The sequence below is a fragment of the Gordionus sp. m RMFG-2023 genome, chromosome 4 (assembly GCF_954871325.1).
Source record: "Gordionus sp. m RMFG-2023 chromosome 4, tfGorSpeb1-WG-v2, whole genome shotgun sequence".
Taxonomy (NCBI): Eukaryota; Metazoa; Nematomorpha; class Gordioida; order Chordodea; family Parachordodidae; genus Gordionus; species Gordionus sp. m RMFG-2023.
In genome coordinates, this window is record NC_088778.1 from 33,614,237 (window position 1) to 33,686,325 (window position 72,089).

The window sequence follows — 72,089 nt, forward strand, 5'->3', positions numbered from 1 at the left end:
AATACATCAAATGTCAGTTATTTTCTGACAGGGGATTTCAGTTTTTTCTGGTGAATGGAGGGAAAACGTGACCATCACATAGGTTATTGTTAAAGAAAAGTCCTTTGTTTTGCTATTTGGAAGTGAAGATATTGGATTAATTGGAGAAAATGTCAGCTTGGAAGAACAAAGAATGGAGGTCAATTATTTTTATAAATATGAAATCTTCTGATAAATATAATTATGAATAAATATGGATCTTCGGTATTGGTGCTGTGACCAGGATTTACTTGGGGATTAGTGCGGAACACCATGCATTGTAAAGGATAAGAAAGGTAAGACCAGTAAATATTTCATGTTAAAGATATAAATTAATTTATAAAAATGATAGCTATGTCTGTATATTTTTAGGCTAGGTTAAGGAATAATAAATATTATGATGATTAGTTCATTTCTATTAATGTTTGTATATTATTAATGTAGTCAGCCAGGTAGTTTCATAAATTGAACTAAATTTGAAAGAAAGGTTTATATGTCAGTAAGGTATTTTTATAAATTGAACTACATTTGATAGAAAGCTTTATATATCAGTAAGGTAGTTTCATAAATTGAACTACATTTGAAATAAAGGTTTACATATTAGTAATATGGTCAGCAAGGTGGTTTCATAAATTAAACTACATTTGAAATAAAGGTTTATATGTTAGTAAGGTATTTACATAAATTGAACTACATTTGAAAAAAAGGTTTATATGTCAGTAAGGTTTCATAAATTGAACTACATTTGAATTAAAGGTTTATATATTAGTAATATCAAGGTGGTTTCATAAATTGAACTACATTTGAAATAAGGGTTAAGGGTGAGTAGGTTACATAATATGTGATATATTGGTGGTTTAATTGGAATTAAATGGATAAAGTATTTGGTGAATGATAAATATATATGGAAATGGACTTTTGTAATAAAGTATGTGTTATATAATTATGCATTTTGGTTTTTTTTAAAGGGATAGCCATGTGTGGGATAATTTATTATTAATTAATGTTAATGTATTGTATGTGTAATTTAGTTTCAATTAAGGTTGATATGTTATTAAGGGATCTATTGAGGGTGAGTTAATGTTGTTCATTTTGAAGTAATTAATCATATTTATGAAATGGGGTGTAATGTGAATTACCCATATGATATATTTAATTATGAATGATAATTTAAAGGAATTGAAGTATGATGAAGTCAGAATAATATCTATAATGTTATAGGTGGATAGTTATTTTGATTTAGTGCCTGCATTTGATATATATATAAATTGGGTAGAGATTTATATGATATATTAGATGATGTGTAATATTTTTTTTCCTCAAATTATGAAATCTTTATATTTAATATATATATTTTTTTTTAATTATAAAATTTTATAAAAAGTTTTATTTGCAATTATTATATTATTTTTATGGTGTGCAATGATGTGAAAGCAAAATATTTTTACAGATAAGGTCGGCCATGTTGATGGGTATGCCTTGAGGTGGGAATATTGTTTAGTTTGCATACTGGAGAAAGTTTTTTTTTTGTAAATTTATGCTGCATATTACATTTTTTTTATCTTTGTAATAATTTTATAGCACATCACATTCTACTATTTGTTTTATGAACATTTTTTTTAAAGAAAAGACTCAAATTATTTTATATTGTGAAGGTATATTAAAAATTCTCTACATATATATCATATATCCCATTATACTCAATTTTTGTTACTTTGCATTCTACATTTCTGTGAATTTGTGCTAATTGTGATGGCAGGGTTAGATAGAAATGGTATATTTTTCCTAGGATACTGAGTAATTCCTAGATGAAAAGTATTTTATTGTCTACGTATTATATATTATTCCTCCTTATAAAATATTAAATTTATACATATACCTGGTAATTTTGTTAAATCTTTGTTCGGCAAATTTTCGCAATTATTTTTAATACCTAAAAATGGATTTTTTCTATCTATTTTGTAGTTTTTTTCACATGACCGAAGGAAAATTACATGTGTTGAGATTGCATTTCACACATAAACCATTTGTTCACATTACAGTATTATATGTAAAATCATTATTTCCTAATTACCATTAATCATACCCAAATGATGTATATTATAGATCCTATTTCTCAAATGTCTTAAAATAAATGAATTATTATGTTTTGCGGATATTACATTGTCCATATTAAGGTTCCATAGATTATAAATGCAGATACCCCGATGTACATGCCATTATTGATAATATGTGATTTCGCGATTATATATTGAAATGTATCGGAGATATTATATTATAAATCATCATAAGGGAAGACGATTCGATAAATTCCCTGAACGTCTTCAAGGCGTCTCGATACAATTCAAAGAGATGATTCGATACAATACCACCACAGAGAGAGGGATGCTGGGTTTGTGAAGGGTGGGCGTGTTGTAGCTGGAGAAAAAAAGATGAAATAAATGTAATTTAATACATCAAATGTCAGTTATTTTCTGACAGGGGATTTCAGTTTTTCCTGGTGGATGGAGGAAAAACGTGACCATCACATTGGTTATTGTTAAAGAAAAGTCCTTTGTTTTGCTATTTGGGAGTGAAGATATTGGATTAATTGGAGAAGATGTCAGCTGGGAAGAACAAAGAATGGAGAAGATTCAATTATTTTTATAAATATGAAATCTTCTGATAAATATAATTATGAATAAATATGGATCTTCGTTAAACACCATGTTGAGTACATCAATGATAATTTGTCTTACAACCTCGATGATAATTTGTCTTACAACCAATTCTTAATATAAATAATGCTATGGTTATATTTATAATAATTATTTTACCCTTAGCTAGTTCTTAATATCATGAGTCCATTATTTATTTTATATTATTTGCTACTGACACAATTTTATTAATCAAACATTATATTTTATCAAAAGCATTTATTTTTATTTTCTTAATTTAAATATATACATTAATTATTATAATATAGTCATATCTTATAAAATAAGTTTAAGCTCTTTGCTTGTAATATGCAGGTTACAATATCAGCAATTTTTATTCAAGTTTATTAGGTATCTTATTTACTTTATGCAATCATATATCTCTAAACTGAAGATTTATACAGTATGAATATTACTATAATAGATATTCTTATATGGAATCTTCAGTTTAGATATATACTGCATAAAGTAAATAAGATTGCTAATAAACTTGAATAAAAATTGCTGATATTGCTAACCTGCATATTACAAGCAAAGAGCTTAAACTTATTTTATAAGAGATGACTATATTAAATAAATGCTTTTGATAAAATATAATGTTTGATTAATAAAATTGTATCAGTAGCTAATTAAAAATAAAATAAAAATAAATAATGGACTCATGATATTAGGAACTAGCTAAAGGTAAAATAATTATTATAAATATAGCCATAGTATTATTTAGAGTAAGAATGGGTTGTAAGACATATCATCGATGTATTCAACATAGTGTTAATGGCGTCTCCAGCTAATTTCAATTGATACATTATGAATGAATTGTCAGTCTAGGTATTATTATATGTCATTGATTGTGGTTAGAGCTTCCATGACAAGATGGAAACTACATAAATAATCGAGAAAATTATTGTGAGATATTAAATTTCTTAAAGATTATCCTCCATTTTTAACGATATATAAACGACTAGACAGTTGACCATTATTGCACATCTAATTTATGCAATAAAAGGTCGCTACTGCAGGAGTAATAATCTAAAATTACATCGCTGCTCAAATATTAGGTGCTAATTAATTTGCAGTCATAGCCATGGTCGACACTTTGTAAACTGATAAAACAAAAACATTATATATATTTAGAAGAAATAATTAAGCCTTGAGTTATTTATACGGTAAGAATTCCATACTATAAATGAATCGTTTAGTAACTAGAAAATAAGGACCAGAATGAGATAATTATAATAATTATGATTTTACACATTATTGACAATGTATTCAAATATTTCTAATTATTTTGCAAAAATATATTCGATCATATCAAAAGAAAGCATTTACTTTTTGTTTCTGATTTTTTTCATTCACAAAGAGAAAATTTTAATAAGTATCATGTCTCTTAGCTAATTTTGGATAATGGTAAAAAAAATTATTAAAAAAACCGCTTTATTCACTAGCAGATATTAACGCCTTAAATTTCGTTAATATATATAGATTATAAAATTAAATTATTTGATAAAGTAAGTTATCTAAGCCTGTTAGTCATTGTTGCTTAATCATTTATAATTTAATCGATAATCGACGGGGGTATTAAATAGAATTTATTTCTATGTTCAGAAGAGCTAACAATTTTAATTGTTCCTGGTCCATTGTCAATCGAATATATGAGGTAAGCATCAAGATTTGGCAACTAGGTGTGCTAGCCTTTTAGCCGTTATGAGAATGATCCTTAGGCTTACACAAGAATATTTTGTTTGTAATCTTCGGGCCCTTTTATCGATCTGAATCAACTAAACTCCTAAAATTTCCCAAATATGACAACGGAGCTAAGAACAAAATAATATAAAGCAAAAACTTAGACCAAAAAGTTACGTCACAATGATATTCTAATAATATTTGATTGTCTTCTAACAAGTCGCTAATAATAGTAAAAATGATTTTCAATAACCCCAAACTTACAAATTACTTCAAACATTCATTTATAAACATATGATATTCAACTTTTAAAAAAATTCACAATAAATGTAAAATTGATGTTAAATATTAAATGCCGAAATAATATATACCCAAAAGCAAAGATTAAAAGATTTTTTGTGCCCGATGATAAAGTAAAGATATTTTGCTTTCTCTTTTTATGTTTACTAGGTATCATGGAATTCAATTTGGCCCCAATATACACCATTTAAATATACTTCAAAGCACATTAATAGTCAACCAGTTTATGCAGATCCTCCACTAGACGAAAACCATAGTGATGATGTCAATAAATATTTGAATAAAGGTTCAGAGTATAATTATGCTACCATGGAAAAAGATATAATTTGGAATGCCAAAGGAGATAAAGTTAATCGAATCAGTCATATGAAAAATTACAGGATAATTAATGGGCTGCCAATAAATCCTATTGGTAGAACTGGTATTATTGGTAGAGGAAATTTAGGTTTGTCAGCTTATTTTACTATCCTTTATACGTTTTTAAATTTAGGTAAATGGGGTCCGAATCATGCTATTGATTTAATATTAACTAAATGGCATATGCAATCATCAGTGGAAAATGATCATTCTCTTAATCTATACAATATATTTGAAAAACTTAAAGACATGACCTATCACAATGTAAATAATTTAATACTTCAGTTCTTAGCTATTAAAAGAAAAGATAATAATCAATGGGCCTTTCCAGGTGGTATGGTTGATAACAATGAGGATCCAGTTAAAGACACATCTCCTAGAGAATTTGCAGAGGAATCCCTGAATCTATTATCTTATCACTATTCAAGTTATTTTTGTTTGCTTTACAACTTGGTTCAGACCAGCCCATGAAGATTTATTAAAGGGTTTTTTTTGTCTGGCCCCTAAAATTTTGCATATGTTTCTAGGATTTTTTTCGAATAACATCTTATTTAATTATATTTCGTACTTTTTACTATGCAAATAATTATTTTTAAATTTATCAGCAATTATGCAAACATTTTTTTAATAGGACTTTTCTAGGGTCATACATTATAACTAAGTGGAAGGGTCATTTAGGGACTATACCACCCTTTCTAAATACCCCAGACAGAATAATAGTAAATTTTGTGTATTTTGCCATATTCATACACTTACAAGTGAATTATTTTTTTTAAAATAAATATTTAAAAAAAGATATTTTTATGTCTTCATTTATAGTAAACGCATTATGTTCAAGCGTTGCGTTATTTAACGCTATCGAAATCACAGCTGATTCTTCAGACCGTTTATAATTTATTTTTTTTGAACATCGCAAACATGTTTTTCAAATTTTATCATAGCGTTTAACCTAACGCTTCATATTTATTAAATAATTACTTATTTAAATGGCTTGGTTTTGTAAATAACGCACCGCTTTGAACAGAACGCGTTTATTGTAAATGAGACTTTATTATAATACCAAAACATATTTTATAATATAAAACACCATCTATAAAAGTATCATATTAATTTTACAATGCAAACTCAACATCCACAACAGGTAATAAATATTAACAAATTTAAAATAAAATGTAGTTAAATGATAATTGTCAATTAATAATTACGATTTTTTTATTAAGATTGTTAGAGACATACCGATCTTCTTCTAGCCGATATGAATTAATCCGCTGATGGAAAAGATTATTTAGCCAAGGGGTACTTGTTGCAGGTATGCAATAGAACTATTCTAGCTAAATCAGTTCATTTAGGAAGTTCCAGTCACTCGCATTGCTCTGATAACCTAGGATTGAAAGCTTTCGTTGCAACATATGATTGTTGTTTGAACCATATCTGCGATTTGGAACTCCCCCTTTTTCTGCATCTCACTCATTTTTCTTCACCAATAGGTTTTGGTCGAATAATTAAATGCTGAAGTTATATCGAAGAATTTTTATCTAAAAATTTGCGAATATCTTTCGAATATTTTTGGCATTTCGTATCAAGTTAATTTGTACGATAGTTTAAAAGTAAAAAAAAAAAAAAAAATGACTGTGAAAATGATCATATTTATCAAATTTTTCCGCCAATTTTAAACACAATCATGCCATTACCTCCTCATTCCATTTTTATATGTTTATTTTTAAAAAAATTTTCTTGGAAGTTGAAATTTATCAATCGCTGGTATTAGTGTTATGTTAACCACTCTAACAGGGACATGACGTAGCACTTCGGCACCATTCCAGATCATACCACTCGACTTTAATCTTTCGATTCAATCATTCTTTTTAGTAGAATGAACGAACTGAAATTCACTAAAACATTTCTTAACAATGATTTCAAAACACTTTAAAGATATAATATACTCGCGTTAAACATATACTTGTTTTTAAATGTTATTATTTACCAATTAAAAAAGAACTCTAAAAAAAATTTAAAAAATCGCGGGAGAGTGGTCTGTGCCACTTTAGGGGGGGGGGGGAATTTCTGCAGTCTCCAGCTGATTAGGGGGGGGGGGAAGCTGTCAACCCCAAGCACTTCATGTCATCAAAAACAACTGTTTTTTTTTGCAGAATATATGAGGAGAAATAAATCATTTTTAGTAGACTTTCAGAAGTAGAACCAGATATTAAAATATAGTATTTGTATTGCTCGTTTTCCAGACAAGATGCTAACATTCCTTTTCTTTATTTTTTTTAAGAAAACGATGATAGAAAGAAAATTTTGCTAACGACTTTGGAACAACTTTTTGCCGAATATGGTTCAGTCGTGTATCAGGGGTATGTGGACGATCCCAGGAATACCGATAACGCTTGGATAGAAACCGTAGCTACCAACATTCATTTGGGTGGCGGGCCTGGTTTTTATTTTTATTTTTTAAATATTTTTAGCGGGGATGCCGAACAAAACCGAACCCGAAAGGGGTAGGACCGAACCGTAAATCACTTTTCAAACTGATTTTATATTTTCGTATTCGTGATATAAAATAAAGAATTTAACTTTTATATTTTCGATTTTATTTTTTGAAAGATTATTGAGTCAATTTAAAAAAAAAATCCTAAATTTACGAAAACCTGATTGAACCGGCCGGATACCAATTAACTCAAAAATAACCTGAGCGAAACAAAACGCTATTAGTTATGCATATAAATTAGCGAAGGTCAATGCCGATCAGCTGGTTCAAATCCTTCCGCATACCGATTTTTTTTTTTTAAATTGGGTAAGTACAATATGTATATTAAGCAATAAATGTAATTCAATGATTATAATAGAGCAGTTTTTAAAACAAAATTGAAAGCCTCTTTTTTAGAAGATAAAGTAACTAGATTAGAGGACAAATTTTCTGGGGGTTGGAGGAAGGGGGGAAATCCCAAATCGGTCTGAACCGGTTCTGGTTGAGCTGACATTCGCTGCATATAAAATAGGATTTTATCGAATTCTTCCCTATTTCCTCTCTTCGCCGAATAGTTTTCTCATAATTAAATCAATGACATATAATAACACCTAAACTGACGATGCATACATGATAATGCTTTTGATAGGGTCGTTGAATGCAAATCAGCTGGATCCGCCATTTTGGTAACCCATATGGTAATTATTCTCGTGTTAAAAACTAACTATTAAATTTAAATTGATAACTTTGCTTCCTTATCACCTCGATGATCAGGCAATTCTTTAATAAAGTTTGCGTCAGACATAGGGAATAAATTGGCCTCTCGTTTTAAAATTTTTAAACTATGATATGGGTTAATCAAAATGGCTTCACCAGCTGTCTTTCATCGATGTACACTTTTAATGGATTCATCGTCAGTCTCGGTATAATTATATGTCATTGAATTTCTGTCATTTCTAACTACTTTTTTTTTGTGTATTATATATTTTATATAAAAGGCGAAAAATGTCCGGATCCGAAAAAATTCGCCATTCTAAAGAACTATCCTTTGCAAAGCGGCGACGACGCGATAGACATCAGATGGATAGATGTAGTCAAAGAGAATCGAGGAGTGTTGGATAATTTATACGCCTCTCACTTAGATATTCTTGGGATAGTTTTGAAGAAACATAATTGTACAAAAATGATGGATTAGAGCATACACTTAATTTAGATAAGCCCTGTAGTTTGCCAATATATTTGTATAAAATCAATACTTTTCTTTCCTTGTATTTTATTTAATACAATCCTAATTTATATTACCCCCCACCCCCCTTTTCTTACATTCTTTATTTATTTCCTTCATTTTTTTCTTTTCTATTCATATTTTCTTATCTCTTTTTTTTAGTTCTTTCTTTACGAATTATTAGTTATCTTCTTACGTTTAATTGATTACTAAATAAAATGTAATACTGCTAAAATCTAGTGTTATTTAACGGCCCGGCCCGTTTTGAGCCGATTTTTATAAACGGCTAACTCAATATTTTAGCCAGATAAATATTGTCTAAGACTCGAGATTTCGATAATATATGTCTAGACCATTGTTCCTTCTATGAACAAAATCTTCAGGCCTGCGTAATATTTTTATGGATGAAATATTGAATTAGCCGTTTTTGAAAAATCAGTTAAAAACGAGCCGTCTAAAACACTACATATACCTAACATAGGAAAATTATCATTTAAAAAATTTTTTTTTCTTCTATCTTCTTAAATAATATATCTTAAAATTAGCGATTAATATTTTTATAAATAAATTATGAAAAATTATTTTTTAAATTAAAAAATGACTTGAAAAAAAAAAGAAATTTGTATTTAAAAAATGATGTATATCGAAGAAATATATTATAAGACCCTTATGTACGAATTATGATGTGTATGACTTAAATGTGTGTTTGGGGGAGGGAATTAATTATGTTTGAAAAATATTTACAATAAAAAAACAACTTCAGTCCGCGCAAAAAAAATGAAAATCGGAAATAATCTTGTTTATAAAAAGGTATGAAGAGAAGAGAAGAGAAGAGAAGAAAATATTATTACAATTTGCATTTATAATTATATATTAGTTTTTTGTTTTTAAAGATGCTCCTATGAACGCGCAGCTTTTTCTGGATGAATTCGGGCTGTGTACATCATAAAATGAAACTTGTCTTTTTTTGTTTTGTGTTCGCGTGGAAAAATAAGTATATGGCCATTTTTTGCCATGTCGGAAAAGTTTATAAACTGCGGAATTTATGAAACTTATTTACTCTTTTCCAAATTCAATTTTTTTTTATATGGGTTTTAGAGTTTAAGAATATAAGAATATTGCCAAATCCTTCATCTCCCGAACACCCCTATATCATTGATAGATTCGTAAACGCCCAAATTAATGTTCGGTTCGCCATTGCCCTGGCTCGAGGCGGTGTTTTGGTGCGTTTTGTCGTTGGCGAAAATTGCGTTGTTCTTCAGTTGCGAATTGAACGAAGTGTGTTCTAAATAATTGTTGTTATCATCGGTCGTTGATTGCGACGGGGGGTACTTGAAATAATTGAGTAAAGCGTTTCTAGGCGGTGGCGGCAAATCGTCGACCAAATAACCGCCATGTTTAAAAAACTCGGCTTGTTGCGACGGGTGCCTAGTAAACTCGGCCCCCCCTTTCGCGATTTCGTGAGATGGCGAACATCTCGGGTATTGGGCGACGTTATTAAAGGGCATCCCGTTGCTGGGTCTAATGTTCTGTATGATGTTGACCGAGGGCGGTGACACTTTGGATGATACCATATGGGATGCTTGCGGTGCGTGATAACGATGGTCATTTAGGAAAGACGATGCCAATACGTCTACGCGCTCTTCTTGGTAGGATTCGGAGGAGCGAGAGTTTTCCCCCTTTCTTACCGCCTCCGTGGCAGAGCGCTGCTTTCCGCTTTTGTCGTTACCGCTTATCTTAACACTACCCCTGTGACGGCCACTTCCGCTTTCGTTGCTGAGATTATTAAGAGAATTTTTATCGTTCGCGCTATTAGCCTGGCCCATCCGAGCGCTCTTAGAATTTATCGATAATAATTTCCCGCGTATTTGCAAGGATTGAAATCTAGTTAAGATAGTCTAAATATGATTTATTTTTTTTTAAAAAAAAATGAATTATAATATCATCTTCATATGAAGAAATGATAAAGATTATTAACACTGTCAGGAATTCCTTTTTGGCAACATTAAATGTTATAGACTGATTTTCGGCTATCGATAACTTATAACAGGTTGATGAAAAGTTAATTTGAATAGTAAAAGTAATAGCACTGATTGAGCATAAGGATTTAGCTTTAGGGGGTTTTCTGAAAAACGCTTACTTATTTCGAGTCTTTTTTAACCCTAAATTAAAAACGTTTATCAATATTGACGACATTTGGAAAGGCGCAAAACGAAAACGCTTCGATTTTTAAACATTATAGTTATACGTGTGCCAAATATGATTTAAAACTTCTAATACATTTGGGTAAAACCTTAAATGGAGGTCTCCTAAAGGGAGAATCATCCCAGCAGGGCAACATTATGCTTTCGTAGATATAGCCCGGACAATCGGAAGGTTTGTTAAGTAAGTAACGTTTCCTGACTATCAGATCTGCCACTTCTACGTCTCTGTATCCATAGAATGGTCTAAGACCGTAGCTGTAAATTTCCCATAGTAAAATGCCGAAACTCCATAGGTCAGTTTCTAAACTGTATTTGCGATATCTGTTATTGTATTTGGATATGATCAAAAAAATTAAAAGATTTTAAGTTGGAAAAATAAAATTATTCTCTAAATTTGATTTTTTTGATAGTAAAAATTTACTATTAAATTTCTTTTTAAAGCCAACAATATTTAAAACTATACAGTATACCATACTCCATCAAACATTATAGTGCGCACAAATTTAGCGTTTCAAGGCAGCGTTCCATAACGCAAATAAAAAAAACGCAGCCAAAAATGCTGTCTAATTTAAAACGAACGCATTTAAAATGTGTTATTTGCGTTTTGAAAAACGCTAAATTTGTGAACACAAATATGACCGATAAAAAAAAAGAAGTTTACTCGATGACTTCGGGAGGCATCCACCTTATCGGAATCGGGTATTTGTTCCGACAACGCCCAGAGGACGCCTTTTCCCAATCGCTCAATTTACAAGGGTCGGAGTCGTTATTACCGCCACCGATATCCGGATTCAAATCCATGGTAGTGTCTATCAAATCTTGATCGTAATTGGTAAAGAAGCAATAATCGTTGGAGTAAAAAACGTGAGAGATGAACCCACCCACGTTACATATTTTGATGATGGACAGGTTCTGACTAACCACGCAATTTCGCGCGCTCAGGTCTCTGTGAATGATTCCTTGGTCGGATAGGTATCTCATTCCTTCGGCTATCTTCGTCGATATGTAGAGAAAATCTGTTTGGTCTTTTTTTTAAAAAAGATTTAAAAAGCTAAATTTTCGTTTGAGTGAATTAGTGGGAAAAGGCATAACTTGAGATCGGCAAATGAAAGCCGGTCCTGAGCTTCGGGTTGGGCCTATTTTTTAAAAAAAAATCGGGTTCGGGCCGGGTCGAGTCTAATATTTTTTTTAAAAAAATCGGGTTCAGGCCGGGCTCATAAAAAGGCCCAGTAGAGATCACTAGGCATAAAACCGAAGGATGGAAAGCAGTGTTAGTAAGCTTATTCCCCTATAAAACTTTATTGCGGCCCTGATCAAGATTTTTAGCTAAAAAATAATAATTGTGTAGGTATCGAGATTTGGCGCGAAAAGAGGTCCAAGCATTTCTGCCAGCTGAGTGCAAAACCTTCAGACTTACACAATGTTATTTTGGTTATTTTTTTCCCAAATAAAGTGTATCAATTTCATCCAATCTGCATATGGTTTGTTCTTGCAGGTTTTCCAAATGGGTAAAATAATCCTTTTTTTTCTTCTTTTTTTTCAGATTTTGAGGCAAATTGATATAAGACCAATTTAAGATTTAAATTTTTGGGAATAATTATTTCTGCTACTATGCTACTACTAACTGTTTTCATACAGTGGAAGGAAAATCTATATTGCAAGGGCTCTGAGGAAAAAAAGGTAAAATATTCTCGCTTATTATCTATCAAATCAACTGCAATAATTGTATATATGCATTCGTTATCTTCTAGATCTATGATAGACATTAGTAAGAACCCTGATAACAATGGTATATATGGTATATTACGATTTACCCAACATCATGTCTCTGTGATGCGTTGAATCGCTATGACAAGAGGAACCGACGTCGGAGTTAGGGGATCTCAGCAAAAGAAATTCGTGGAGGTCGCAGTTAATCGAATCCTCGAAAACCGAAAACATTATGTTTTGATGGACGTTATTGGACGTATTTTGCTTACATATACCTTTTTTTTCATAGAATTTACATTGTGTCATGACTGAAAAATGGATAATGAATTTTTAAAAAAGGATCGTTTTACCTATCAAGCACGATACATTTGGATGCTTCAGTTTGGACAATGTGTCAATATCTTTTTCGAACTCCCTTTTTAGATAGACGTTGTTGATTGGCTTCAAGGATTTCACTATGACAGGGAGTTTATTCATAACTGGAGTAGTGCACCCATTCCCGCCGCAAACCCTAAAATCTTCCTTGGTTTTGAATTCACCCTTGTATATTTTACCGAAAACTCCTAAATTTAAAAAAATAATATTATTTTTTCGAAAAAAAAAAATGTGGAGAAATTGAGTTAAAAAGCGTATCCGCATCTATTTTTCGCGTTAAAAGGATAGGAAGCCGAAATTGTCGCGTTTTTCGCGCGATTATTAAATTTTAATAACAGCTGATATCATTTCATGTGCAGTTAATTAATGATTGACCCTAAGCGTGCGACTAAAATTAATAAGATATTTTTTTTTTAAAACCTAACTAATATTATTCCAAGCGTTAAAATACCGTTGAGTTTTAAACTGTTTAATACATAAAAATGGTTTAGTGATGTTTTAAACGTCACGACTTAGAAGCGGCCGATTTTTAACGGCTAACTTAAATATTATATTGTCCAAGCGAAAATATTACCGCAACTCTAAGAGATTTCACTCGTGGGTGCCATATAAAGGTTAGCGATATCTATCAGCTAAATCTCGTAGCGTAAGGCAATATTCCTTCTAGCTAAAATATCTAGTTAGGCCGTATTCATAGTGGATCAGCTGATCGATTTTTAAAATATGTTTATGAGATCAATTTTTTTTTTTTAAATAACATTAATTTTATCCTTAATTTCTATACATGATAATAACCTAAGAAATATTGGTTTTAATAAAGAAAAATTGATTCTCATAAACCGATTTTAAAAATCGACCAGCTGTTAAATCGTGTCGGATCGGATCCACTATGAATGCGGACTTAGCCCCTTTCTTAAAAATAGGCTCAAATCGAACCATTTTAAACAACAACTAGAAATCTAAATTTTCGAAAATATATATTTTTTTAAAGAATTTAATTTTTCGAATCACCTTATTCGACGAATCAAATCGATCAACGTTTTTATTATTCGTCGAATCGTGCGAATACGCTATTCGATCAAAATATTCGATTTGTAATTTTTATGCTCACTGACCATAATCTCAAAAAAAATTCAACAATTTAAAATTCACCTTCTCCTATCTCCTGAAGTATGTTCAGCCGCTCGAACGGAATTTCCATCAAATTATTATCCGTAGATGGATTACTACTTTGGTTGTTGCTTATATTCGAGCGCGTCTCGTGGTAGAAATTGTCAACAACGTTATCCGGTTTGGAAAACCCGTTCGCCGAATATTTCAGCGGGATAATCTCGGAGGCGTTGTAATAAGGGAAACTGCTACTTTTTTCGTAATTGTTATTTGACTTATCATCCTAGAGGATCAAAAAAAATAATATCATACATATTTTGTTGATTCATCAGAAATTTAAAAATATAACTGTTGTAGTTTTATATATTTCAGAGACCTGCAGAGGTACCATTTGCAGGGCCCGACCCGGCCCTGATTAAAAAGTTTCGGGCCGGCCCGGATATTTCAAAAATTTTTTACGGCCCGGCCCGTCCGGGTTTAAAAATTTTAGGCCCGGCCCGGCCCGGCCCGGATATTTATAAAAAAAAATTTTTAGGCCCGGCTCGGAATTTTTTAAAATTATATTCGACCTGGTATGCACAAAAAATTCATTGTTTCGTATTTTTATCATATTTTTCGGCGAGTGTCACCATTTAAATAAGCAAGTATATTAGCTAATGTTGTTAAAAGACTCGTTTTGAGTCGATTACTAAAACGGGTAACTCAATATTTTCGCCAGAAAAATACTGTACTAAGCCTCGAAATTTCGATACTATATGTCTAGACCTTTGCTCCTTCTATGACAAATTTTCGACTTGCACAATATTTTTCCGGGTAAAACACTGAGTTAGCCGTTTTTAAAAATCGGCTCAAATAGAGCGGTCTAACAACACTACGACATTTTTTATTTTTTTTAATTCTAAACAGTTATTTAGTATATTAACAAATCGATACTATAAAAAAAAATTTGTGTAAATAATATTTTGAGAATATACTATATTAAGTATATTTATAAAAAAAAAAATAGAAATGATATTTTAATTAATAAAAAAATAAAAATATAACATATATTATATAATGATGTATTTAATCCTTTGAGTATTTATTCCATGGCAGGAAAACTATAATCTCATTATGTAAATAGATACTATGAGTGTTAGCTAGTTGTTATCTTTCACCAAACATTATATTAATCATAACTAATATATAATCATTATAACCATATCTAATTGACCAATATAATTAATTCATGTTGTATAAAATTTTTTAAAAAAATACGGCCAGGCCCGGAGGTCTCTGATATATATATATAATGATATATATGAAATGTCAATCAAAAGTGATTTTTTTTAGAATTAGTATTTTTTTAGTGGATATTATTGTAAAAATAATGATCACATGTTTGAGAAAGCTTTGTCTTCAGATATAATAATGTACTTGTTTTAATGAAAAATAAAGTAATAAATTAATGTATAAGAAGATCAATCGTTTTATGGTGCAGATTATATATACACAACGGGTTTTTAAATAAGAAGCTTCATCTTTTAGCACTAACTTTGTAATGGTTGATGCTGATATTGGAACCGCGGATTTGGGGAGAATTTTTTGATCCCGCTCTCAGGCGCCTGTTTTGGTACCAGCATCCCAGGAGGATAAATATGAACAACGCTAATACTAGACCTACGCTGGGTAAGATTATCATCAAGTTTTTTGTCAGGTTGCTATCGCCGACGACGTTCAGCGGACGGTCACCGTTATTAACGAATTTCGACGGCGGAATTTCCATGTTATTGGCGGTTACGTAGGGGAGAACGATTTCTGAATAATCGTAACATTTTTTAAAAAATACAAATTTGTATATTAAAAAAATACTTTTGTAAGGCGACTGTCCTAATAGTTCATTACGAATTGAAGCTTTTTGTTTTGCGTTTTATTTCAAATAATCGATTTTAAATTACGAATGCGCAAATCGATAAGCGTTTTGTTTTGCGTTATTAAAAAAACGCGTGATTGTTACATTCAAACAAAAGCGTTGAACGCTTCTGCTATAAATTGTTTTTTTACTAAAGAGGTTTTCAGATCAATACATAATCGCTTTCATCAAAAAAAAAATTATATAGAAGATCCACTTCAATTTTAACAAATTTGTAGCTTAAGTTCATTTGTTACCAGAATTTGGAACCCCTGTACCAAAAAAGGGTTTTTGGTTCAGAATTTTTTTTTTTCGAGAGTGATTCTAACTTCCTGTTCTTAAATTTAACAGTAAATTAACCCTCTAATATGAATTCTCGCAAACATTTTTTAAATCAATATATCCATAAATCAACTCGCACTTTTGTTAGAACCCTTAGGAACCGATAATCCTGGAAATTATTTTAATGGACTCGGGTTCAGGGGGTTTCAGGATTCTGATTTTTTGACCGGAAATCAGAAGTTTCAGGTCCAGTGACACAAAAATAAAATTATTTTAATTTTAAATCGCAAATTTTGGTATAATAACCTAGTCGGTTACCTAGTTTATAACGCTAAATAATCGAATAAAGTATTCTATTTTTACGACCCAATAATTTTGTCAAAATAAAAAATTGTTATTTTAACGCAGTGGTCCCCATCGGGCCCGATGTTTCCAACCCGGCCCGAACCCGATTTTTCCACCCCGGCCCGAACCCGAATTTTCCGAACCCGAATTTTTCAACCCGGCCCGAACCCGAATTTTTTAATTTGTCCCGAAAAGCTCGACCCGAAATAAAAACAAATTATTTGTCCGTCTTGCCTGGCCCGGCCCGAATTTGTTTAAGGATCTTCATTTTAAAGAGTATTTTAAAAAAACCCCCTTTTTTATGATAAAGTCAAACAAGCCCTCTTATTTTTGAGTCTGCAATATTATCGCGGGTTCTAAAAGTGAAATTACCGAATAGATAGGGATAGGAAGCAGCTAGCCTCTTCGCGGAAGTTGGGCGGAATTAATTTTTTAAAAAAAGCCGCCAGTAGAGATTCGTTATAACGCTCAAAATAAGGGTAAAGTTGTCGGTTAAGGAGATGTCGATGTTAATAATTATGTCTATACAATCATAACTTCCGATGTGTTTTGGTTTATGATAACTAGAAAAAAAATTGTTTTCATTTTTTTTTTTTTTGAAATATCGTATAAAAAATATTCTATACTCAATTTCTATGATTCAATTAAATCTCATAGATTTTACGTTGTTTGTTACAATCAAAAAAACTTCAGTGTGTGTGTAAAATACTTTTATCAAAATTATTTTTGAAGAATTATTATCAGAGACCTTGCAGAGGTACCATTCGAACGGCCCCGGATCGGCCCGGCCCGGGTTTTATATTTTCAGGCCCGGCCCGGATTTTTTAAAAAAAATATGTTATATTTATTTTTTGATTTTTTATAACTAAATAAAGGCGATTTCAAAAATTTCGGATTTATTACCAGCTGCGTTTTCGGGCGGAAATGTTTTGGCTCCCGCCCCTATAATATAATTGGCAGCGATAGGTTTAACTGGCGACCTATCGTCGTCTCTCTCGATAACACCCAATCTGAGACAGTCCTCGGTCTCTGTCGGAGAATTGGGAAGAATTTTCGTGTCGATATTATCGATCTTTTCGACAGGGTGCGGTGGTGTCGCCACTTCGGGTAAAATGTCGCAAGTTTGCAGGTGATTTTTTATGCCCTTGTAAGATTTGGCCAATCCAAACTCGGTCTGGCATACACCGTTCTGCAACGCTAAGCATTCGTCCTTGCACAGAAGTCGGGGACGCGGTAGACGATTGTCGTCGGCGGGTGATTTAGCGTGAATCTATAATAATAATTAAAATATACGTAAATGAACCCGTTACTTTTATTTTGTAACTGTAAATGTATATATTCATCGAATGTTACTCTATTGTATGTTTGCGAGGGTATAGCGACCGAATCGGTGATACATGGCGGAAAGGTTTTAAAGCACATGAGAGGTAGTTTAAATTTGGCGCATTCCGGGGACATTTTGTCGTTGAAATTGTTTTCGATCAGTTCCAGGATTCCCTTCAAATGGTTCTCCAGTTCCAACTTTATATTATAATGGAATAGGAGGAATGAATAAAAAAAAATCTAGAAAAAATACAAAATTTGTAAAATTTTTCTTTCTTTTCTTTTTTCCTTCTTTCTTTCTTTCTTTCTCTTTCTTTATTTTCTTTCCTTTTATTTAAAAAAAATATTGACTTTTTAAAAAAAATTTGGGAGCGAATTATTTAGAGAAAAAGAAACCTGTGTTAGGACTCCTTTAATAAACACCGGATTCGTTCCTTCAACCCCGTCTCCTAACGCCCCAACTCCGGGGTTCTTTCGGGAGTCGTACTTGGCAAATACGGAGGCGCAAATCCTCCCCGCGTACGGTTCACATCGCCCCGACATATGGTGGGTCAAATCGAAGGACAGAGCTTTGTGCACCTTCTCATTTTGCTCGTTCAGTATTTTGTCCTCGAGGATTTCGGAATTGTTTATTTCGTTATCTTCATCGTTGTTGCCTTGGTGGGGGGGATTACTTCTTTTTTAAATATGTTTGAATTTTATATATATATCTTTTTTTTGAGTGACGTAGTGACGTAATCCCTGAGTTCTTTTCTATCTGACAGTTACGTCGCGCGACATTATTCCACCGGGAAAAATCAAAGTTTTGAAAAAATAAAGTGGGCTGACTTGTATTTATTTTATTACCCCCCACCCCTTCCCTTCTCCCTTTAAATAAAGGGAGCTAAAACTAGGGGGGGGGGAGAAAAAAAAACCAAAAATGTTTGTTTTTTGTTTTTTTTCCTGTTTTTTTAAAAAAAAATTATTATTACTTATAATCCTTATGGAAAATCTATGAATATTTTTCGATACCCAATTAATTTTAGGACTGCGCCGGTCCACATATATTCGATCCGATCTCATATTTTCCTATACTGGTTCAAACTCGATCCGATACCGATCCGATATTTATACTGATTTTTCACCCCCCCCCCTCCCCCTTTGAACCAAATGTAATTAAGAAATCAATATTTTTTATGCAAGACTAAAAAAAAATATTATAATTATGTAAAATAAATACACATAACATAAAATAAAATAACAAAAAGAAAAGGAAAAGTGATAGGATCGAATCGGTTTTTCCGGGTATCGGTCCGATACGATATTTCGGAAAGTGTTATATATCGGTACCGATCCGATCCGATATTAAATATCGGCACAGCCCTATCATTTTTTTTAACTAATCCCCCTCATTTTGATTTTCTTTTTTTATTTTCCCCGTTTCTTTACATTTAAACAAAAAACAGTTTTTTTGTTTGTTTTTTTTTGCATTGCTAAGCTTCACATTGTTTTTTTTTAAATATATTTCTCTCTTATATCGGCAGATATAATAACATTAACACATAAATTAAGTGAATTACTATATATATAAATATAAAAATATTATTAATAAGGAATAGGTATAATAACTCTTCATCTTTGATCGGGAAATTGCCGTCGAAATTTAATTCTGGGTACTTTGGGATCACTATATTGAGATTCAGAGGATTTTCATCTTTAAATTAAAAAAAAAATCAACATAAAACATGGTAAACGTCGTATCTGTCAGTTTATAATCGACATTTTAATCAATATATATATCTAAGACCTGCGGAGGTTACTATTTGCATGTCCCCGGCCCGGGTATCAATATTTTCGGGCCAGGCCAGGATCTTTTTAAAAATATTTGGTCTCATGGCGCGGCTCCGAGTATATCTCAAAAAATTAAAATACGGCCCGGCCCGTGTATCCGAAGCGGGCCTCCCGGTCTCTGATTGGTTCCTTTTTCTTTCCTGTAATTTTTGGAATTTACTGATTGCATTCCCCTCGACAAATACTTCCAGACAGAAATGCTGAAATCCCTATTTCCCAACCTCATAAGATTTTTCAATCCCGAGCTTGTCTCATTCTTTTCAGAACGAACAGATGTTCGTAGAAAACTTATTCTCGCGGGGGATTTTGTAAGATATTGATGATCTTAAAATTAAGAAATCAAAATGGAGAATATTCCGTGTGTTATAATATTTTGATTGGACGGACGGATAAAGGAATGGCATGACAAATAATGACAGTTAACAACATTTGAACCGGCAGATGTCATCGCTTTAGTTATTGTATATAGGATTAATCTAACCAGGGAACCACGGGTAGGAAGGGGGTAGTACGTCGCAAGATGGTCACTGATTTGAAATGGGGTGGGGTGGGGGAGAGGTAATTTAGATTTCTCCTTTTCTGGGGTTAGGGAGGGGGTAAATATCTAAAGTAACCGGTTAAAACCTATCACATGACTTAACTGTATTCTTCACCTTAATCATTATTAAAACGAATTTTCATGGGATTATAAAACATAATAAAAATAATGCGGAGATAGATCAATCTAATATTCAAAGCGTTTTTTTCCAAGACAAAAAAAATGTTTTTTTTATTATTAACCTGGATTAACGTAGAGCCATCCCGTTGATTGCGTTCGTTTAGCCCCGTCGTCCACTTCGCATCTGTAAAACCCTCTGTCATAAATCTCCAAATTTCTCAGCCTCAAGATTGAATATTTTCCGGCCTTGAAGATTTAAAAAAATATATTAAAAGCCAAGAAACACTGAATTATCTCTAAGATAATCACTTTCTTTCTTTCTTTCTTTCTTTCTTTCTTTCTTTCTTTCCTTCCTTCCTTCCTTCCTTCCTTCTTTCTTTCTTTCCTTCCTTCCTTCCTTCCTTCCTTCCTTCCTTCCTTCCTTCCTTCCCCTTCTTCCTTCCTTCCTTCCCTTCCTTCCTTCCTTCCTTCCTTCCTTCCTTCCTTCCTTCCTTCCTTCCTTCCTTCCTTCCTTTACCTCTCTATTCATCATGAAGGAAAGATCTACTCGCTGTCACATTTCGCGCGTTAATTAGATAAAAATGAAACGCGAATTTAATTTTAATATAATTATTGTTAAAAGCCCGGGGAAATGTTATATTATTTTATTAATTTTTTTTTACAAACGTTTCGAAAAAGCGTAGAGAACCAAAAAAAAATCGATATAATAATATATACATCAAAAAGTTTAATGGGCGCAAAAAAAAATAATTTGATGTTTGACATGAAACAAATCCAACTTAAAACAAAAAAATGGGTTATTAAATAAAAAAAAACAGTCTCCCTTTAAAAAAAAACAATAGAATTGAGAAGATATAAAATGCAGAAAAGAAAGAGGACATTAGAAACGGAATTTGGTTATCATCCTGACTGACCTGTTTCGTTCGCTCTGCTACCATAACTGGAGCCACTCTAATGGAGGTTTGTTTGGAGCGATAGGTCCCGCTAGTTCGAAACTCGTAATTTAGAAATAGGGAGTCGGTCCAAGTTCGATAAAAAATTTATAGAAGGGGAAAATAAATAGGCGCGGAAAAATTTGGGTAAAAAAAAAAGAGGATTAGGAAAATGTCGGGATCTAAATCTGGCCCGAAGTAAATTAAACAAAAAATCAAGATTCCCGCAACGTGTCTGATCGGGCAGTGTCTTTTTCTTTCTTCCTCCCCTCCCTACCACAGAAATGACATAATAATACCTAGATTGACGATTCATTCATAATAAGACATTTGAAAGCGTCGTTGAAAGCACAGCTGGACCCGCCATTTTGGTAACCCTTAATAGTTAATTATTCTCGTGTTAGAAACTTTACTATTAAAATAGATAAACTTGCTTCCTTATCATCTCGCTGATCAGGCAATTCTTTAATAAAGTTTGCGTCAGACATAGGGAATAAAATTGGCCTCTCGTTTAAAATTTTTCAAATTGTGATATGGGTTAATCAAAATGGCGTCACCAGCTGTTTTTCATCGATGTACACTTTTAAGGAATGCATCGTCAGTCAAGGTATTATTATTGTATGTCATTAGTCTATAGGACGATTTATTAAGTATATTTTTTTTTGAAAAAATCTTTTATTTAATTATACATCGATTAATGACATGGGAAAACCGTTATCGATAACGAATACCGGTTTATTTTTAATCTCTGCTCGACCCGAATAGTAATCCTAATGATATTTTTAATTTTTTCTTTTTTGAATAAAAAAAAATGCAAAAATGTGTACATTTTTGATCGAATATTTGTCCTTGTCCGAAATATAATTGGCCGAATCTTCGTAACCTTCGTCCCCTGCGTACCTTTTGTGGTGCCCGTGATCGGGATCTAGATCCTTGTCATCTTTAACCGATCTCCCACTCCTTCGAGATCGAGCAAGGGCATCCGAATAGTAAAAATCCTTGGAAGATTCCTTTTTGCGGGACTCGTAATCCAAGCCGTCATCGTGGTTGTAAAGCAAGGGCGCCTCGTTCTTGAACCATTTGAACCTCAATTTCTTGTCAGGAGGAGTCGTCCGAGATTCGGGGTTAAGTTGACATTTAAAACGGGCATTTTCGCCTACGTATTTAGTGAGATTCGTGAGAGGTATTATGGTCATCGGGTAGTTGGGATGATTATTTTCCTTAAAGGGAATAACGGGTTTCTGGGAATATAGGGATGGGTTCGGGGGGCGAGAGGATTGATAGGAATACGCGTGAGAAGAATGGGTTTTGGCGGCGATAGGGGCCGCTTTGCCGAAAGAAAATTTGTTGGCCATTTTGGAGTGAGGAACAGAAGGAGCGGTCGTAGAAACGTACACGATGGCTTTGTCGAATGTGTTACGACGATAATAGTGTTTTTGCGAATTGTTATGGGGTCCTACATACCAGTGGGATGTTTGGGAAGCCTCTTTCGTGACCATTTAGTAGAAAGACGGAAGAAGGGAATTACTTTATTTACTTCTAGCATATTTTTTTTGACAAGTAGAATGTAGTTTAAAAGATACATTTCAAAAAGTATCAAGATATAAATATATGGCCTTAAAAAAGCTCTATATTTATATAACTAGTGGGAAAAACTTTATATAAGGAGGCTAGGGTCGGGTCGGTCAATAGAACCCATGCCCATAACGTTCAGTTCCAGGTTTTAAACAATTCAGGAAGGCGACTCCATGATGTGCCTAAATATAATATATTATGTCATTTTACGTGTCAATCCATCATCCTTATTCGAGATAGAATAGACAAAAGTGTAAGTCTATCCTTGACTTTATCATAGTAATTTTAAACAGAGGTAATAATTGACAGCTCAGCTAACCCTAGAATCATCATTTTACTCCCTTCACTTTTAAGATTTATAGCGATCAATCTCACTCACATAGACATCGGGTGAGTCTAATTAACCGGAAATTACGTCACAAACAGCCATGGGCAATGTTTATGTGATTTTCTTGACCCCCTGCAAAAATTGGAGAAGTTTTAAAAACCGGCTAAATCGGATCAGATATAATAATATACGCGGCCCGGATTTTTAAAACCGTATTCAGCCCGGTTCCGGCAAGTCTCCGATAATTACCAACAAAATTTTTTTTTCCTTACAGAAAGTAAATAATTACAATAAAATACAAAAACAAAAATTTAAATAACAAAAATAAATAAAAATAAGAAAAAGTAATAAAAAAAAAATAAACGAAATTTGAAAAATAATATATTCTTTAAAAAAAAAAAAAAAGAATTCTTTAGAGAAAAAGAAAAGTCGTAAAAATAAAAATATCTTAAAATCCTTTAAAAAACATATTTTTTAATTGAAATTTCGTGGAGAATATAAAATATAAATTATGAAATTATTTTAATAAAATAATAAAAAAAGAAAATTATCGGCGAAAAAAAAAACTAAAAAGTTTTTAATTTAATGTATTTTTTTTTTAAAGATAATAAAAAAATATAATTGAGGGTGGCCTATGTTTAATTTTTTTTTAAATAATTAGTTAACGTTGTAGACAAGAGGCCTAACCCCACCCCCTCATCATAGGTCTGCATTGTGCCTATTTTTAGCCCGTCCGCCCATATTTCTGGGGGTGGGAATGGTTGGGGCGTAGTGGTGGGAGGGTCAAATCAAATTGTAAAATGGGGGTGTAAATTTTTAATTTTTTTTTTTCACGGTGAAATGAGCAGAACAGACTTCAAATTTATTTTAAAAAAATATTAGTTTCCTTTCATAATATCGCATATTTACCAGAGTTGTTAAAGGATCTAGATACAAGTATCCAGATATAAAAATGTGGTATCTGTATCTGTATCTAGATAGATTTTTGATTAAATAATCTGTATCTAGATATTATTTTTAGACGTTGTATCTGTATCTAGATCCATTTAAAAAGTATCTTTTAACAACTCTGATATTTACATATATATATGTATGGTTAAAATTAAAAAGATATATTTTAAATAAATAGAGAGTCAAACCAGCCCCCCATTAAAAATAATTTTTAAGCATTAGACGGGGGCGCGGGTGGGTCATACAAAATTTATAGATAAATGGGCGGTAATGGAACGAGTGGGCGGTCATTTTGGTTATGAACCTGCCCATTGCAGACCTCTATCCCTCATTGACAGCTGGAGCGAATTAGTGGCGAGTATAGAAAATATGCTGTATTTTTTATAGAACTTGGCCCTAAATTCGCTCTAACTTTGAACTTAGTGGGGTCAAAGCCAAATTTTGGGGAAAAAAGGTCTTAATTAGGACTCTTTGTGGAGGGAGAGAGGGATCAAACCTTCCTACGGAACAGCTGCTAGTCTGTATTTCTTAATTGAGAAGTAGTGTTTTTTTTTTTACCCCATAAATATTATAACGATATTTTTTTTTTAAATCCAAACAAAAATAAACAATTTATAAAAATTGAAATATATAATAAATTAATTTTCCTATTTTCCTATTTTTATTTTAATACCTAAATTCAAATCATACACCTTTTTAATATAATAATAATAAAAAAATATTTCCAAAAATCATCTTTTTTTTTTATCTTCAAAACAAATGACAATTCCATTGTTCCAAATTCACATTTGAGTATCTTTCTTTGACATCATTTTAAGGTGTATTTACTTTTTTTCCTGCTAAAATTATATTCGCTAAATTGATTTGTCGGGAACAAAAAGAAATTCTTTAGTAAAAAAAAAAAGTGTCATAATAAACCGAAAAATAAAAGTCAGAAAGTTTAAAAATATATATAATATATAAATTGAACTTTAAATTTATTTATTATACAAAAAAATCATTTATTTAGTAATTAAATTAGTTTTATTATAATATTTCAAATCAAATATCAGACTTTTTTAAATCTACTGTACAAAAAAAATTTTTTTTATTATTAGTATTAGTAATAATAAAAATAAGTGTAATAATATTTTTAAATCGTATATAATAACAAAAATAAATGTAAATTTTATGTGTATATTATATATATAGGAAAATTAAGTTTATAATAAAAGAGTTTTTAAGTAATCAATAATACTTTTTTTTAAGACCTTTTAATAATAATAATAATATAGTAATTATTGAACGACAATTAATTAAGCCATATATACAAATTGAACGACAATTTCATTAAAGCTGCTTATTAAATCTTGTTATTATTAAAACTTTATATATGTCATAATAAAATCAGGGGGTAATTTTTTTTATTATTGTAGTATATAAACATTATCATCAATTTTGCTGAATAAAATTTAGTGATTTTAATTTTAAGTTTTAAAATTCCTTCAAATATGTGTCACCATTTTATCCCTGAATCATTTTTTACGAAATTTTATTATCATTGGCAGATGTCGCTCAGACTGTCAAAGATCTGTAACTTGAGTAAGCCAACCTCTTTATGCGAGGTTGGAGTAGTTACAGGAATCGCCAGAATATAAAAATGGTGATGAATATATAATTTCGTTCATTCATTTAGCGCGTGAGTCTACGACTCTCGTCCTTATAAAGAACGTGACCACCTGGTAACGCGGATAAGAATAATAAGAGAGAGGGTAGGGGGGACTAAAATATTCCTTCCTAGTTTGTCATATTTATTATTTAAATTTTAATTTAATATTATTATAAAATGTTATATAAAAACAAATACTCTTTTTTTTTAAAAAAAATGGAATATTTGGAATGACATTTAAAGGAATGCTTCCTTTTCCGGCTAATTATTCTCATAAGGAATTATCGTTATCCAATCCCAATTAAAATTCATTATAAAAAATATATATATATATATTGTCTCAATAATTATCTATAAATGGTTTTTTTTTATTTAAAAAAAAAAACAAAAATGTATAACTTAAAAAGAAAAATCCGTATTTTATGGTTAGGTGATTCATTCTTACGATCTCCTAGGAATGAGTGTTGCTAAACTAACTAACTTTAGTCAACTATAAAAACGAGTGCAGCTACGTTTTTATCCTAAAATATTCGAATCAATCTTCAAGTTGACGCTACTAGGAATGGAAAATCAGGTGGATCAATCCAAAGAGAAAATTCCAAAAGGATCCCAAAAAATTTATTTATTATGTGTTGATTGGTTATATAAAATTCAATATATAAACAAAATATGACTTCCAAATAGCGGGGGAAAAAAACGCCACGACTCCACGTTGGCTATATAGCGACGTTACACGAGTTCGGAGCCCGATAAAACATGTGAAGATCGGTAAGAATACATTGTGCCATAAAGTAATTCTATGAAGACGAGAAAAGGAATCATAGGCATCTTAATCGATTCTTTCAATCCCAGAACAAAACAAAAAATCTTTTCCATTTTTTTTTTTACTTTATCATCTTAGTTAGCTGTTTTTTTTTTCTTTCCTTTTTTCATTATTAACGTTTTATATAAGTTATTTTAAGTATGTGAGGAGGGTGATTATTTCAGGGAAAAATTTTATATACTTTATAATAATTGTAAGAAAAAATTTCCTTTTCATTTGATGAACAAAAAAAAAACAAGGGGGGGGAGAAAAAAATTAAAAAATATATATATATAAAGAAAGTAAAGGTTTTTACAGCTGCTTTATTACTATATATTATATATATTATTTTGATTTGGAATTATATAAAATAATAGCTCACATAAATATACTTTTTTTTATAATATTAGATACAAATACGTATACATTTAGATATAATAGATACAAGTAAATGTTTAAAAAAAAAACAAAAAAATTTACATTTTTTTTCACGTATTGTGTTCTTTTTTTTAAAAAAAAAATATATAAATGGACGTTTGAAAAATAAATTATCTGCAAATAAAATTATAAGGGAAGATATTTTTTGCAAAATTAATAGCAGACTTGAGGATCTAACAACCAATTGGTAGGAATATCTATTTGGGTGAAATGAAAATCTGTTAGGGTCGCAATACTTTTTTATTTTCAACCTCTCAGCTGTTATAAGTCGGATCGGTGTTTGGGGTTAGGAGGACATTTTGGGATACACGTGATTAAAATCCAACGAATGATATATTTTCTTCTAAACCAAAATGGTATTCGGGAATGCCATCTGTTTTTTTTTCGCCATTAGATCAAGGATATAAGTAAATGGGTTAAGGGCAATTTGGATAGTGAGTCAAACCCAATTTATTCGAGATTCGCAAATTAATCGCTCTATGGCGACGTAACCATCATTCATAAATAATGCAAGCAAGGGCCAGGTCTACCCTTTAAGGTCTTTTAAAAATACCCACGTTTATTTCTTAATTTTAAGGTTTATTATACACAACTATGAATATTGGGAAATTACGATCATCTTGATAATCATTGTTACTTTTTTTAATTAAAGAAAGGGATAAGACAAATATGAATACATCCATCCCAACTTTCAGACCGAACTGACCATATGTTAATCTTCCATTTTGTCTAAAAGATCATATTAATATATTGATGGAAAAAAAAATTGAAGAATCTGATTGGCTGGTTGTATTCTACGAAGACAACCCCTTTCATAGTTGTTTTCTAGAATGAAATGAATGATAGAAAATCCAAGAATATGCTTTTTTGCTTCAAAAATTATTTCCTTCTTTCTCTATTTCTTTCTTTCTTTCTTTCGTTACAATTAAGGATATTTAATGAATTTCCTTATTTTAATAAATATAACTTCTAAAATTAAACAACACACCACCATTCTCAACTGCTTGCCAGTGTTGGGGCAGCTGCTAGGGGTCCAAGCAAAACTTATAATTAGTTATCGCAACCCCCTTTCCCTCAAGACATTTGGAGGACAAAAAATTATAGAAACGATCTTGTTAATTACGTGACAAATAAAAACGTTCATCTTCTTTTCCTCATTTTTTTTTTAAAAAAAAAGTCGCAAATTCATAATAGAATATTTTTAGAGCAGACTAATTTTTTAAAATATTATCTTTGTATTTTTTTTTAATTTGAAAATGTAACGGTAACGCGCTACTTTTTGAAGTAGCTTTTGACGGCACTAATCCTACGTTACATTTCATTTATATCTTGATTTTGGGGCGGAAGTGGTAACCCCGCGTTCACAGTTAGAGCGTATTTGTGGCGGTAAATACAAAAAAATACGGCCAGCGTATTTCATTCGATATTGGCCCGCGATTCGCGTTAAAAACTATGAACGAGGAAGTAAGGGTGGGGGGGGCCTGCATATTCGTTATATATATATATATATGTATAACAAAGCAAAATATATTTTTAAAAAAAAAAATGATAATCTCTTATCTCCGATTTTGTACGAGGAGTGATTAAAAAACAAATAAAGAGCGTGTTTTTACTAGTGGATTGAAAAGATAATATATTAAAGGGGATTTGTGTGAATATTATATATTATCATTTTTTTAAAAAAAAAAATTAAATTAAAAAAATTGCCTTATAAAAATTGGGAAAATTTTAAAACTAACACTAACACTACCAATCGAATATGTATAAATGGATAGAAAGTAGTCACGTGACGTGTATATTGGAAAGATGGGTGATAAGGAGGGGGGGGGGTACCAAGTAAAATCAAAGAATGACCCGTAACGACATATGTTAGAAAAAATGATAATGTACATGTCGTAATTTTTTAAAGGGATCAGCAGAACTATCCGGGTCATCACGGGTTTTAAAGGGATCAAAACTATCCGGGATCATCACGGTTTTAAAGGGATCAGAACTATCCGGCATCATCACGGGTTTTAAATGGATAAAAATTAGGGTTTTAAGTTAAGGAATGATAATACGGTATTATCACGTTTTAATGGTGATAAAGAGGAAACCTTATTTTAAAAGGCGTTTTACGAGCGTTTCTTTTTATATTTTTATTGTTGTTTATTAATTTTAAATGTTGTTTTTTTTTGTGGCCTTATGCAAATAAGATATGTCTAATATATATAATATTTTATTAGTGAAGGCAGAACCGGATCTAACCGACTCACAAATCAGAAGAAAAAAAGTAAATCTAGAAACTTTATCTGCCAAATTTTTTGAGTTCAACTCCAATAATAATTTACTCGGAATTTTAGAAAAAAAATCTTAGATGCAAGACTGAATTTCTCAAGACTTACATGCGCGAATTAACCGAACTGGCGAAAAGTGATTTACCTACTTCAAATTCAAGATAAGTTGTTCAAGAATGAACAGTGACGCAAAAAAAACGCTGCATTTTGAAGCCGATTTTTTAGAAGAAGGCGAACTCTATATTTTAACCAGAAAAAAAAATATCGCTCAAAGTCTAGAGATATCGCTAATAGATGTCCAAAACTTAGGGCCTTAACTTTGTTCTTTTGAGAGGGGGGGGAGAGCACTTAGCGAACTATTTTGTATTTTTTGGCATATTTCGACCGGAAATATCGTATTAAACCGGAAATTGAATATCTCCATCACTTTTCCGTCATTTATTTTTAAATTACGAATCATAGATTTTAAAAAATCGGCCAGGTTTTGAGTGGCCATAAAAAATAATTCGTTCATTAAATAGATGAGAACGAGTATAATGGTTAAATTTTACGAACATGCAGATAATTAAGGATTTCCGATTAGCATATAAAACTGAAATGTCAAATAATAATTAAATTATTGTACAAATAATTAGGGCGTTTGGAATATATAATATAATATAAATAAATGGAAATATTCGTGTTAGCTCCCAGTGCACATATTCTACATTCTGGATATGGTTATATTTCATATTTGTAATAATGTGAAATTCATATAAATAATTATACGTTATAACTTGCCAGTTCAAGGCATACCAAGTTTTATAATTGGCCCGACAAAAAAAAAAAAACTTTTTAGGCACAAAGGTATCCATCCCAAAGTACTAATTATTGTTATGTTAAAGAGCTTTGATTCAAATTTAAATTTTTATAGATTATTGATAGCGCAAAATTTAGATATTAAATTTGCATTAAACCCAATTCTTAACCAACCCGATCTTTTTGAGGAATAATAATCTAGATCACGATGCCATTACTTCCTCCCATGTCCCTATATAGAAAAGTACAAATAATTGTTGTGAATGGAATAAATTAGGTAATATTAAAATCATAATTTATGTATTATTAAAATGGCTATAAAAAAAACGTTAAAATCTGCAATTTCTTTGAGTAAGTCCCCAAAAAATTTGGTTGGAGGCCCTAATGCCCCCCCATCCCCCCCCCCTTTCAATTAAGATCCTGTATGTGTTATTTAACCCGCCAAATGGACGGATAGCTAGAAAATATTTCAAAAAAAAAATTTTTAAGTAACAATAAATAATCAAAATTAGTTTTAACAAATAAATTAATTATATTTTACTGGTGGATTGAAAGTTGAATCATTTAATTATTTGTTTTAATGTAATATTTACAATTTATAACTTTTTTTCAAAGGTTTTTTGCTTTAAAAAATTTTTAAAAGATATATCATTTTTTCCCCCCAATATCTACATGCCTTACCTATAAGTTATATCAGTTATATTATATTATATACATTTAAATCTAATATAATTACATTATTTACATTAGATAGAAGCATTTGTGTTTGTTTTGTTAGATAGACTAAAGAATGAAATTGTATTTTTTTTAAAAAAAAAAGCCAATGTTTATTTAAACTATTAATTAATTTTTTTGCGTTTTTCTACGATAATTTAAGTTTGTACCAACTACAGTGTTTAGCAAAATGGAAGAGGAGAAAGAAAAAAACTTTTCTAATTTGAAAAAAATCGAATAGATATTTTCCCGGAGGTTTAGAGAAGTGGAAGAAATTGACAATTCACAAGAATTGTCCTAATTAACGAATCTCGTATTTCGAATACCGCAATTATTCGGTTCCGAATCGAATACGAATAATAGTCCATTTATCGGTTTCGAATTATCCGAAATGTTATTCGATAATAACTTTTAATTACAAAATAAAAATGTATTTTTATTCCACACGCTCCACGCAGTTCCATATAAATTCGCCCTACCGATTTGGCATACAAGGTAACTAGATTCCGTTTGGTTTCCGAACTCAATATAACCGGATTGTGGGGTTATCTGAACCGGTTATAGTTGAACTTTAAATAATTTTATGGTACGATACGATACGATATTAACTGGGAAAAAAAAAATCGTTATAATTATGGTATTGTGTATATTTTAAAATGTAACACGACACGATATAGCAATTAAATTCATTCATTTTATTTTCTAATTTTGGGTAATTTAAAAATTTTATTATGTTTATGCTATATAATTAATTTTTTAATAAATATATGTGTGTGAAAATATATACATATTTATATATATGTATACCTTGTTGGTGGAAGGGGATATTATATAAAGCAAATAAAAACGTTTTTTACGATGATAATAATTGTGTTTTTATATAGTATAGGATTTTTTTTAAACAATTTAAATGAAAATAATTAAACGTTGAAATCTCGCGTTGCCACAAAATCAAGAAAATATAAAAAATAATAATATTGTTGATAAAAATTTCCAGTTTCTAAGCAAACATTGTAAGTCAATAGTTTAAAATCGTGAAAGAACTCCAATGTAAGTGCTGCATACTCGTAACATTGTATATGATTATAATGGATTTCAAATTCTTCAGAGAAGCATAATCGGTAACTAAAGAATATACTTTTATCGATTCAATTATGAAACACGTATCAATTTTAAATTTCGCCATATCAAATTATGTTTCCCCAAAAAGGTATTTCTTTCCTATTTAATTTTCTTTCTTTTCTTTCTTTCATTCATTCTTTCTTTCGTTCCTTCTTTCTTTCTTAAAATTGCGATTTCTAACTTCTTTTTTTTAGATTACAATTCCAAAAACGGATATATTTTTTAAAATTTTGTTTGAATTTTTATAATATATAGCGATTCAATGGGTCAAACACTCTACACTGCCTTATCCAGTATTTTAGTAAAAAAAAGGGGGAGGGGTTGGGGGGTGAGGACTCTTGGGCCCTTTTTTTTATATAGTTAATTTAACTGGATAGTTTTAGGTCCGGTCCGCTCTTCGAAGAACCTTCGAATTTACGAATGGGAGTAATTATAAAACTAGTAGAACGAAATTCTAAACGAAAATTGAAATAAATTTGGTTCAAAATGATATTTAAATTATCGAAAGTTATGTAAGTTTAAACATTAGTGTTGTGTAACGCGATATTTTATCCAGAGAAATATTGCCTAAGTCTCTCGAGATTTCGATAACATTATGACTCGAACCTTTGTTCCTTCTAAGAACAAAATCTTGAGTCAGGCTTACGTATTTACTTCTGGATGAAATATTGAGCTATAGCCCTTTTTAAAAATCGGCTCAAAACGAGCCGTTAAAATAACGCTATATCGGACTTAGGGCTAGATAGCTAGAGCAGATTTGTATTATATAAAAAATACCGCAACATAATTATCATTTTAAATACATATAATAAATATAATGTCAAAAAAAAAAAATTATTCGCATATTTTTTTTTAAAAAGAAAAATTTTTTTTTTTTTCATTTTAACCTGGCCACTAAATAATTGAATATTATTATTTTTTTCTCCCCAAGGCATATAATATTTAATTTGGATGATAAAAACGACAAAAATGATGATGATCAATATTGCTTTTCAGGAAAATTGGACTTTGTGGGAATAGAGAATTGATATTTTTTATTATTATTATAATCATTTAAGGAAACACTTGATAAGATATTATATTATCCCAGTTTCAAAATTATTCCGAATCATAAAAAAAATAAATATCAATATGGTATTAAAAATGAAAAAAATTAAATTTCACTGTCTAATTATTTTGTTATACAAAAAAATAATACATATTAATCAAATAATTATTTTTTTATTTTAAAAGTTTTTAAAATAATAAAAAAAAAAATTGTTAAAAAATATTTATATTTTAAATAATAATAATTCAATCAAATTTATTTTTTTTTAAAAAAAATAATAAAATATAAATATTCATTAAAATATAAAAATAAGATATAGAAAAATATAAAAATGTAAAAAAAATGATAAATAAAAAAACTAATAATATAAAGTGCTAATTTAAAAGTTAAAAAAGTTGTTTTTTAAAGCAAAATTGTGGAAATTTAAATTTTCCGCCAAAAAATTGCGGAAGAATTTATATTTAATCTTTAAAAAATATATATATGTCGTTTGGTGGGATTAGGAATCTCTTGATTTTAAATCCGTAACCGAGGGCGATTTAAAAAAAATTTAAAATCCGTAACCGAGGGTGATTTAAAAAAATTTTAAAATCCGTTACCGCGGATTTAAAAAAATTAAAATCCGTTACCGAGGGCGATTTAATAAAATTTTAAAATCCGTTACCGAGGAGCGATTTAATAAAATTTTAAAATCCGTTACCGCGGATTTAAAAATTTTAAAATCCGTTACCGAGGGTGATTTGAAAAAATTTTAAAATCCGTTACCGACGAAGGCGATTTAAAAAAAATTTTAAAATCCGTTACCGCGGATTTAAAAAATTTTAAAATCCGTAACCGAGGGTGATTTGAAAAAATTTTAAAATCCGTAACCGAGGGTGATTTAAAAAAAATTTAAAATCCGTAACCGAGGGTGATTTAAAAAAATTTTAAAATCCGTAACCGAGGGTGATTTAAAAAAATTTTAAAATCCGTAACCGAGGGCGATTTAATAAAATTTTAAAATCCGTTACCGCGGATTTAAAAAAATTTTAAAATCCGTTACCGAGGGCGATTTAATAAAATTTTAAAATCCGTTACCGAGGGCGATTTAAAAAAATTTTAAAATCCGTAACCGAGGGCGATTTAATAAAATTTTAAAATCCGTTACCGCGGATTTAAAAAAATTAAAATCCGTTACCGAGGGCGATTTAATAAAATTTTAAAATCCGTTACCGCGGATTTTAAAAAATTTTAAAATCCGTTACCGAGGGCAATTTGAAAAAATTTTAAAATCCGTAACCGAGGGCGATTTAATAAAATTTTAAAATCCGTTACCGAGGGCGATTTAAAAAAATTTTAAAATCCGTAACCGACGAGGGTGATTTAAAAAAATTTAAAATCCGTTACCGAGGGTGATTTAAAAAAAATTTAAAATCCGTTACCGAGGGCGATTTTTAAAAAGTTTAAAATTCAATTTAACCGGAAATACGTATTCTAACATGCGTAGAACATTTGCCAATTTCAGCCACAGACATTTTTAGTAATTTTTTTTTAAAAAAAAAATTTGTATGAAAAAATCCATATAAAAAATTTATTATATATTAGAAGTAGTTCCTAAAGTTTCGTGGCAAAATTGGCTGAAATGCAATGCTATACATGCATTTCCTGTTAGATCGCACTCGGTAAAGGAATTTATGATCGAGAGATTCGGAATTCCACATACGACATCTATATTCCTTTTGGGTTGGAAAAGGAGAAAGTTAGCTATAAAATTTACTTTTGAAAAAAAAAAAATTAAGCAAACAGGAGCGCGCTTAATAATATTAAAAATTTTTGATTTCATTTTCAAAAAATTTTTTAAAATATTTTTTAAACAAATAAAAGTCGAAAATAATTATTTATTTAAAAATTATTATTTATATAAAAAAAATATATATATATATATAACGAAATTCGATATATTTTGCATGAAATAATTTTAATCCTAAATATTATAATTATAAATGAAATGGATAAAAATTATACTTGACATAATTAAAATAACGATATAATATATATAATTAAATAATCAGATAATAATAATAATAATGTTTTAAAATATTGGGAAAAAAATATTTAAAATGTTTGCATTTTTAAATACAGATATTATTATATTTTAAAATTCGCCGATATTACTCTGATTAGTGCTGTTAGACGGCTAACTCAATCATCCCACCCACGATACGCAAGCCTGTAGATTTTGTCATAGGAGGAACAAAAAGGTCTAGAGATATATTATCGAAATCTCGAGGTTTAGGCAATACTCTTCTGGCTAAAGTGTTGAGTTAGAGCCGTCTAAAAACACTAAACCGGATAATATCCCTTATAATCCAAAGCAATATCATTTAATAAAAAAAGAAAACGTTTCATTTAGTATACTAATTTTACTTCGAAGACAGAAAAGCATCAATCCCTATTCAAAAAAAAAGTAACGCCGTTTCTCGTTACTTAAAAAGATTACTAAAATATTATTCCTACGTTATAAATTCTGTATTTTATTTCTTTTGCCAAAGATGAATAACAGCGATTTGAGCCGCCTAACGCTAACGCGACACTTTCGTTGTGCTCCCAAATACGCGTTCAACTGGCACAGAGGATTGGGAAGGGGGGGGGGATTGTATTATATATTTAAAAAAAAATGATCTTCATTTTTAATATACAACTTACTTAGATCATCTTCGCGAGAATCTTTATCAGAATTCACTCTGGATTCTGATTTTTATTCTAGATTTTTGAGCTGCCGGTTTTCGAGGTTGAAATATTTGAATTATAGGACACATTCTCCTAGTGTAGTTAAACCTTCTAACTTTGGCCATCCGTAAAATGGCTTGACGGAGTATTTATTCTAAGAAGAAAAAAAAATAGTTCTCTATCATTAAGTTGAGGGTAAACTTTAGATGTTTAAAGACAAATTTTTTTAGGGGATAATCTTGACCACGCTATATTGGAGTTGGTCAAAGTTTGGTGATTTTAAACATTACTACATTTCTAGGCTTAAAAAGTGTGGACTTTGCTCCCTCAGTTTTTATTGGCGTAAAAAAAATTTGTTCCATAACTGGGGAAATAGGGCTGAATCGTTTTATCCTCATCCGAATAAATAAGTAATTAATGACACGCATATATTCTATTTATATAATATTAGGGAAGATAAGATTAACGTAACTTGAATTGATTTCAATAATCTTTCTTTCTTCTTCTCTTCTCTTCTCTTCTCTTCTCTTCTCTTCTCTTCTCTTCTCTTCTCTTCTCTTCTCTTTCTTTCTTTCTTTCTTTCTTTCTTTCTTTCTTTCTTTCTTTCTTTCTTTCTTTCTTTCTTTCTTTCTTTCTTTCTTTCTTTCTTTCTTTCTTTCTTTCTTTCTTTCTTTCTTTCTTTCTTTCTTTCTTTCTTTCTTTCTTTCTTTCTTTCTTTCTTTCTTTCTTTCTTTCTTTCTTTCTTTCTTTCTTTCTTTCTTTCTCTCTTTCTTTCTTTCTTTTCTTTCTTTCTTTCTTAACTAAATTAAATCTTGATTATTCGATATCAAAATTTTTTTTAATAAAAATAAAATTTTTAAATAAAAAAATGAAGAATAAACTTTGGTGGTTTAGATCTGAAATTTAAAAAAAAAAAACTCGGCTATAAATTATCTACTAAAATTTAAAATAACGCTTTGCGTTTACACAGTTACTCAAAAATAAGTTAATGAAACGCGTTATTCCGTTACCATTTTTTGAAACGAGGAACGGATGACGCTTATTTATATAGAGGAGGGCCATTAAGGGTAGCGTTGTTAAACGGCTAGATTCGATGCGATTTTTAAAAACGGTTAAACTCAATCTTTTAATCCACGAAACATATTAAGCAAAACCTGACGACTTTGCTCGATAGATATCGCAAACGTTTGGACACATTTATTAAGTGAAATCTCCAGACTTAGGCAATATTCTTTTCTGGCTAAAATATTGAGTTAGCCGTTTTTAAAAAATCGACCCAAATCCAGCTGTTTTATAACACCGCTACTTCAGGACCAACTCTTTCGCCTAAAAAGGCGCCTAAAATTAGAGGTCTGAAAAAATAGGCCCGGACCGTACCCGACCCGGCCCGGAATATTTTTTAAGAAAATTCGGACCCGGTCGGGCCCTTAGAAAATTTTTTTAAAATATATCTTACATTTATCATTTTTTGTCGAATTTTTTTATGTAAAATTATAAAAATAAGTGATTTTTATTTGTAGAAAAAGTAGACGGCCCATATAACATATGTATCCTTTTATTTTGAGTAATTAAAAAAAAATCAATTTCTATATTCAAATAAATCCGGGCCGGGCCGGGCTTGAGAAATTAGGCCCGATGCAGATTCACTACCTAATATACCAAATTAGTGTTGTAAAACGGCTCGTTTTTAGCCGATTTTTTGAAAAACGACTTTGTTAATATACCCGGAAAAAAAATAATATTTAATAAGCCTCGATTCGCTAATAGATTGTCCAAGCCTTTGTTCCTTGCGCAAAGAAAATCTTTAGGCTTGCATAATACACTATTCTGGATGAAATATGAATAAAACCATTAAAAAGTTTTTTTTTGGTAGAATTTTAATTTTAATTTTATAATTTATGTTTTTATATAATAATTATGTGAAAAAAAATTTTTTTTTTTTATGATTTTTCTTTCGTGAAGAAACATAGATAAATATGGAAAATAAATTTGCAAAAAAAAAATTTAAAAAAAAGAGACTGTGATTGGCTAACTCAATATTTCCACCCACGAAAAATAATTGCGCATGCCTGAAGATTTTGCTAGTAGAAGGAACGATAGGGGTCTAGAGTCTGGATATTATATTATCGAGATCTCGAGGCTCCTATAATATTATTTTTTCTGGCTAAAATATCGAGTTATGCGCCGTGTTTTAACGACACTAGTTACACATTCAAATAACATTATATATTTAATTTCCATATTTTTCTAAATAATAATATCTATATAAATTACCTACATGAAGAAAAAATATCTTCGGAAAATATCTAATTTCCAAGGCACGGTTTTCCGTTATTCCTATAAATTTTTCTAAGTGTTGCTAAACGGCTCACCTAATATTTTATCCAGAAAAAATAATATTTGGCAAGTCTGAAGATTTTGCTAGTAGAAGGGACAAAGGATCTAGACATTATATTATCGAAATCTCGAGGCTTAAAGCAATCTCTTTCCCGGCCCGAATTTGTTTATAAATATGGAAATTAATTTTTTATAAATAACTCAAAATAAACGATATTATGTTATTTGGCGTCTAAAACAAAATCAACATAAACTTGATAAATTTAAGATATATTTTTTAAAAGATTTCTAAGACCTCCGCCCCGAATTTTCTTATAAAATATTAGGCCCGGCCCGGTTTTAAAAACCGGCTCAAGACGAGCCGAGCCGTTTAACAACACTATAAATTTTTCTACAAAAAATTATGTATTTATAACGTAAATTTTTTTATTTTTTTTTAAGTATATGTCAAGTTTTCTATCGAATGTCACGCAAGAATCACCCCCCCCCCTCATTCTCTTCCCATTCCATACGTAAAAAAATAAAAAAAAATAATATTTAAAAATAATATATATTTCAAATTTTTCTAATTTTTTTAAAGGTTATTTATTAAATTAAATTTTTATTTTATTAATATTTAATTTTGTGTCCTTTTTATATAAAAAAAATATCGAAATTCGATTTTCGAGGAACTCTTTTGTTTTAATATTTAGCGAATTTTTTTTTATTTTATGTACATGAATTGTCGCACACGAACAATGAAATTTATATTTTTAAATAAAAAATATATAACTAAATTCGAAAACTTTCAAAACTTTTAAAACTTTCAAAACTTTTATTTAAAAAAAAACATAGTTTGAGAAATTTTCACAAATTCCAATCATTTAGATTAATATTTTTTTAAATATCTTTTTCTTTTTAATTATATTTTTTTAAAAAAAGAAAATTAAATACTAAAATTTCAAAACTTTCAAAACTTTATCAAAAAGGAACCGACATAAAAAAGTCTAAAAAAAAATACATATTTTGAGAAATTTTCACAAAATCATCATCTATTTTACTAAAAAGTTTTAAATGTGTTTTTGTAAACGAATTTTTGACACAAAACCTAAAAAAATTGAATGTTTATAATTTTATATTTAAATTTTTAAAATTTTAAGTTCTCTATGGATCAAAAAACGAATTTCTTTGAACTTCAAGCCGAATTCTTGGAAACGATATCGTTCTTTTCTCCAGCATATTTATGGGTTGAGGAAATTGAAAAGTTCCCTGCCGTAAAGAAAATAAGGCAATTATAATATACATTTTTTTTTTAATTCTTAAGTAACTTATATATAACTTATTCGCAAATCAAATTTTTAAAAATAACTATTGTCAAATTAATAATTATTTTCATTTATCATGGATTCAAAAACAAAAAACTTTAGCGAATATAAAAATATTTAATTCCTATCCCCCCCCCCTCCCCTTCCTCTTTCAAAAAAAAAATAAATATAAATAAAATTTGATCGTAAAAATGATTTTTTTTTGTGTGTGAAAACTGTGTTATCTAAGAAAAGATACCCTTGATAAGATCAAAGAATTTCTACTGGAAACTTTCTACCTGGAAACTTTATATTGGAAACCTTCTATTGGAAGGAAATATTCTACTGGAAAAACTTTATACTGGAAACTTTCTACTGAACTTTCTACTAGAAACTTTCTAATGAAAACTTTCTACCTGGAAACTTACTACCTGAAAACTTTCTACTAAACTTTCTTCTAGAAACTTTCTACTGGAAACCTTCTATTGGAAGACAACTTTATCCTGGAAAAACTTTCTACTGGAAACTTTCTACTAGCAACTTCCTACTGGAAACCGTCTATTGGAAGGAAACTTTCTACTGGAAAAACTTTATACTGGAAACTTTCTACTGAACTTTCTAACGGAAACTTTCTACCTGGAAACTTACTACCTGAAAACTTTCTACTAATAAACTTTCTTCTAAAAACTTTCTACTGGAAACCTTCTATTGGAAGACAACTTTATCCTGGAAAAACTTTCTACTGGAAACTTTCTACTGAACTTTCTACTAGCAACTTTCTAATGGAAACCGTCTATTGGAAGGAAACTTTCTACTGGAACAACTTTATACTAAAAACCTTCTACCTGGAAACTTTCTACCTGAAGAGCTTGATGTTAAATGAGATATAAAACTTGATTAAAAAAAAACTTTCACAAAAAGAAAAATGGGCCTTTACAATTTAAGGCACGAATTGACATATTTGAAAATAACGAATTTTCTTAAAAAGAGATAAGGAAAAAAGTAGAAAGAAATTGTGTTTTAATTTGTTTTGTATTATTTTTGTGTTAAAAAAGAAAGAAAGAAAGAAAGAAAGAAAGAAATTTATGGAGAGAAGTTAATCATATATTATACCTCATAAGATAATTCTTAAAAACTTTAAGATGATAGGGAAAGTTGATAAAAAAAAAAGATAAAATTTAACATTAAGATTATACGAAAACGCTCATTTCTTGATAACACCACATATATATAGATTATCATATAATTTATAAGGATTTATAAGAAATATTTTTTTAAAAAAGTATAAAATAGTTTTGGGTAAAACTGTAACATTTTATATTAATATTTCCTAAGCTACAGTAAACGAAAGTTATACTTTTTTTAAAAAAAAGAGGGGGGGGGGGGGTCTGTCTAGCCCCGGTCTACCCTACACACTTATTTTTTTATAGACGTAGGTTCATTTTATAAACATAACCATCATAAATAAAACTTATAGATATTATATTAGTGTTTCTCCTAAGTTAATAAAAAGGTATGGAAAGTTATACATTTTTTATTCTTTTTTTTTAAAAAAAAAGATGGTCTATCTTGCCCCGGTCTCTCCTATACTTATTTTTTAGACGTAAGTAAAAGACTCAAATTAACCTCTCCAATTTTTTTAAAAAAAAATTAAATTCAAATGACTCGTAAGTATACAGTTATCATCGTCACGTTTACGTTCAATAGCCATCAGCTGTTTTTCCGTTGTTTTTTGGGTTCCCAGTTTCTTAACTCATATACATTCAAAAAAATTTATCGAAGAGTTTAATCTCACGCTTTCCGATTTTTTAACGGATTTTTAAATTTATGTTCCATTATTAAATAGGCATTCGGTCAACTGCCCGATCCATAACTGTCTTAGACCGAGGAATATACGAGCAGGACCGAACAAAGATTAGCTGGTATATAAGAGAGCGAATCGTTTTTTTTATCCAATAATGCGATGAGATATCCAAAATCTTAACAAATAAAACATTTTTTTTTTGAAAATTCTTTATTTTTTTCATGGAGAAAATATATTTTTTTATATTCTTCTTCTTATAATCAAAACGATGAAAGAAAAAAAGTAATTTTTTTTAAAAAGACAGCTGATTTTCGAATTATGATATTGTAGTTTGTTATTTTGTTTTACATGATTTGAAATAATAGGGAATTATTGAAAATATTACTAACATAACATACTAATATGCTAACATCTAAGTTCTATTGGATGGATGTTAAAGATTAAAAATCTCTCGCGTGCCTGCCTGTGAAACTAAAATTGGATTTTGGCTTATTTTTTATATAAAAAAATATTAAAAAGAGATGATAATGTTCTATAGTATTCGATATCTGAGCTAGAAGGCTGTGTTTTGTTAAAAGGCTCGATTTAAGTCGATTTTTAAAAACGGCTAACAACTCAGCATTATAGCCAGGGAAATGTTGCCTAAGAGTCGAGATATCGCCAATAGATGTTCAATCCTACGTTCTATCTATGCTATGAGCAATATATTTAGGCTTGCATAATATTTTTCTGGATTAGATATCGAGTTAGCCTTAACACTGACTAGAAGGTTCTGTGATAATTGGTAGAATTTTGTTTAGCCAATGGGCGAACTATCTAAAAGATGTCAAAAATTGGGCGTGATGAGTGGGAGAGGCTTTAAAAAAATATTTGTAAACAATTTACGCGGGTTAATTTTAAATCTTTTTTTTTGGCGCGAAATGAAACAGAAAAAAAAACACTTTCCATTTATTAAAAATCATTTATTTATTTTTTTAAAAAAACATATATTTTATAATATCGCCGGGGTGGCCCAATAGGTTAGATGTATGCTTAGAAACAGAAGGACGCAGGTTCGATCCTGGTGGTTAGGTGGAATATTTTATAAAGTTTAAAAAAAGAAATCGATTAAGCAAAATTTTACATAAATGTGGTCGGGTAAGGTGAGAGGGTTATAGTTCACCTACAGCGGACCTCTAATCCGCGCTATGTGGTCGCAACGGCAAGATCCAAAGCCCCCGAACGCCCTGTGCGAAAGATTTCAAGGCTGAGCCGGCCAATCTACGTGGCTCATATTCACGACGTTTTCCTGGCTGGGCCTGACCACTCGTACAAAATTATTTTACGAGCCTGGCCCGAAAACCGTTTTTTTCAAAAATTTTCAACGGACCGATTTGGACCGGATAAAAAAAATGTTAACTGTCGGGACCTGGTAGTGCCGCCGTCTAGCATGCATATCTGAAATGAGCATTAAAGATTAGTATATAACATGATTAAACATTTAGGATCGGGGGGGGGGGGGCTGGACATAATCTACATTTTTCGCTCGTGCGAGAAAGTGGGTTCCTAATTTTTAGTACCTGAAGTTCTCCAGAACTCGCAATCTTGGTCATTTAAGTACTATATCCAAATCGGAATGATAGAAATCGGTTATTTGCTTATTCGCAACTCCTATTGAAAAAAAATTGTCACCTCGATAATTCTTGCTTGCCCCGGGGTTGGTAAGCCCCACCCTTAATGGGAAATAGAGCAGCGAATGACGAAACTGGGAGACTCCCCCCACCAATCTCTTGAGCTTTTTTTTTTATTTCCGCTTTCGTGAATCTTGATTGGTTCGTTTATCCACACAGATTTACACTTTAAAATTATATACTGAAACAGAAGATTTTGGGTGAAATTTCTTTATCTAAAATATTTTAGGGTTCATTACATCTAAAAAAAAAAAAGAGGTGGGAAAAACTATTAAGCGGTAAATTTTAACCATCAAGGCCCGAAAGTGACTCAGCACGAGAGAATGTCTGTCCAAGTCAGAACCTAGCTAAGTTTCTAAATAGGGTGTTAGAGTGTCCTGCTAAAAACCCCGTTTGGTTCGATTTTTCAATGGGGTCCGATTAAGATTTTAGCTAAAAAATAATATTACGTAAGCATCGATGACATATAATAATACCCCTTGACCCTGACGATGCATTCCATTAAAAGGTGTACATCAATGAAAAACAGCTGGTGGCGCCATTTTGATTAACCGTATCATCATTATTTATTAGAGAATTGCCTGATCATCGAGATAATAAGGAAGCAAGCAAAGTTATCAATTTTAATAGTTAGTTTATAACATCGAGAATAATTACTACGCGGGTTTCCAAAATGGCGGTTCCAGCTGATTTGCATTTCGACGACGCTTCCATATGATTTATATCATGAATGGCACGGGCCGGGCCGGGTCGGGCCTTGGAATTTTTTTAGAAATATATCTAAAATTTATCGATCTTCTGTCAAATTTTTTATGTAAAATAAAAAATAATGTGATTTTAATTTATAGAGAGTAGACGCCATATATAACATTATATAGTTTATTTTTGAGTAATTATAAAAATTAATTTATATATTTAAATAAATTCGGGCCTTGGGCTTTAAAAATTAGGCCCGTTGCAAGACTTTCCAATAAAAATATTGCAGATGAAGGATACTCATGGCTAAACGTGTTCTTTTTACCCTTAATAATTGATATTGGAATATATAATGGATTCTAAACATACTTTTTTTTCCCCCTTTCCCATTTGATCTTAAGATTAGCTTAAAACGCCCTAAAAAGTATAATAAAATTTTTATATTTTTATATAAAATAAAATATTATACATATAAATAATAAATAAATGACTTTATTTGGACTTATATAATATAATATATATATATATCTTTCTTTCTTTATCAGTTAATTTTTTTGCATTTTTTTTTCTCCCCAGTTTTATAGTAAATTTTATATAAAATATTAAGTTTATTTTTAATGATATTCATAAAAAACAAACTAAACCAAACAAAAAAAAGTTTTCTATTTTTTTTTTTTGGTAAAATATTAATTTTTGGCATTTTTTTTTTATTTTGAGAGATATTTAATATTTAATATTAATAAATATTAGAAAAATATCGTAATAAAAAAATTTATGTAATTATAATAGGAAAAATTGAATATGATTTTTTTATGAATATATATATTTGTGATTTTTTGAAAGTTGAAATATAAGCTGAGAATTTGAGATTAACCAATAACTAATCGATAAATAAAATAAATCACTTCCCCCCCCCTTCTTTCTTTTACACTTCATAGTCAATAGAAAAATTAAATTGTAAATATTAAATGTTATAAAAAAGTAAATTATTATAATTATTTTTAATATTTTTTTTAATATACTTTAGCTTTGGTTTTTTTTTTGGTTATAATCCGTCAAAACTTGATTTATGAATGGGAAAGGGGGGGGGGAGGGGAAAAAAAACTTTGCTCATTATATGTCAAAAGAAAAATGTAAGTTATTTATCGGGTAAACTGACGTTGCATTCATTAAAAGTGTAACGTCAAATGGAAAAAAACAGCTGGGGACGCCATTTTGTTACTCGTATAATTTAAACGAGAGGAGGCTAATTTATTCCTATGCTCTGACGCAAATTTTATCACGGCCAATGACATATATAATACCTAGACTGACGATTCATGCAAATCAGCTGGAATGCCATCTTGGTTACGAGAGCCTAATTTATTCCTATGCTCTGACGCGAATTATATTAAAGTCAATGACATATATAATACCTAGACTGACGATTCATGCAAATCAGCTGGAATGCCATCTTGGTTAAGAGAGCCTAATTTATTCCTATGCTCTGACTCAAACTTTATTAGAGAATTGCCTTGATCATCGATAATAATAAAGAAGCAGGTTATCAATTTAATAATAGTTTTTTTTAACATGAGAATAATTACTATATTTTGGGTAACCAAAATGGCGGGTCCAGCTGATTCGCATTTCGACGACGCTTTCAGAATGCATTATTATGATTAGTATTCGTCAGGTCTAGGGTATTATAATATGTCATTGGGCGAAGTGTAAATGAATGTAAGCAATATTATATTCATGCCACATCTCGTCTATATATTCAAGGCTTGCAAATTCGAATAATCCAATTTTACTAACGCTGGATTCGGTTTTTTGGCCAATTTCCGGTTATTTGTAATTGGATACACATTTACATGAATGTTGTCAATCTAACCCTTTCATTCACGGTTAGCGCGCATTCGCGGTGGAGCGGAGAATCGCGCTCTCGCGCTTAAATGCCATTGGTCAAAAAATGATAATTCTAATCTGGTTTGTATTTTATTTTATAATTTTTTTTTAAAAAAAATGATATTTTTAATTATAAAAACTGGGAAAATAATATTTTTCCATTTTTTTATATATTATATAAACTTTTAGTGTTATTTTACTACTAAATAAAATAAAATGTATGTTTTATTTTATATTTGATTTGAAACACATTGCCTTACTTTTGTGTCGCTTTAAAATAAGCGTATAAATTATGAACTCCTTTTCCATATTTGTCCCATAGGTACATAGGTAGTGTTGTTAAGTTGCTCGTTTTGAGCCGATCATTTAAAACAGCTGACTCAATATTTTAGCCAGAAAAATATTGTCCTAAGCCTCGAGATTTCGATGATATATGTTCTAGAGACCCCTTCGTTCCTTCAATCAGCAAAATCTACAGGGCTGGAGTAATGTTTTGCAGGATGAAGTAATGAGTTAGCCGTTTTTAGAAATCGGCGCCAAATGAGCCATTTCTTTCTTTCTTTCTTTCTCACTGGTATATATATATCATGAATTATTAATGACTTTAATTATAACCTAACTAACAGACCAAAAAAAAAGAATGTTAACTGTCAGAAAAAAAGGTACTTTTTTTGAAAAAAATGTCGGAGAATTTTACGCGAAATTTTTTTTTTTTTAAATTTCGGGGGCATAAAAACCGATCTCCGCTACGTGCGAAGGTTGAGCAGTAAATTAACCAATTGGAGGTTCGCGAAGATTTGGATCCTTTAACCGGAAGGCTTCTTTTAACTCAAAATTTAGGGTTTTAGGGGAATTCTCTAGTTTATTTTAGCGGAAATTGTGATAACAAAAAAAAAAAGTTCGAAATCGATTTTAGCGGGGGGGGGGGGAATGGGTAAGTCCAAACCTGTACCTACCCAAAAATACCCCGATTTGTTGCCCACAACGGTCACTGTTCGGTCCTTGTTTACTAAATGTTAACGTTCAAAGTCTCGCGTATAGCCCCCTTTTCTCCCATTCTATATTTTCAAATTTCCCTTTGAAATTTAAAAAAAAAAAAAAAATTTTACAACTAAAATTATTTAAATTGACTTTAAAATGTTAAGAAATCCGGGCCGAACCTTAAAAAGGAGAAAATTTAAACCCCGGGGTCTAGAGGTCCGCGCAGACCGACCGATGGAGTTTTGACAAAAGGTGTTCGCTCACCCACAAAATAATTTTGTACGATCAACCTGGCCAGTAATAATATTTTGTGAAAAAAAAGGGTTTATAAATATTATTTTTTTTCGAAAATTCTTACATGGAGCGTAAGAAGGTCTTGGGACAAGTGGTCCGACCAACCCCATCATTTTTTTGGGCTTAGGGTAGGGTTGGACCACACTGACCCCTCTCTAATACTCCGTGTACTATTTAAATCATAAATTAAAAGTAGAATTTTGGATAAATTTATTACCTGTTTCGTGTTCTAGCTTTCAAGAAAAAAAAAACTATTACAAGTTCAAACCCGGTTTCCCGGTTTTTCAGTTCGGGTTCGGTTTTTTATTAAATATTTTTATTTTTTTTTATCTTCTTACTCGAGATTGGAGATGGAATGAGAAGAGAATGGCCAATTGACACGCATCTGATTCAAATATACCTTTTAAATAAAATAATGTTTTTCTAATAAAATATTTATAATTCTTGTGATATAAACATTAAATTTTATAATTTTTAAGAAAAAATTTCCTTATTATTTCTCTATTATATTTTATACGAAATTTATTGTATTATTATGAACCTTCTTCTTATTTATATTATTTTATCATCATCGCGAAATTAATTTTTCCAATAATTTTTTTTTTAAAAAAAAAAATATTTTTTATTTATTTATTTTTTACGTTTTTCCCACTCCCAACACCTTCAAGCCGAAACGAAATATTTCCTATCTGTCTAATTATCCTCTTTAGAGGCGCTACGCGCTAAAGAAGGCGGTTCATCTTTTATGTTCCCCCCAGTTATAGCGAGCGGAATATTTTTTTTAAAATTATTTTTATTAAAGGAGCTGAATGTGAATAATAAAATAATATTAAAAAAAATTTATTTAATTAAAAATATTAAATAAAAGTAATTAAAATTAATGATATTTTCATAATATTTTTATGATTATTATTATTATTATTATTATATTCTAAAAAAATATTTTTTTAAAAAGGTAAGAAATTATAAATTATATAAAAACATATTACAACACAATATAATGTGGCGATAAGGAAAATTATTTATATTATTTATTTTATATAAAGACATTTTTTTTGTGTGAAAAATAAAAATACCTTTTGTTTACGGAGAACGAAAATGAGACGCTATGGCTATTAAAATTTTAGAAAATTAAAAATTTTCATTAATCATATCAATTTAAAAATATATAATATGATAATAATTGATAATTATAATATTATTGTATAAATGAGGTACATTTTTGCGTACCACGATTTGAGTAATTTTAAATTCAAATCAACGCTAATTAATCTAGGTCTTATTGACCGTGCGCTCGTAATTGACATTTTTAAGTTAACCGTCCCCCCCACCACCCGCTATAACCCCCCTTCCCCAACAAACGTATATGTATAGCTTCAATGTGTTTTTTTTGCTGATTTTACTTAAACCTACTAAATATGGGGTGGGTGGGGTTATATGGATCCAGAATTTCCCCTGGGAGAGGTGGGTGTGATGGGTAGGAGCCCTATTAGGGGGCCTCCTCCCCCATTCCCAACATTTTACCGGAAATGAATTTTCGGCATGTTTTGGATAGTGTTGTTAAACGGCTCGTTTAGAGATCTATCTTTTTTTAAAAACGGCTAAGTCGATATTTTAGCCAGATGAAATATTGCCTAAGCATCGAGCTTTCGTCAATATATGTGTTCTAGATCTCTGTTCCTTCTACGAGCAAAATCTTCAGGGGCTGGCGTAGTATTATTCCGGATGAAATATTGAGTTATAGCCGTTTTTTAGAAAAAATCGGCTCAAAACGAGCCGTTTAACAACGCCAGTTTTAGAATACCTTATCTTTACGAATTGAAAAGACACATTTTGCCGTTTTTAACCTCTCGAAGTCATTTTATAATTAATATATATATATATAAATATAAATTATGGGGAAAAAAAGTTAAACGTAAAATTTATATTAAGTTTTTAAAGTTTCAATAGCAAAAATTATTCCGGAATTCCATACGGTTAAAATTCGATTTTTTTTAAAAAAATTTTTAATAAAAATACGCGCTTCAAAAAGTTGAAAAAATTTTTTAGCATATTTCCGGAAAAAAAACACATTTGGCGCTAGTAATATCGCTACATAAATTTTTAAATAAGTGTACCTAATGACCCCTCTAATAGAATTTATAGGGATTAGGCTGGGGGGGGGGAGGCTCCTAATAGGACTCCAACCTCTCACTCCCCTAGGAAAATTCTGGGTGCCTATATTAGCCCCCCCCCTCACCCTCCACCCCATATTTAAGTAGGTAAAATCAGCAAAATTTATATTTTCGAAATGGTAAAAAAATATACAGATTTTAATATGATTACAATTTACGTTTAAATAAATAAATGACGAAATTGGATATAGGTTCATCCTACCCCGCCCCTTTGTCAAATTTTTTTTGGAAGAAACAATTTTTGGGGGCATAGTGGGCATTCGTAACCACAATCGGCAAAATTTTTTTTTTTTTTAAAAAGTGGAAGATTTTAATGGAGAAATTAATGGATCGGAAAAGGAAAGAAACTTTTTTTTAAAAAAAACTTGTTTTCTCTCTCTTAGCTTTCCATCACACAAAGTTTTCCATGTGGAATTAACATGCAACCCCTTAATATTTTTTTATATATTTCTAAATCAGGAAATATTATTTGGCATCTGATTCTAATTATAAAATATTTTATGAAAACAAGGAAAATAAAAATCATATTTTTTTCATAATTTTAATTTAAAATATGTACATTTATTCACGTTTTCTTCTATATTATCCCTTACTACACGAAAAAAAAATATATGAAAGAAATTATATAAAAAGGAAAGGTGTGGGTGGGGCTGGGGGTCCATTTCCTGATGTTGAATTATATCTTTATTTAAGCCGATCCTCCTATACCAAAATGAATGCGAATCATAACACACAAAAGAACAACATTTGAACAAATTTCAAGATCCTTAGCAAGTTCTCAAAGAAAAACCTTAATTTTTTGTGCCTGCCGAAATATCTTTTCTAGCGATAATTTTTTTTTAGGAAGTCACGTCTGCAAGAAGAACTAACCTTTTTATGAGCCTTGGAGAAGGATAGATGAGCATTCCAAGTGTTGTTAAACGGCTCGGAGAACTCAATATTTTAGCCAGAAAAAGTATCGCCTAAGCCTCGAAATTTCGCTAATAGATGTCCAGACCTTCGTTCCTTCCCATGTAAAAAATCTTCAGTGCTGGCGTAATCATTTTTCTGGATAAAATAATGAGTTAGCCAAAACGAGCCATGTAACAAGTCTAATTTTCCTACAATATAATTCCATATTTAATCCTAAAAAAAAAATCCTTTTATCTTCAGCCTTTTTTTTCTTTCTTTCTCGAAAAAGTAATTTAAATGGAAAAATTAAGTAATTAGATTCATTTTTTACAATTTTTCACAAAAAAAAACCTTTCTTAAATTCCTTAGCAAAAATTTTTATAACTCGTCCCAACCTATTAAAATAAATCATTATAATACACAACACAAAAATGTTAAAAACATATGATTTTTTTAATTTTGCTTTTTATAGTGGATGTAGGTAGAAAAGAGGATGGTATAATAATTCTCATATAAAAAAATAAATAAATGAAATGATTTTTTAAAAAAATAAATAAAAAGTAATAAAGAAGAGAAGAAAAAAAAACTGAAATTAAATGAAATCAAATCAAAAAGAAAAGAAAAGAAAAGAAAAGAAAAAGAATTTATTTTTTGATCATTTTTGACGGAGATAAAATAGCCCATAAATTTACGGAAAACTCGGGAGCGTAACAATTTTTAAGGCACCGTCTGATTATTTCAGTTTCTATGATCCGTCTCCCGCGAACCTAGACTGAGATGCGATTCAGGTCCGCGGATCTCGGATATATTATTTGAAATGTAATTTATATTGATATAACTGATTATTTAGATTTGACAAAATCAAGACCCACGTGATTACGTCTAGCCAATAAAAATATTTTTGACACACAGTTGTTGTTTAAAAAACTCTATTTGGGTCGATTTTAAAATTTTAGCTAAAATGTCATTGTTGTTCAAGATTTGGCAAGTAAGACCCCAGACCTTTCTACCCCATCTATGAGCGAAATCGCCAGGGTTACACAATTTTATCCGGGTTATAAAAGTTGACAGGCACCTTTCTATCTTCTATAAGACTTAAAAGTAAAAAATATATTAATTTTAAGTTTAATTAACTTTTTTTATTTTCATATAGGTCACCGGTTATTGGTTAAAATCAAAAAGTATCGAGCTATACTTACAGATACCGTTACTCTTATAAACTCTTATACGATTATATTTTTTTGTCGTTACATTTCATTAAAAAAAAGCTACTTTATTAGTCATTTATCTGATGGCAATGTCTCATTTGTATCAAGCGCTTCTGTAGAAGATTTTTCTTGGTTCTATAGTTAGGATTGTTTTGGGGAAAAAATCCCTATATGAATTATATTTCTTTTACTTAATTGACCCTACCATATATTTATTATACTAGTTTTCTCACTCATTTTGATATAAATAATTTATTAAAATTTTTGATATATCATTATCCTCTTGAAATAATATCGTAATTAATTAATTATTTATGTTATATAAAGGTATAAATAATTAAAAAGTGAGTTTTTTTTCATCAACTTTTCAAAAATATTCATTAAATATACATCTTATCTTATCTTAAACTTATTCTTTTCATATGTGTGTATATATAATAAAATATTTAATTTCCTCAATTTTTATATAATATTTTTATTAGTTATGTCAAAAAAAAAATACATTATTTTTTTTATGTCAAACTCCTTTAAAATACAATAAAAATGTAATTAAAGGCTTATTGTAATAATAGCGTTTTAGCTTGGAAACTAAATGTCTTTAATAAAATTGGGGGAATGATAATGTTTTAAATTTGGATTTCTATAATTTCCGTTTTGAGTGAAAAAAATTTTCTAGGTTTGTTGCTGAAAAGCCCCTAGTTTTACTCACTATATTTGACCCCCCCCCCCCCCCCATTATATAGAAAATGAAATTCCTATAATAAAAAATATCTAATTGTTTATAATTTAGAAATATATTTGTTTTCTTTTTTTCCTTTAAATATTTATTTCTATGAAAAATTGAGTACTTTTAAAGATTGTCGAGAAACATGGAAATGCAAGTTATGTCCCAACTACAGAAATAATTTCCTCCTCAAAGCTCAAAAGGTTCAGTAATTAAATTTAAGTCATCAGGCTCTCCAAAACCATCTTCTAAAAATAAATTGTCTAGTTTCTATGTGGCACTCTAAGGCTGTAGAGCCGCCGAATACTGCTTCGCCTGTCAAACTCTGTATGGAGTGTAATCCACGCTTCCTTAGAGTTCCGCCAATTTGTAACATTTTATTCATAAAATGAGGATAAATTGAGTATCAGTTGTCAGTTAAGTCATTTGCATCAGAGGCGTTGTTAATTTATCTTAAATTATATTTCTGTCCTGAAACTTTCGGGGACCTTGAGTATTCCCTGAGTTTACGAATGCATAAATTTCAATTTAACCCGTCAATCAACTAATTAATTGCCAATTAAACAGTTTTTGAAAAGTTGAATTCACTTTAATTAGAGAGATTTGGTTTGTTATAGATTATGAGATTTTTCTGTAATCAATTCAAATATATTTGGGAGTTGCAATATTTGGGAAATTCGACACCAATAATCAGGCCACTTCCAAATTCGAATTGCCAATCAGTGTCAATTTCAAGTTTTAACAGGAAGGACATCAATCACGAGTTGAGAAAAAACTAGATATCCAAACGTGTTTCTAAAAAAGTTACTATAAGACATTTTAAGTAAGAAGATTGGTATACATTCGGAATCAAAGATGGCCATTTTGAAATTTTGTCATATTTTATATTTCAATTTTTTTTTTAGTTAATAATTAAGAAACAGATTAATTTAAATATTTTTTTTTCAACTATTAAATTTGTATATTAGGGGAAAATAATTAAATTAAAGCTAATAATTCTTCTAAAAATATCAGATACTATTCCTTAAAAAAAAATATACCTTTAAAAATAATTGCAATTGTTCATGACGATTATTGAAACTTCTTAAAACGCACGGCCCATTGGATAGATGAAAACTTGTTGCCATTACAGCTGATTTTCGGGGTATATATTTGTGCTAATAAGTTATTTTTGGAATATTAGTAAACTTAATTCAGAATCCTCCCATGATATAATTTGGAACGTCTTAAACTTTAAAACCATTCCTTTGATGGGTGAACTCTTATTTTTGTCTTATTTTAACCGGAAATGGTTTTATATATCGAATTGGTTTATAAGTTCAGGGCGAAACTTTCTGAAATTTATTGGGCATAGTATTCTAGCGATCATCCAGCCCGAACTGAAATTATTTTTTTTAGGCCCTTGCTCTTTAAGGTATTTTATTTACATGGTTGGAAATTCATTTTGGGTAAAATCAGATTTCCCAGGTTTGATGCTGAAAGATTTTAAATCCCTAATATAGGATTCTGGATTGGTCCATGATAAATTTAACCACGTATAAGGTACCGTTCTTTAGCAATGTATTAAAAAATGCAAGTGCTTTCCTTATTGGATTTAATAAAATTTTCTTCTCCTTTTTTTTGATTGATTACAAAATGCTTTTAAAAACAAAATGATTGTCCAATAAAAAATCAGCTTTGTGCATTATTTAAAATATATTTTTTTTTTAAAAAAAAAAAATGTTTAACGATAATTGAAATCAAAAAAAAAATAAAAAAATAAAAAAATAAGATTAAATGAAATTTATTAGTCATAAAATAATTTTATTTTGATGTAAAATTTTAAAATAGAAAAAGTCAGAAATTTTGACATTTATCATAAAATATTTATGTGGGATGAGGAAGGGCGGTTTATTATGCATTTTACCTAATTAGTCAGTTAATTATTAATCTAAAAAAAATACTTTTCTTTTCTCTTTTTTTTATAATTCTATTTTTTTTAATCAAATTCTTGAATTTAATTCATAAATAATTTAAAACAATTATTTTTTTTTATTTAAAAATATTCAATAAATGAAAATCTAACTAAATTAAAAATTATAAATAGAACTATGTATTCACAATTCTTTGAGTGGAAAATTAAAAAAAAATTAATTAGGGATTTTAATGTTACAGATCAATCATTTTATAAATATAATATATTTAACATGAATAAAATTAATTTTTTTTAATTTTTAAAATCCAAAATATTAATAATAATGAAAAATTAAAATATATCATTGACTTTCTTTAAATTTATTATTCTCATTTTTTTTATAGGATTAAAGAGAAGAGAAGAAGAAGAAGAAGAAGAAGAAGAGAAGAAGAAAGAAGAAGAGAGAAGAAGAGAAGAAGAAGAAGAAGAAGAAGAGAAGAGAAGAGAAGAGAAGAGAAGAAGAAGAGAAGAGAAGAGAAGAGAATTGAGTGAAATTAAAAATTACAACCCAATTTCCATTTAATCGGTTAAACTTAAAAAGTTTAAAGTATCGAATATAAAGAATATTTATTTATATAATATTTCAAAAAAGTAAAATTAAGAAAGAAAAGAAAGAAAGAATAAAAAGAAAGAAAGAATAAAAAGAAAGAAAGAATAAAAAGAAAGAAAGAATAAAAAGAAAGAAAGAATAAAAAGAAAGAAAGAATAAAAAGAAAGAAAGAATAAAAAGAAAGAAAGAATAAAAAGAAAGAAAGAATAAAAAGAAAGAAAGAAAGAATGAAAATAAATAAATAAATTGTATGCGTGGTCGGAATAGGATAGATTAGATTTTACAAACTAGAATAAAAAAAATATAAAAAGTAATATTCCATATTATCGGGACAAATCTTGACCGATCTTAGGGTTAGGGGGGGGGAGGGTCAAAGTCAATGACATATTATAATACCTAGACTGACGTTGCATTCATTAAAAGTGCACATCAATGTAAACATCTGGTGACGCCATTTTGATTACCTATATCATTATCAAAAATTTTGAACGTTTATGTCTGACGCAAACTTTATTAAAGAATTTGCCTGATCATCGATGATAATAAGGAAGCAAAGTTATCAATTTAAATAGTAGCTCTTAACATGAGAATAATTGCTATACGGGTTACCAAAATGGCGATTCCAGCTGATTTGAATTCAACGAACGAATGCGTCGTCAGTCTAGGCATTGTTATATGTCCATTGGTCAGGGTACAGCCCATAAGTACTATTTTATTTCCTATATTATCCGAGGGTAGGAAATCACTGTAAATATCAGAAACCCTGCTGAGGACATTTACCAGGCCTGGAATACTTAAAATTTCTGTCATATTAAATAATTTCGGATTATAATAAGGTCACTACAGTTTATCAAAGGGGAAATTTAAAATATAATGCAATAAAATGAACATTAAACGCTTCCTTAATTATTTTTTTTTTAAAAAAAAATCGTCTCCGCTTTGGCCCGATTTTATCGCGTCATTTTTTTTTCTAGCTATTCGAGGCGGCGGTTTACACGCCGCCGGGCCTTATATAGGTCTCCGGGAAAATATTACAAAAATTTTAACCTACTTTTCTGTACATTTAGCAACGAACTTTAGAACTACGACTCCTAATATATATTATTTTTTTTTTCTATGGCTGAAATTGGCTGAAATTTATAGTGGTAAATACTCTACACATGCTAGCATGCATTTCTGGTTAAATGGGATTTTAAAATTGAGAGATTCCAAATCCCCACGGATTCTGAATCCCCATACGACACGATATAGTAAATGGTAGGATCCTCAATAGTTTTTTTTTTAAAGTATATTTTGAAATAAGATATATTAAATTAATTACAAGTATAGATAAGAAGATAAAAGATATTATATAATTTGTTATTTTCTAAAAATAATTATTAACTTCCCTTTTTACATTTTTTTTTTGTGCCATTTGGAAAATTTAGGTTAATGCATATCAACTTTTGATTTGAAAAATAAAATTGTTAAACGTTTTGTGGGATAGAGAGGTCAAGTGTTTTGGATTAAATAAAAAAAAAATTATATACGATAAAGGGGTCAGGGAAGAATTATATTAATTAAAAGGCATTCCAATCTCTCTTTCATTCTTTTCTTTTTATTTCAATTAGTTTTCTTTCTTTCTTTTCTTTTTCCTTCATTTCATTCTCTCTTACGCGGTGATTAATAGGATTGACGGACCTTCCCGTTTTTTTTTATAATGTAAATTATAGTTTCCTCCACATTAGAGTCTAATTGTTAAAATCTTTATATAACATTTTTAACTGGGATGATAGTGAGTTAATTTATTTTATTTATTTTTTTCCAAATTCATGATCCAAATCTTTTGTGGGATTTTTTTTTACTTCTCTCTAATCATTAGTTTTTGTGTTTTTTTTTTTAATTTTTAAAATTTTAAAATAATTCTCATGATTTTTAAATCTTCTTTACCCATCTGTTATACGTTTCTCATCCCATTTTTCATGCATATTAGGAATTTTTTTTCTTTCTTTTCTCATACACCCCCCCCCCCCCCCCACCAAAAATTAAAACTCACAATTAAAAAGTTTATAATTATAACAATTCTTTGTATATTTTTTTATATAATACACAAACAATACATAATTTGATTTGTTTTTTTTAGCATTTTAAAATTATACGGAAAACTAAGTAATCGTGCATTATATTCCATTCCATTACATTCCATGCCAGCACAAGGGACACGTTTATTATATATAAAAAAAAACATAATGTAAAACAATAAGATTCGTATAATATTCATTTGTTTTTTTTTAAAAAAAAGGATGTAACATGTCTATAAAGCCAGCCCACTAAACTGTTATTCTTTAATTAACCCCTTTGTTTTTGGGTTTTTAAGATGAAAACAATAACTTATAAAAACAAATGGAATTGCTTGGAAGGAATGAAGGGAAGGGAAGTGATGGAAGGAAGGGAAGAAAGGATGGGAAATGAAGGAAGGAAGGAAGGAAGGAAGGAAGGAAGGAAGGAAGGAAGGAAGGAAGGAAGGAAGGAAGGAAGGAAGGAAGGAAGGAAGGAAGGAAGGAAGGAAGGAAGGAAGGTTCGTTTCTACCCTAATTTGATATTAAACTCGGATTGCATTGGATAAGGTTAACGAAATGGTAAAAAAATAATAATAGGAGATCTCATATTTAAGAATTTCGTTAGAAAAATCTAGAAGTGAAAAAGCTTCCTCGACAATATGTCAATTCTGAAAAAATCTCCTGTTTTCTTTTTTTTATTTTTCGTAAGATTAATCTAATTATTATCAAATAAAAATTTTCAAACATTTATCATAAAATTCTCATTACTTAAATGACACCGCGACGACTCCCGTCAAACGCCTTTTTTTAGCGGAGCGCATTATTTTTTAGCGTATCACGTTCCTTTCTAGCGGAGCGCGTTCTTTTCTTTTTAAAAACTACGATCTCAACCCTATATTAGGGCTAAAATTTTGGAAAAAAAAAACTATTATTAAACATCTTTTTAGAGTATTTTTCCCCCTACACTATGTACTATATATTAAATATTAGATATGACAATCGTGAATCTAACGGTCAACACGCCACGGCGTTATTTAGCCATTTATTTTTATTTTATTTAAATATTTAAATATCATAATTTAAAAGATTTGAATAACGAGTTTGATTTTTTTTTTATTTGTTAAATGAACGACGACTTGCGGGAAAAAGTTACTTTAAGAAAATACTCATGGCGCCTGTGAGTACTATTGGCTATTTCACATTTCCGCGCCGCTTCACGAAACCCCATTTTTTTTTTAATCTTGGTATTATTTTTTTTTCCGCAGCGGAATCCCCAAAAAAATCTTAATTCTGTTTCCGGTATAGCAAAGAAATATGTTTTACCATGCAAATTTTATTCATCCATTTGATTTTTTTTTTATAATAATAATAGTAGATTGATAAATTTATGCAGCCTTAAGTAGTGTTGTTAATCACCTCATTTTGAACCGATTTTTTAAAAAACGAAACGGCTAACTGAATACTTCATCCAGAAAAATATTACTCAAGCCTGAAGATTTAGCTCATAGAAGGAACAAAGGTCTAGACATATATTATCGAAATCTTGAAACTTAGAGCAATATTTTTCTGGCTAAAATATTGAGTTGCCGTTTTAAGCCTAAGTATTAATTTATATTTTTTTTCCTGAAAGATTATCCCTGTAAAATTATGTGGTGGTTTGTGGTGGTGTCAAACATTAAAATTAAAATTTTGAGTGACGACATTACCAATCTTCAATGATAATGCTAAATAAAGGGTCATTACCGAGTGAAATGGCATCAGGAAAATGGGATTTTCGCCAATATAACTAAAGCTCTGACCAAATGTTAGCTTTTCTAACACTCATATTCTTGGAGGATTAATGAGAGAGGATTATAAAGTGATAGTCTATTTATATCATTTATTGGCCTCCATTAAAATGATTGGTTAAAACTAAATAAAAAAAAATCTGTATTAATTTAAGAAGCAAATTTTATTATAAAAATATAACTATGTTTTAAAAATTACACGTATAGGAATGAATTTGCCCAAAATATTATCATGATTTAATTACTTTTTTTAAAATATATATTTAATTTTACCATTTGTAATAATTGAAAATATGATAAAGAATTTAAAAACCTTTACTACAAATGGAAGGCAAATGCCACCCAGACCTTTTCACTCAGTTTATATATTGTGCAGATATACTGCGATCGGTAAAAAATAACTGGTTAAATACTTTAAGGATTATCGATAAAAATGCATGTTTAATAATGTCAAAGATATGAGCAATGGTGCTACAAATAACGCCAGAAAAGAATAATATTAGTGAAAAATGGTACAGCGAACTGATAATTACCAAACTCTAATATTAATTATGACGATTTTATCTATATAATCTATATAAATGGAAGTGTAAGACATATTGTCTGTAAGTTTTGTTAAAATATACCTAACTTTAGTCAACTATAAAATAGCCATGCTTGTAACCAAAAATATTCCAATCAATCTTCAAGTTGAGAATCAGCTTGGAGGCTTGATGCATTTTTTTAGGCTAAAAGCTAGAGACTAAGCCACAATTGAGATGGGCAAAGTTAGGTAATTTTACAGCACTAGTTTCCAAGATGGTCAAATATGGATGAAACCTAGAACATGAAGATGTCATTGCTAGTTGAACTAAATTATTATTAATGTATGATTTATCTATCCTACGGAATTTATTAATTTTTTTATATTAAAATGCCTGTTAACCATATTCCATCAACGCACATGCGAAAGAAGAGTGATAATTAGGATAAATTTAGTCAAAACTAGACCTTGCACAAATAAGAGTTAGCAATATATTTTTCATTGGGGGAGATGGGGGTACCTGGGCATAGCGTAAACTATATAGGGCACACCCTAGATAGGGCCCAATCTTCTTAGGCTCGGAAGGGGGGGGGGGGGGGGTGTTAGAGATCAGATCACTCAACCATTCCCAAATTTCTTCTTCCAAAATGGAACGCCGATTCTAATGAATTTTAAAAAATTTTATATAATTAAATGAATTTTAATGATATAGTATATAAATATTTTATATATTTTATAAAATTAATTTCTTGTTTTAATTATAATATACTTTGTTATTTGACAGAAAACACATAAATATTAATTTATTTTTTATTTTTTAAAAAAAATTTTTTTTAGTAAGAATGAGAGGAGAATTGAGGGAGATTGGTCAAAGGTTAGCACATGAACCCTTTGATACACGAGGTATATATATTCGTATTTTATTTTTTCCAAAAAAAAATGACAATGTTTTAAAATAGGAGAATTCATAAATGATGAAGAGAAAATAGATATTTTTTTTTGCTTAAAAATTATAAATTTAATTTTTTTTTCTTTCTTCTTCTTAAGGCTGTGTCCCAAACCCATTTTTTTTATATCAAATCGAAAAATTGCAAAAGTTTTAAAACTTTCTCAAATTTATAAAATTTTCTGGAAATCATGTTTTTGGACACTTGTATTTAAGATAGCTAATTTATTAATTTTCGTTAAAGTTTTCGAAAGATTGTCGATTTCAATGTTTTGATGTTTTGGGACGCCAGTATAAAGTTAAATTTACGCTAAAACCATATAAATTTTTTTTCTTCTGTTCTCTAAAAAGATATTATGAAAAACGGTATAAATACGATATCATCGCGTAGAAATTTAACCGAGTCCTACGAGGGAAGAATCTTTGTAATTTCACGAAATGTAAACGAACCTTAACATCGACTCCTTAAATAAGAGTGAACCGAATATGGTCGTAATTAACCTTAAATAGGAATCAAACCTCATTACATTTCCTAATATACCTGAAAATGTAACCTGAATTATACATAAGGTTATGGGTATACTCTTGAATATATGCCGGTGAGTATACCACCAACGAAAAAGCAAACCCTATCTCTGAGCCGGCGGCCTTTGCCCGAACATGGTTTTGGCTTAAATTCACCCAGATATATATATATATGTGTGTGGCTACTTCACGGGCCCCTAAGCTTTCGGTTCGATTTTACCGAAAATAGTTACGAGTAATTGGTTAAATTAACGACCGGTAGCCCATCTCAAACACGCGAACCTTAATCCCCATCAAATAAGCCCCTAGAGCGTAGTTTTGGTAAAATGTTTACAAACCCGGCGATCTCGGATAGACTTGCCCTCGTATTAACTACGAGACATAGGCGAAGTTCGAACCCGCCCCTAAGACCGTGCCCGAAAAAAAGATTTTGGGGCAGGACAAACCGCCCAAAAAAGTTTTTACTGGCCAATCGGCGAAATTTTGAAAATATATTTTTATTTTTTTTTGATAATTATCAGAGTTGTTAAAGTATCTAGATACAAGTATCTAGATACAAGTATCTAGATATAAAAATGTGGTATCTGTGATAGATTTTTGATTAAAATATCGGTATCTAGATATTATTTTAGACGATGTATCTGTATCTAGATCCATTTAAAAAGTATCTTTTAGCAACTCTGATAATTATACACAAGTTTGAGTCGTTTTTTCCTTCGTAAAAATTAAATTGCCGTAAAATACTATTGAGCTGTAAAAAAAAAATAATTTTCAAGAATCCTTTCAGTCATCATATATCCACAAGAAGAAAGAATAAATTTTGCCGTTAAAACCCTTCTTTACGCTAACTTGGGTGGCTAACACCCGTCGACTAGCGATAAATATACAAAAAATATCTAGAAAAAAATGGAGACCGATATATACTTAATTAATCGAAAAAATGTGTTTTAAAATAATAAGAATCTTTAAAAAAGAGGCAAAAAATTTTATAATGGCTCGGTTTCGGTCCAGGGTCGGGTGAAAACATTTTAACTCTTTCCGGTAGGGTAAAAAAAAATTGTTGTCTAATTTCGGTTTAAATCAGTTTATTAGGGTCGGGTTTGCTTCCCTGATTGCTTCCTTTTCCATCGCAAATTTTATCAATAATTTTCAAGTTACTTTTACACCTTTTTTTTTTTGTCTATTTTTTTTAAATTGGCAAATTTTTTTAAGATAAAGTTTATTCGATATAACTCTTGAAATTAAAACTATAGCCATTTTAACGTTCTTCATATCTCACCCGAAGGCACGCCAATCATGTCACACAGTTAACTATCTAAATATCTAAGTAAGAAATATCGCTGTATAGCGAATGCTTAGAACTTAATTAATCAATGACAGGTGTAAGTACATGATATGATCTTATTAATTATTTATACATACCCTTATATCCTTCACTAAGAAATACCAAATGGCATCCATCACTATTCCCCTATTCTTTTCTCCTATCGACCACTTAATAGTTATAAGGGTAATACCTACATGTATAATATCTTATATATTAGTTAAGTTATATATGGTGCGTGTCTAGACCCTCGAATTTCAACTCCTTTTGGTTGATAAATTTCCATTTAGACATTTCAGGAAGAAAAGTGTATATTTTACTATACATATACTACAAAACTTTTCAATAAGCGATGAAGTTCCAATTTTTATTTTTTTTTTTAAAGATGTTTGAGTAGTAATGTTTATTGATAAATATTTTAACATTAAGCTCTGTATCTATCCAAAAATATTCACATCAATCTTCGAGTTAAGATTCAACTTAAAGCTAACTTCAATTTTTTTTTAAGCTACAGGCTTGACTTAACCACAATAGAGATGATGATCAAAGTTAGGTATAATTTAATACGCGATTACGAGATCTGTCATATATCGTTAACCAAATAGTTGCGTAGTTGCTGCTATCGATTACTATTTCAATCCTGGGAATTTAAAAATGAACCAAATAAATTACTACCGGTTATTACAATACTGGTTAGCAGAGTTGTTAAAAGATACTTTTTAAATGGATCTAAATACAGATACATCGTCTAAAATAATATCTAGATATCGATATTTTAATCAAAAATGTATCTAGATACAGATACAGACACCACAACTTGTATCGAGATCCTTTAACAACTCTGCTGGTTAGTTATATGATTGCGTAAAAAAAAAAAGGATAACTTTGAAAATAAACTATATCTCTTCACTTCTACACACTTACACCTAGGATAGTAGTAGATCGATAAAAAAAAAATTTATTTTAAACACCTTACATCATTTATATCATAAATATTAAAAAGTGTTTTTTGAAAAATTTTATTACTGTTTGAAAATGGATATTTTATAAATAATATATAAGAAAATTATTCCCTCTTTTATAAAATATTATACTTATTATAATATATAATTTTTTTTTAAAGAACTTTTCTATAAAAATTTCTCTAAATAAATAATTTCTTTTAAAAAAAAATTATCATAATTATCGTATAAAAACCTAATTTTAAGAAACTAAAAATTACAATAATTATTAAATATCCTTTAAAGGGTATATTATTTTTATTTTACTACTTTATAAAATCATCATCATTAAATGTTGGGAGAGTTTGATATCCCACTAGGAAAAAAAAATAAGAAGATTTAAAACATAAATTATTCAAAACTACTTTTGATTTAATATATTTAATTTAAAAAAAAGGCTAATAAAAAAAATATAAAAGTAAATTAAATAAAAATATTAAAAATAAAAATTTATGTAATTTTTTTAAAGTGGATTTAAAAAATTTTTTATGATAGTTGGCAAAAACAATTATAATAAAATTTATTTTTGAAGAATGTTTTTGAACTCCAACAAAACAAATATTTTCAAAGAACTCCAACAAAACAAATAGTTTCAAAAATAAAACAGATTGAAAAAAACACGGAAAAAAACATCATTAAAAAAATAAAGTTTTTTTTTAGCGTAGATATATATATATAAACTTTGTATTTTCTCTAAGTAATTACATAAGGTAAAAACCGTCTGTTTACCCCCCCCCCTTTACTCCACCAGTAAAATGGGTTTACATAAATTAATATTACAAAATTAAAAATAACAAAAAAATCGGAGGATAACATCCAATCAAAAGTATTTGTATATCACCTTTTTCGGGTCAGGTCGATTAATTTGAATTTGAATATTTCAAAAATCATTTTGCAAAATAAGGATCTTCAATGGGGGGCAATAATAATAGGATCCAATGCCATATGATAATACCTAGACTGACTATGCATCCATTAAAAGTGTACATCAATGAAAAGAAAAACAGCTGGGAACGCCATTTTGATTACCTATTATCGCAATTTATTCCCTACGTTTGACGCAAACTTTATCAAAGAATTTGCCTTGATCATCGATGGCAATAAGGAAGCTATGGGGTTACCAAAATGGCGGGTCCAGCTGATTTAGGATCTTTACCAGTTTTAATAAAATGTGTGTAGATTTTCGTGTTTAAGCTTTAGTCCTACTTTTTTAAAAAAATAATTTAATTTTGTGGGTCCCCTTTAGCCACGCTTTAAAGTGGGCCGGTATGATTCTGGAAAAAAAAAATGGAGAAGATTATTCCCCCAAATTATCAGCCTCTTTAGAAGCCTAGACTTGGACTCAGATTTCAAAAGATTATCTCCCTTTCTATCCTCCATCCATCCAAAGCTGATTTAGACTCGGATTCCTGATAGATTAATCTCCCTTTCCATCCATCCAACTATCCAACCACCTAATTATTTAGCACTGGAAATGATTCCATTGGAAACGATATTAGAAAAAATAAATTTTCCAAGTATATATATATAAAAAAAATTTTTTATTGATTTTAATTTTTAAACACATCATAAAAACAATAGTATATATAATATAAATTAAGAATAAAGAAAGAAATTTTTTTAAAATAAAGGGTGAAAGCTGGCTAAATTTATTTATTTTTATTTTAATTAAAAAATATGGACTTTATTAAATAAAATTAATTATAATATTTATTATATATTAAATTAAATATTTATTTATATATTTATATAAAAGAATTTGAGATGAGATCTATAATTATATAAAAATATTAAATACCCTATGGATTTAACCAGAAGAAGATATATTATAAAAATATTTTATTTATTAGATAGAAAGTAATAATATAAATTTAAAATAGATATGTAAAAAATTAATTTTTTATTAAAGTAATTATTTTATTTTTATTTCCTAATCTTTTAGTTTTTTTTTTTTAATATTTAAAAATGGGGAAAAAAATATCTATATTTTAATAATTAAGCCTTTGATATATAGTTTTATAATATAATATACGTGTAATATCTTAATATTTTATTCAACGAACAATAATCGCTTAAAACCATAAGGAAGAATATTATATTTTTTTAAACCATTCATTTTTACACTGCGACTTCTCCGCATAAACTACATATCAATTATTACTAATATTCAGAGTTGTTAATCCTGTATATAAAAATGTGGTATCTGTATCTGTATCTAGATAGATTTTTGATTAAAATATCTGTATCTAGATATTATTTTAGACAGTGTATCTGTATCTAGATCCATTTAAAAAGTATCTTTTAACAACTCTGCTAATATTTCTAACGCACCAAAATTAACGGCTAACTCGCTAAATTAGCCGGAAAAAATATCGCCTAAGCCTCGAGCTTACGATAACATATGTCTAGATCTTCGTTCCATCTACGAGTAAAATCTTCAGGCTTGAGTAGAAAGAAAGAAAGAAATGGGTGAAATATTGAGTATGCCATTTAACAACACTATTACCCAGTAGTACTTAACAAATTTTAATGTAACTAACACTTTCTGATATAAGCTAACTGCGCGATAATATAATGGATCATTTAAACATTCATTCACTCCTCTTATTTCCGGATTCGATTCGAAAATTTAAAACGTATTTTATATATAAAAAAAAGAAGAATACAGCTGATAATCTATTTATTTTATTTTTTTGATAAATTTTAATCTGTTTTCCTTACAGTGAGAAAATGTAAGAGTAAGATATACTTGTTAAAATGGCGGCAATAATATTTTACAGTAAGCAGAATGGAAATTTACTTGGAACTTTTAAAATATTTAAGTTCCCGTTTTGCTTTGATCAATCTCAAATCCTAAGAAAAACATGCTAATTTCTCTCTTTTTTGGTTCCTAAACTTTGTGTTTTCGTGCTATTAAGAGAAAACTCGTACTAATGGTTCAATTCGTAGGTTTCTGAAGCAAAAATGAACTTAAATATTTTTTGGAATTCTGCTTGGCTCTTCCATTTTTTTTTTACTAAAAACATATGTATAAAATAAATATTACTCTTTACAATATCACTGCAAGGAAAAAGACATTAAAAATTATCAAAAATATAGATTTTTCTTTTTATAAAATATACGTTTTTAATTTTTCAAATTTAATTCCGGAAATAAGAGGAATGAATGAATGTTTAAATGATTCGTTATATTATCACACAGAACTTCCAAATTCTAACATCGATATCGTTCGATACAAAGAAAGTGTCATATCACTATAACTATAAACAACTCTGAATGTCATATGATTTCTTAACTTTTCTAATTGATAAAAAGGTATATAATAATTTTTGCAAATTTATTACTTTTCCCAGTGCGGTTCAAAAAAACCCGGCTAATTTAGACCCAGACCGGGTTTTTTAGGGATCATATTATTTTTACAGCCTAGTTTAAATATAGGCCCCTTGCTGGTCTCTGATACAGATTAGATCTTTCAGAATTTATTCGATATTCGCTTCGTATTCGCCTTGAAACGAAGACGAGTGTTATTAAACGGCGGCTCGATTCGAACCGATTTTTTTTAAAAACGGCCCAACTCAATATTTTAGTCAGGAAAAATAGTACCGCCTCGAGGTTCGCCAATAGAAGTTCGACCCTTTGTGCTGCCATATATACAGGTAAAATCTTCAGGCTAGAGTAATATTTTTTCTGGATAAAAATATTGAGTCTTCAGCACTCTATTTAAGAAAATCTGCTCTTGCCAGTCCCAGAAAACGCGGACAGGGCTTCGAAGAGAATTACAGAGATCTATTATAGAGTATATATTTTTGTTAGATTCAATTTTCTTTCCTGAACCATTTAATATATTCAATATTTATAATTATCCTATTGTCTTATGAGAGGTTTTAGCAAATTTATGGGCAATTTTTCATAAACCCGGGTTAACTCTAATCCTATATGTTTCTTAGAAACACGATTTTGCCTGAATTTTATTCCAATCAATGACATATGGTACTTACCTAGAACCGGCCATTTATTTACTAAAATGCATTTTCGAAGCGTCGTTTTGTTTATTTTGATTTCCCTTATTAGGAGATGCCTTAGCAATTAGTTCGGGAGAAATCCTGAAAAACAGATTAATATATACAGATATCGCTAGACGTAATTCTTACTTGGTGCTTTCGGCGAGGAATTTCTCCACTTTATTACGTTATATTAGGGAGAAAATTGAGCCAAATAAATGGCGATCCTAATAACGAGGCCTTCTACAAGCCATTAACGATGGCTGTTCATCAAAGTAATCGCATCGCTATTTACGGTTTACCATATGGTAATAAAAATAAGCCCGGGGCTGTTAAAAAGCTCGGTCCATTTCTTTAAACCGACCCGATGATTTTGGGCTATAACCCTCGAGGCTCAGTAAACAGAGGTCCAAAACCGTTCAGCCTTCTATGAGCTAAATCTCTAGGCTAAGATAATGCTAAAATATTGATAGGATTTGTTTTTTAAAGACTCAAAACGGGCTTTTAAACAACTTACGCTACGCCTGCCCTTACCCAGTGTTGTTAAACGGCTCGATACGGCTTAACTCAATATTTTAGCAAGCAAAAAAAAGATATTGCCTATTCCTCGAGACTTTGCTATCGAGATGTTTAATCAATCCTTTGTGCCAATCTCTAAGCAAAATCTTCAGGCTGGCGTAACATTTCACTGGGATAAAATATTGAGTTGGACATTATTTTTTAAAAAAAGCAAACTATTCTTTACCTTTGTTTACAATATTACCTAATTTATTATTATTTTTTAAATTAAATATGTATATATATATCAGAGTTGTTAAAGGATTCTAGATACAAGTATCTAGATATAAAGATTTTTGATTAAATAATCTGTATCTAGATATTATTTTAGACGTTGTATCTGTATCTAGATCCATTTAAAAAGTATCTTTTAATAACTCTGGTATATATAATTACAAGTATCTAGATCCTGTATCTAGATATAAAAATGGTGGTATCTGTATCTAGATAGATTTTTGATTGAATAATCTGTATCTAGATATTATTTTAGACGTTGTATCTGTATCTAGATCCATTTAAAAAGTATCTTTTGACAACTCTGGTATATATATAATGTATGTTGTTAGCGTCGAGGTGTTTATTTTTACAAACTTTAAAAATCATTTTTTTTTGAGCGCGTTTTTTTTTCTTCAAAATTTAAAAAAATCTGATTTTACCGGAAATACACATTCCATCATGTTTGGAATACCTACCCTCTATGAATTGTAAGACAATTTTGCTGCTAAACTATGAGTCATGTAGGTTTAAAAGTTCGTAGAAAAATTTTCTGAAATTAATAAGGGTAGGTATTCCAAACCTGGCGTGGAATGCATTTCCGGAAAAATCTGAAATTTTCAAAATTTTTATAGATAATTAGTTTTATAACAATTTCTCTTTGTTGATATAAAAAAAAAAGAAAAAGGGAAATTTGTTATAAAATTTTAATGTAAATAATTGTTTATAAAATATATAAACCATAAACCAAAATGGCCTGCCACCAGCTGGTCGCGTTGTTGCACCTTTAAATGAATGAATTGTCCGTCTAGGTACTAATATCAGTGATGACACTAAGCTTTTACAATCTAAAGGGAGGGGGGTGGTCGTAATTTTTAAAATAACGGAATTTTCTTTTTTAGGAAAATATTTCTCAAATGAACTTTTTTTTGAGGGGGGGGGGGGGGGGGGGGGTTCTTCAATTTGTTTTAAGGGTCCTGAACTCCTGCGCACTTTCCCATCTCCTAGTGGAAGCTACCGAGAATTTATTATATATCATCGATTCCAAATTGTAATAGGATACATTTTTTCGCGAAATATTAGACAAACGCTGCCTCAAATTTTAAAGTACGTTAATGAAAACAGCTGGGGACGCCATTTTGGTTACCCATATCATTAAAAATTTTAAACGAGAAGCCAATTTTATTCCTTATGTCTTGACGCCTTTATGAAGGAATTACTTGATCATCGAGATAATAAGGAAGCAAAGTTATCAATTTAAATAGTAATTTATATCATGAAAATAATTACTATACGGGCTTCCAAAATGGCGGGTCCAGCTGATTGCTGATTCGCATTCAACGACGCTTTCGAATGCGGCATTATGAATGGCATCGTCACTCTAGGTATTATCACGTGTCATTGCTCTGTACATACTGGAATACGTTTCCGTTGAGATCAGGTATTTTAAAGATTTTTTTTTTTTTAAAAAAAACGACCACTTATAAATGAATTTAAATTTTTTAAAGATTCTCTATAAAAAAAATCTTTACAGATTCAACAACAAACCACCTGCCACATTTATATTAATATGATTTCTTAAAAGAAGGGGTGTAAAATGTAATAGCGATTCGTAATATTTCCCTTAATTCATATTAGAAAATTCTATTTAAATTTACAGTGACATATTTATCAGAGACTCGCAGAGGTACCATTTGTACGGCCCGGCCCGGTTTTTGTTCAAAAAAATTTTCCGGCCCGGTCCGGGTTTATGGCGATTTCAAATATTTGGTTTTAAAATAGACTATCGGGCCCGGATATTTAAAAAAAATTAAATACGGCCGGGCCGGGCTTAGGCCCGGGCCTGCAAGTCTTAGATATTTATAATATTCATAATCAATTTTTTTTTTTTTACAATTTAAAATAATTTTATTGAAACAAATACGAAATTTACAAAAAAAAATACGGAAATGTTTTGAATTTAAATCATCATACCCAAAACTGTAAAAAATCTACTTTTAAAATAAAAATATAAATTTTAGACTATTTCCTATAATATTACTCATTAAAATTATTTTATTTTATTTTTTTAAATAACAACAAGTATAATATACTTTATTTTCATTCGATAATTGGAAATATTAATATTTTTTTCCATTAAATATTTTTTTATAATTTTTATAACTACTATATAAATAATAACTAAAGAATAGATTGCCATAAAAAAAAACTTATCTATATTCTAATTATTAAACTAGTCTGTCTATTAAATTATATTATATATATTTTTTTATATAAGAGATAATTGAATTATGAAAATTAAATTATTATTATATAAATAAATCTCATTCAATCTAATAAATTTTAAAAAAATTTCGTAACTCCTCCCCCCTTCCCCTCTCACATCTATTTTTGAATTTTTGATATTTGTTTAAATTTAAATAACCTTTTATTTTTTAAAAAAAATTATTGGTCTTGGATCCAAAATTTTTAAATAAGACAAGAGGAGAATTTGATAAGGAAAAATATGAATCTTCTGATTCCTAATTAGACAAGTTGAGGGGGGGGGGGTTATAACTGGCATTTTAGTATAAATTCGCAAATGCGCAATGATTAACGCAAAAATTTTGAGCTCGCGGAGCATAGATTATGTTCCCCTCTGCATAATTCTAGGCCAATTTATAGGTCAAAATATTTAATTTCCCCCTACAGCACAGGTGTCAGTTATTTGTACATCATGATTTAGGGTAACATCAATCAATAACAATTCTATATGGAAGTAAAAATTTAAGAAATTCGAGAAAAGAGAGTCCGCACCCTGAACTCTTGTATTTTCGCCGGAAACCGAACCTGGTTTATGGCTCAAGAGTTCTAGGTATCAAAATAAAAATTCAAAACGTTTAAAAAATTATATTAAAACAACAGGTGGGGGGGGGGGGGGGTAATTAAAAAGATATATGAGATAAAATTAGATCTACTGATCTACATAACTCGAGAGATATTTTTTGTCTAAGATATAAATTTTCTTTAGGATATCCAGTTATTGTTGTTAGTTTTTCTTGCCTGAAGTTTTTTAAAAATTAGAATTACTTCTTCGCCGAAGTTCCCTAATAAAAATACGTTTTCTAGGTGGAAATATTTGTTACGTTTGGATGATTTCACAGCCGCATTGGAAGCGTATTGTGCGTTTGATCTTGAGAACGCATCTGTAAGTGTATAATCTTATACCAAAGATTGCTCTTAAAAAAAAAGCTTGAATTGGGGATATTATAATTATTCTGTCCTTATTTTTCGACCAAGGTGTATGAGTGACACTGTTTGGTCTTTTATTGTCAAAAATACCTAGTCCAAGTTGTTCTAAGGTGGAATGAATGTTGGCTGATAGTAGCGCCTTATTAGGTGGTTAATTTTCCCAGTGACGGGGGTGTCTGCTCTTAGAAAATTCGCAGTGCAGGAAATGGTGCTTTTTACCAACAACCGTAGTGTTGCGAAGGGTGCATGAGTGTGGTGTGACGATATTGTAGTTAAGACGGGGCCCTAGTAGTGATATTCCTTCCCATACATTTATTAGCACAACTAAATAATAGTAATAAGTTTGCTTATCCGGTTTGGTTTTTTATATCAATTTTAGAAGACGAAATATTGTGGATTTTGCGGGCGCATTAACCCAAGGGGTATGAAGACCCTCCACCCCCAGCATCGCAAATTTGCCTATTCTCATAAATATTATCATAAGCTAAAAGAAATTCCGCCCTACACACCAATTCGCCCCACCTCCATACCCACACCACCCGTTTCTCCCAAAAAAATGTATGCAATATATTACTATAAAGAAGAATTTGAAAGATAAATTAGTGAAAGTAAAACAAATTTTTAAAAAATAAGAATGCTGTTGGATCTTTTTTCCCCCCATTTCTTTTATATTTTAGGGTTAGAAATGGTTAAGGGTTTGGGGTTAGGGTTGGGTTAGGATAAGTTTTATTTCTATTTTGGTTAATTATATTAGCTTAAAAAAAATGGTATTCTAACTTTTAAAAACTTTCTAGGAGAACTCTTAAACCTAGAGGAGGCGTGATCGTTTAATACGATGTATAAAGTTTAAAAGCGCTTAGCTTATCGTTTTGGGAATATTATTTTGCCACGTGATTTAAAGAACGAATGATAATTCAAATTTTTTTTTTTTTTTTAGAAATTGAAGCCCGAAAAAAACAAGGTGAAAACCATAAAAATAAGTGAAACTTGAAGATTTCCCAATAAAATTTACGGAGGGAAAAACGCCACCCAATAAGTGCTTCTCCCGCTTAAAAAAAATCATCCTGAATGCGTACATGTTTTGTAGTTTAAGTTAGAGGTCCGTAAATCATGGCCCCTGCCCGAACCGAAGGGGCTTCGGAGTGAGAGGCGGGATTCTATTTTTAAAAAACAATCCCGGTTCGGGTTGGGTTAAGATTTACGTCGGGTCGGGTCGGGCCGGGCCGGGTCGGGCTCAAATTTTAAATGCGATATCATTGCGCTTTGTCAAACAAATCGTTATATTTAAAAAATTCTCGCCAGAAACACGGCATTTTATTTATCCAAAATTCGAGCTCGGGGCGGAAGGACAAACAATTTTCTCTTTCCGGTCGGCCTTTTTTTCAAAGAAAAAATTATGGCATGGATTAATTACGCACGCGCAGATCGGTTATATAGGTGGATTGATAATATTTGATCATAAATGTGTATATATATATATGCCTATTCGACATTTTTTAATATTTTTTTTTGTCACTCCTAAATTATGTATGTGTTAGTGTTGTCAAACGGCTCGTCTCGAGCCGACTTTTTAAAAACTGCCAACTCATTACTTCATCCAGCATAATATTACGCGCGCCCTGAAGATTTTGCTTATAGAAGCAACATCTCTAGAACATGTGTTCAGATAT

General features: G+C 29.9%; 2 protein-coding genes across 4 annotated transcripts; one reads left to right on the forward strand and one right to left on the reverse strand.

Moving 5' to 3' along the window:
* The first annotated feature begins 4,696 nt into the window (after window positions 1-4,696).
* Window positions 4,697-9,227, forward strand: LOC135928153 (ADP-ribose pyrophosphatase, mitochondrial-like). The gene is made up of 5 exons (XM_065464519.1): window positions 4,697-4,810; window positions 4,848-5,142; window positions 5,188-5,481; window positions 7,333-7,491; window positions 8,523-9,227. Exons 1-5 carry the CDS (start codon window positions 4,736-4,738, stop codon window positions 8,717-8,719), a joined length of 1,020 nt encoding a protein of 339 aa, XP_065320591.1. The 5' UTR covers window positions 4,697-4,735; the 3' UTR covers window positions 8,720-9,227.
* Window positions 9,228-9,470: 243 nt separating this feature from the next.
* On the reverse strand, window positions 9,471-47,436 carry LOC135929142 (tyrosine-protein kinase receptor cam-1-like). Of its 3 annotated transcripts, XM_065465659.1 has the most exons (15): window positions 47,412-47,436; window positions 47,109-47,170; window positions 22,237-22,948; window positions 20,600-20,723; window positions 19,598-19,682; window positions 18,386-18,665; window positions 18,020-18,187; window positions 17,570-17,936; window positions 15,683-15,945; window positions 14,191-14,431; window positions 13,014-13,226; window positions 12,768-12,938; window positions 11,615-11,978; window positions 11,043-11,274; window positions 9,471-10,647 (listed from the first exon to the last, which is right to left on the reverse strand). In XM_065465659.1, exons 3-15 carry the CDS (start codon window positions 22,906-22,908, stop codon window positions 9,880-9,882), a joined length of 3,948 nt encoding a protein of 1,315 aa, XP_065321731.1. In that variant the 5' UTR covers window positions 22,909-22,948; window positions 47,109-47,170; window positions 47,412-47,436; the 3' UTR covers window positions 9,471-9,879. The 3 variants fall into 3 exon arrangements, with proteins under 3 accessions (XP_065321731.1, XP_065321732.1, XP_065321730.1); XM_065465660.1 differs by lacking the exons at window positions 47,109-47,170; window positions 47,412-47,436 and adding an exon at window positions 32,949-33,050 and having other exon boundaries at window positions 18,386-18,662; XM_065465658.1 differs by lacking the exons at window positions 47,109-47,170; window positions 47,412-47,436 and adding an exon at window positions 32,949-33,050.
* Between the last annotated feature and the right edge of the window lie 24,653 nt (window positions 47,437-72,089).

Coding starts and splice junctions, on each gene's coding strand:
- LOC135928153 (XM_065464519.1), top strand. CDS start 4,736: ATGTTAAATATTAAATGCCGAAATAATATATACCCAAAAGCAAAGATT. Junction 4,811..4,847: donor TTTTTGTGCCCGATGATAAA/GTAAAGATATTT, acceptor TATGTTTACTAG/GTATCATGGAATTCAATTTG. Junction 5,143..5,187: donor TATTGGTAGAGGAAATTTAG/GTTTGTCAGCTT, acceptor TTTTAAATTTAG/GTAAATGGGGTCCGAATCAT.
- LOC135929142 (XM_065465659.1), bottom strand. CDS start 22,908: ATGGTCACGAAAGAGGCTTCCCAAACATCCCACTGGTATGTAGGACCC. Junction 17,937..18,019: donor CCTCGCAAACATACAATAGA/GTAACATTCGAT, acceptor TTATTATTATAG/ATTCACGCTAAATCACCCGC. Junction 10,648..11,042: donor TTAGGAGACCTCCATTTAAG/GTTTTACCCAAA, acceptor AATCATATTTAG/ACTATCTTAACTAGATTTCA.